Raw genomic sequence first — 68,075 nt, forward strand, 5'->3', positions numbered from 1 at the left:
AGCACATCTATACAGTCTTTGCCCTAATCATTTTTTTCTCTTTTCTTCTTTTACATTTTATTAGGGACTCATACAACTCTTACCACAATCCATACATATACATACATCAATTGTATAAAGCACATCCATACCACATTAGTAATTTTTTAAAGGACCCACTCTACTGCTGTGGAGTTGACTCAGAAGCACAGTAACTCTGTGAGACAGAATTTCTCCCAAAGTTTTTGAGATTAGACATCTGTACTGGAGCAGACAGCCTCATCTTTCACTGGAGAAGTAGTTGGTGGGTTTGAACCACAAACTTTTCCATTAGCAGCCCAATGCTTAACTCACCATGCCTCAGGGCTCATGGTTAAAGTGACACGTTCAATTCCAGTTCCAGTTGCAAAGGAGAGGTTTTTAGCATTGTAGTTGTTGGTAATCTACGAGTGAATCAAATATTACCATTGGGCCATATTTGACTTCAGAATTTAAATGATTTCTATAATTTGGGGGGCTTTGAAGAGCTTTTGGGGGGGTTGTTGTTTGGTGAATTCCCAGATTTGATTAAATTTTTCCTTCCATAGAGACAGGAGCACTTTTGCTATCATGGGTCGTCCATGATCCCTGGAAAGAGCCTGTACACATAGATCAGCCCACTGGTAAAAATACATCACAAAATTAGAGGAAAAAAGACACAGCATATACCACTATCCTGAGTTCATTCCAAACATGCCTCAATTTTTTTCAAGGACTTTTCCCCTCTCTAAGACTCATTTTTTCTTTCTGTTGAATTCTTTTGGCTGCTTGTATTTAGGGCCAATTGCAATAATGCCAAGCCTTATAGTTTGCCTTTGCTCAAGGAAGAAGCAATCAAGAGATCAAATGAAGTATTGCATTGGGTAAATCTGCCCCCAACAGACCTTTTTAAAGTGTTGAAAAGAAAAGATGTTCCCCTGAGGACCAAGGCACATCCGGACCCAAGCCATTTTCAATCGCTTCATATGCATGTGAGAGTTTGCCATTGAGTAAGGAAGGCTGAAGAAGAATCCATGCATTTGAGTTATGGTGCTGGAGAAGATTGAAAGTACCATGGACTGCCAAAAGAACAAATGTATCCGTCTTGGAAGAAGTACAGCCAGATTGCTCCTGAGAAGAGAGAATAGTGAGATTTTGCCTCACGTTCTCTGGACATGTTATCAGGAGACACCAGTTCTTGGGAAGGGATATGATGATTGGTAAGGTAGAAGGGCAGCAAAGACGAGGGAAGCTGTGGATGAGATGGACTGACACAGTGGCTGCAACAATGGGCTGGACCATAACAATCGTGAGGGTACCCTTGAGCAGGGCAGTGTTTTATTCTGCTGTGCACAGGATGGCTATGAAGGGGAACCAACTTGAAGACACTGAACAACAACAACAACAGCATAGCAGCCTAGCTATAGTTTGACAGGAGTTCTAGTGGTAAGCTAACCGTGAGACCTGTGGGTCAAATCCACCAGCGGCTCCCAGAGAGAAAGATGAAGTTATCTAACCCCTAGCATGTTTTGCAGCCTCAGAAACTCTATGCAGAGTCACTGCATGGTGGAATGGGCTTGATGGCACTGGTTTTGATTTTGGTGTGCGTTGTTTGAATCATAAAATAAATTCATGTTTTCATTTACAGCCCACAGGAGTTCGTTGAAAATGCCCTCTAAGCTAAACTTATGCTAGGCACTGTCCTTGTCCCCAAAGAGCTTTCAGACCCAATGAAGTTATCGGACGGGGAAAGTGTAAGCCTCACAAAGCTCTGGGGCAAATGCCACACGATCTGGGGAAGCCTCAGGGGTGCTGTAAGGGCTTGAGGAATGGGGGGACGTGGCCACCATTCTATCTCGTAGTGGGGGAAGACAGAACGCACAGAGGTCCGGGGTGTGGGGGTGTGAAGACCAGCGGAATCCCGGCAGAGGCTGGGGAACGTTGGAGTTTAATTCAAGCCCTTGAGGAAGAGAATGAGAGGGAAACAGCCTTGGGTTCCCATGGCAGAGAGAGGAGAAACTAGAACCTGTGGTTTGAGCCTTCTCCCCTCCAGCCAAGAGTGACAACGCCTACACCCATCTCCCAAGGGCTTTCTTTCCCCAAGTGCTCTCTCCCTTTCTCGCTCTCACCCTTGATAGAAGCTAAAATTCTCCACTCTTGGCACATGGGTCTCTAAGAAGCTTGCAAAATATCAGATCTAGGTAAACAGACCAGCAAACAAACAGACAACAGCTCAGGCACCTTATGGAAAACAGAAGGCTGGGTGGCTCCTTGCAAGCGTTCTTTCTCAGCATCCAGGGGGAAATTCTGACTACCATGGAGGGGTGGGAGGGTCTGTATAAGCCAGACTCAGATCCCACGTTTTGTGAATGTCTGCCTTTGGGGGGGTCCCTATAATCCCCAGCAGCAGCAGCAACAACAACAAAAACCCATCTCATTCCAGAGAAAGAAGGTCGGTTTGGGGCCTTTTCCACTCATTATATCAACTTCATATCAACTCCGGTATCAAAGGAGACACCAGGAGCTCCAGGGAGCCCTGGGAACAAGGCCGGAGGGCGCTCACTGCCGAGGGTGAGGTCAAGTGAGAAGCCCAGGACCCGCAGGGAGTGGGGTGGGGGGTGGGGGCGCAGCTAGGAAACTCTGGCGCTTCTTCTCGCGCTTGCAGAGTTCAGTCCAGCTGGAGCGACTTCCTTTTCCACGGCCAGGGCGGCAGCAGTGACCAACCGTCCCTGGCCTGAGATGCTTGGGCCCGCCAGCAGAGCCCACTCCCCCCGGGACTCCCGGACCCTGGCCAGAAAGAACAGACACCACGTCTGAGCTTGGAACTAGACAGTCCCCCACCCCGGCAGCGCACTCCGTTTAGTCTCGGCTTCCTCCGCTTCTCAGTGGCTCCTCCAGCCCCCTTCCCGGGGCCTCCCCCGCCCCCTAACCTTCACACAGGTCTCCTCTGTGCGCTAACACACCAGCCCCTTTCCTGGCCCGAGGCTCTGGCCGACATCTGCCTAGGCTCCAGAGGAGACTCTTTCATGGCATAGCTGGATGGGGGAGGGGAAGGGGACTGTCGCTCTGAGCTTCCAGGTGGGCGCCTCAGTGTGTGTGGAGGGTCAGGTACTATGGGATGGACCAGAAGGTAGACCAGGCAACCCCTCAGACCTGACCCTGCCAGCCCAGTCTCCAAGTTTAGAGTTCGGATTACCAATGAAGCACACCCCTGCCCCCCTCGCCCCCCCCCCCCCGTCCATGCGCCCCACACGGTGCCCCACTGAGTCCTCTCCACTGCTTTCTCTCGGTCCACCCATCTTGGTCTAGGGCTCCGGGCCTGAGCCTCTGCAAACACACCCCGCCCCTCCAAAACTCCGAGGGGAGGGGCCGGAGGCCCCCCCTTCCCGCTACTCACTGCCCAGGGAAGTGGTGGGGGCGAGGGCGGTGGGGTGGGGGGGAAAGTCTCCCAGAGTACCGCCCGATCAGGCCACTCGGCACACCAGGAAGGGGGGGCGGGGGGGGCGGGAAGCGGGACGCGCAGGGGAGGGGGTCCAGCCCCGGCAGGTGCGGCCTCTGGCAAGGCCCAGGCGGGCTCTGGGGGCGGGGTCTCAGGTTACAGCCCGGCAGGGGTCCGGGGGCGGCCCGCGGTTTGGGTGAGCTGGCCAGCCTCGCGCGGGGCTGGGCGCATATAACGGGCGCCGCGGCGGCGAGAAGACGCAGAGCGCCGCTGGGCTGCCGGGTCTCCCGCCTCCTCCTCGCGCCCCGAAGGTCTCCTGCATGAGGAAGCGGTAAAGACCCGGACCCACGCCGAGCTCCTGCCGCCTCGCTGCGCTCTGCCCGGGCCCGGCTCCGCCAGGCCCAGCGGTGAGCCATGATCCGCCTCGGGGCTCCCCAAACGCTGGTGCTGCTGACGCTGCTCATCGCCGCTGTCCTTCGCTGTCAGGGCCAGGACGCCCGTAAGTCGCCCCACCACTCCTGCCTGCCTCCCTTCCGTGCGCCCCAGCGTCCTCTCCCCCGGCCTGCTCGCGGTCCGGTGTCCGCTGGAGTCCCGTTAGAGTGGCCCCTGCGACCATATCTGCGGAGATTTGGCCGCAGGATGCTCGGGGCGCGTGGAGTGAAGTTTTGCGAGTGCGTGCGTGTCTCTGTGTGTGTATGTGGGCACACTCCGTGGGTCCTCCGTGCAGGTCGCGGTTGGAGGCATTTGCAGGTCTCTGCGTTGTGCAAGAATATTGAATGTGCAAAGTGTCCGTCCGAGAAGTTTTCAGTACAGACTGAAGCGCGCTTTGCTCCTCCAACTCTGGTGATGACGCGCACGCGCGCATAACTCGCCTAGCCAAGGCACTTGGAGTTCACCAAAACAGGTCGTGGCCTATGGGTCTTAAGGAGAGGCAGCGCGCGCGAGCGCGCGGGAGGGGGGTTGCTGGGAGTAGGCGTTCAGGAGTTCGTGCACTTCGCAGTCGTGCCCCGAGGCTAGTGGCTGGGCCGCTCCTAGGGAGTTAGACAAAGCGATGCTCCGACACGGTGGGTCGACGTCGCAGCGCAAGGAAGGAGGACGCTAGAAGACCTCAGCGCCTCTCTGGGATCATTCCCTGCGCCATGTCCCCCGCCGGCCTGGGCAAGGTGCAGCCCTCCCTAGCAATGAGGCTTCCCCCAGTCGCTCTTCTCACCAAAGAGCCACAAACTTCCATATGTACATAAGGTGGCCATCTGAAGAGCCGGTCACGTTCCAGCCCGCCCCTGCTCTTCAAAGACCCACTCCCAGCAATCGCGCCCCTCCCGGCGGGCGGTCTCTTACCCTATCCCCCCACCCACTCCTTCCATGAGTTACTTTTCTACATCTCTGGGACTCACCAAGCCCTGGGCAGCGTGTGTGTGTGTGTGTGTGTGTGTGTGTGTGTGTGTGTGTACAGTTCGGTCCACCTTTCCACGGCCTCCTTCAGTAAAGTCCCACCGTCTGGGATTATATTCAGGACAAATGAAGCCTGGAAAGTGTATTAGGTAGAGAGGATTTTTCCCCCCACGTGTTTGGGCACGTTTCCGAGGCCTAAGATTCCAGTCCTGTCTTTGTATGTTACAGATTGTAAATCAATCGCAGGGAAAACTTGAAGGGGGCGGGGAATCAAAGGCGCTCTACCGACATGGCTCCGTGAGCTCTCGCCTGCCACCAGGCTGCCCCAGAGATGGCTTGGAGAGTGGCAGGCCCAGGAAGACTTTCCGTTCCCTAGTGCTGCTGACCGGGCAGTGACTGGGCTGGAGGCCGCCGGGCTTCTCCCGGGGCGCCAGCCCTGGGCTCAGGATGCTCGGTGGTGCGAAGAAGACGCCCTCCCGAGGAATCCCACCTCCGTGACATCGCCCCCAATCCCCACCCCACCCCGCGTGCCCAAAGAGGGCCCAATCTGCGTGGGCATAGGAATGTCAGGACCCAGAGCCGGGGAAAGGGATCCTGGTGGAGCAGTAGTTAAGCGCTGAGCTGCTAACCGAAAAGGTCGGCAGGTTTTCACCCACCAATCAGCCGGAGAAAGACGTGGCAAAGGTCCTCTTTAAAGATCTGCAGCCTTGGGAACCCTGTGGCTAGGGCAGTTCTACTCTGTCCCAGTGAGTCGGGATGGGTAGCGGCGGGTTACGGCTCGCCCCTCCGTTCCAGTTTTCTGAGTTTGCGAAGCGTAGCAGCAGCGGTGTTTCCGACTCACATCTGCAGTCCACAGCCCTCCCTGGCCTCGGACAGTGTCCCTCGGATCGAGGGAGAGACCTCAATCCCCCTTTGTGCGGCTTGTTTGCGTTGGGAGATTGGCAGCGATGGCTTCCAGATGGGGCTGAAACGCTGCCCGTATTTATTTAAACTGGTTCCTCGCGAAGATCCGTGAATCAGGCTCTGTGCGCTCAAGAAAAGCCCCATTCATGAGAGGTGGGTTCCCTGGGACTCCAAGACCCCCCTCTCCCACAATGCCCCCCTGTGCTCTCCCGCCGCCGCCACCTCCTGGGCTCCAGCCCTGCGCAGAGTGCGGCGAAGCAAAACAGTTCCCCGAAAGAGGTAGCTTTTTAATTGGCCTGCCACAAAGGGTCACTTATGCGGCGCTGCTGTAGTGAGCGGAACCCAATCGGGCGCGCCGGGACGCTATCAGCAGCCGTTTTCCAACAGCAATTATGATGGGGCTGGACTCCTGCGCCCACACCTAAGGGATCGGGTAACAGGGCTGGCCCCTTTCTGGGCCGTCATTTAATCCTATTTTCACCCTCCCGGCCGGGTCCAGAGCCTCAGTCGGAGAGGCGCTCACACCCAGCGCTGCGCTCGCGCCGGCACATCCCGGGCTAGCCTCCTCGGGAAATCGGATCGGCGGTCAGGGTGCACCTCCTCCTTCCAGCACTTTCCACTCTCCTCCCAAGGCCCTCCTTGGTGAGGGCGCGTTCTTCTTTAGGCCAGACCAGAGACCCTTAGCCGTAGAACGCCCCCCACCCACCCAACCCCACAGTCCCCCCTCTCCCCTCCCCCACCCCCCCACCCCCGTCCCAGTCCCGAACTTTCTAAGCGGTAGTGTGTCCCAGCAGCCTTCCTACGCCCCGAGAGACAGCCCTCTCCCCTCGGCAGTGTTTATCTTGCCTAAAGGCTAAATGGGTTTCTTTTAGAGGACGAGGAAAAAACAAACGACACGTTTATCTGCAGATTTTCACCGTCTCCTTCAAGAGCAGAGGGCGGGTCTGTTTCTTTCCCCGCCCACCTGGTCTGCCCAGGGTCACAGTTGCTAGCCCGCCGGTGCCCCACTCCTGGGGCTTTTGATGAGGATACCAGCTTGGGGCCCTCCCTAGCACGTGGTGCAGGACTCTTCAGCCCCCTTGGCACGTTCGCAGCGCTCCGGGCAGCACAGGTTTCCTCTGCAGCGTGAATTCCAGCCGGCAGGGCGCTGGTGAGGAGGGACCGGTCTGTCCTGTGCTTAGTCCGCATTCTTGGAGGGGGTCAGGCCTGGACTGGCCCATCTTAGCAGGGGCCAGCAGGTCAAAGACCCCTTCGCTCCCCAACTCAGGGTGCTGGATTGAGACAGAGGTGGGGTTTCTGCGGGGGTGCAGGGGGGGGGGGATTCCAGCAGGAGGAGGTCAGCAGGGGATGGGGTGGGGGCTTTGCCAAGGCATTTCTTTCCCAGATTCCTTCTGCCTCCTGTGTATGGTTTGGGCCTACCCACCTCCCCTGAATTGGTCCTAAATTTGCATACAAAATGAGACCAGGTCTCAATTCCAAGGGCCCCTCCTGCCCCATCCCCTAATACATCTACTTGTGGAGACATTTCTTCATAGAGTCTAGTTTTCTGTGCATAGAATTTTCCACATGCTCTCTGAATGTTGACTCTGTCGTCTTTGGCGACTTCGAGGATTCCCAGAGGAAAGCGGACTAGAGAAGGCCTCTCTGCTGCCTCTGTGCCCTCCTCTACTGTCTTGCCCTCTCCCACTTACCCTGCAATATCCCCTGCTAGGGTGGTGTGTGTGTGTGTGTGTGTGTGTGTGTGTGTGTGCGCGCGCGCGCGCGCACACGCTCACAGGGACAGAGAATATGCTACATCAGCCCCCTCAGTGTCAATGCTAGGGCAGTCTTTTCACAGCTGAGCTGACCACATGGCGCAGGCCATACAGTCAGGATTTGTGGACTACAAGAACCAGTGAATGACTCACTCCTGCCCAGTCGATTTGGATTCATTTACAGACCCCCTTATAGGACAGAGGAGAACTGCCCCCTGTGGGATTTTGAGACCATAACTTTGTATGGGAGTAGAAAGCCTCCTCTTTCTCCAACTGCTAACCTTGCAGTTAGCAGCCCCATGCGCAACCCACTAGGACACCAGGGCAACTTTCTGGAAGAATAGATGCTTTCCCAGAGAGGTCACTGGCAAGGTCCACAGTTCGAATCCACCAGTCCCTCCTCAGAAGAAAGATGAGGCTTTCTACTCTTGTAAAGAAGTAGAGACTCAGAAACCCACAGAGCCAGGTCTACTTTGCCCTACAGTGTGACAGTGAGTCGGAATTGACTTGATGGCAGTGAATTTGTTGATGGCAGTGAATTGTTTAATTGACTTGATGGCAGTGAATGTGGTCCAAACCCATTCTTCTGCATTGGAACGACATCGAGTTGACTGCAACTTGTCTCTTTTTCTCTCCTGGCTCCCTCCTGCCTCCTTCCCTCGGCTCTCTGCTCCCTCTGCCCCGCCCTCGGTGCAGAGGAGGCTGGCAGCTGTGTGCAGGACGGGCAGAGGTATAATGATAAGGATGTGTGGAAGCCCGAGCCCTGCCGGATCTGTGTCTGTGACACGGGGACAGTCCTCTGCGACGACATAATCTGTGAAGACGTGAAAGACTGCCTCAGGCCCGAGATCCCCTTCGGAGAGTGCTGCCCCATCTGCCCAACTGACCTCGCCACTGCCAGTGGTCGTAATTTATTTATTTCCTGGTCCACATAAATAAATTACTGTGGGTGCAGCAAAGGCTCGCCCATGGATGCAGGCCCTCTCGGCAAAGCGGAGGGGCAGGCCATCCATGGGACCCCAGCAGCTCGGGCAGAAGGAAAGGGCACTTCTCATTTGCCTACATACCTACCCTCCCAGTGCAGCCTGGGACGGAGTGAGCATGGATCATTACATGGGTCCTGACTCAGGGATTGTGTGTCTCCCCGCCTTCCTTCCTCCCTGACACATGTGGCTCTAAGACACTTGGCAGGACAGATGCGATTCCACGATAATATCCTCTTCGGAATCATCTCTGCAAATTACTAGCGCCACAAACGAGATTAAATACTCTGCAGGTTTGGCCAAACTACAAATTAATCCCCACTCCCTGTCTCCACGCCCTTTCTTCTTCCAAGAAGGCTTCCAAAGATAAGCTTTTCAGCATGGAGACATCTTTGGCAGCTGGTGGAGAGCCAGAGGGGTCTGGTTCCCTCCTTGAAGTTGGGAACACTGACGGTAGTTTCCCCTGTTGGCACTGCCAGCCAGTTATGAAGCCTGTTAATCATAGCAGAACGGGGCTCTCCTGGTGAGGGTGGAGATGGGCTGGGACAGGTTTTGCACTTCCAACTGCAAATAATGCTGGTGGGTGAGGTGCAGGTGACCCTTCCCCAGCACCCAAACTCATGCTCGCCACCCCCACCCCCAAACACCCCCATACAAAGTGGGTGGAGACATGTGTCTAGGGGTCCTGGGGGGTGCTGGCTCTGTTGAAGTTAGAGAACACAGGTAAAGGGAAATGAGAAGCTGCCTTTCCTTACACTTTACCACACGGGCATCCTCTGGGGAGCTGTTTTCATGAGTCAGGCCCCTAGATCACTTTTGAGGAGCCTTGTGGGTAAAGAGGGGATTGCCTTTGCCATTTGGCTGCTGCAGGTGGGGAGGGCCATTGTTTGGGAGGGGGGGGTGTTGGCCGGGATGGCTATAGTGCTTTTTGTAACTCCTGTGCCCTGCTGTTTTTTTGTGCTTGCTCCAAGGAGACCCAGCTCTAACGTAAGACCTTTCTAAATACCTAACTCTTGATCTGGGAGGGGCTGGGGCTCCAGAGGGGCTTCCTGCTTGGTTGGTTTGGGAACCAGAGAGAATGACTCTTCTGCCTGTGGTGGGTGCTTGCTGGGTTCCCTTCTCTGCAGTTGACTGGGGCTGGGCTCTTCAGCTTCTCCCTTGCTTCAGTTGTTTGCATGTCGATTGCTGGAGACTAACTCGAATAATCAAGTCTGGGTCACCTCCACTCCTCATGGGAATCTCAATACCCTCAGGGCCTCAGGGACCCTAACACCCCAACACAGGGGTTCAGAGGGGCACCAGTATCAGGAAGCTGCCCCATCCTTTGCTCCCATGTGTCCTTTTCTTATCGGGTTCCTGAAGAGCATTGGTGTGAAAAGAGCTTGTTCTTATTCATGGATCTTACCTTTTCCTTCTCTCTCTCTCTCCATTTTTTTTCCCCCTCTGCAGGGCACCCAGGACCAAAGGTGAGGCTCTTTGCTTTTGCCTTTATCATCCCTTCCTCAGAGGCTGTGCCAGGTTAACCCTGCCTGTCATTCCCCGGGAGAATTCTTTAGATTTGGGGAGCTGGCTGTTGAAGAGGGCACTGCCACATGGGGGCTACTGGACAGGGTTTTGTCCCTGGGCTTAGTGGATTTACCTAATGGAATCCCAATCTTGTTTCCCATTTCAGGGACAGAAAGGTGAACCTGGAGACATCAAGGATGTAAGTGCAGTTTACTCTCACGCTATGTTGCATCTGCTGCTCAAAACGGGCTCTTTCCCCGTGCTCCTGTCTAACCTGCCTTCCTGTGGGTCTCTCTGCTACAGGTTGTAGGACCCAAAGGACCTCCTGGGCCCCAGGTAAGAAGTAGGGAGGAACCCTTCACCTTCACCGTCACTTCCTTATCGCCTCTAATTGTGACTGACCTGCAGAGCCTGGCTACAGCCTCACCATTTTCTTCACCTCCAGGGACCTGCAGGTGAACAAGGCCCCCGAGGTGATCGTGGTGACAAAGGCGAAAAAGTGAGTCGAGAAGCAGGACCCCTGAGCGTTTCCCAGGTCCTCCGAGGCTCCGCCACATGCCTGACTACCTGCCCGAGGGCAGCCTGTGGCCAGATGCGTCTTATGTTTTGAACTGCTGTTGCTCACGGATGCCTTTTCCTTTTTCTGCCAAGGGTGCCCCTGGACCTCGTGGCAGAGATGGAGAGCCTGGGACCCCTGGAAACCCTGGCCCCCCTGGTCCTCCTGGCCCCCCTGGCCCCCCTGGTCTTGGTGGAGTGAGTATCCTTACTTCCCCTTCCTTCAGGCTGCTCCTCCAGGGATGTGGCCTGTAAATAAATTGCTGTTTGGGCTTACCTGGCTGCCTCCCAGGGCGGCCAGCAGTGTGTACATAGCCTCTCCCGAGGCTTCTCTCCCAGGCCTGTAATTTAGTGGAATCACATATTAGGCATGAGAGGTATGGTGCTAAGGAATGGACTTTTAAAAAATTATTATTACTCAGTGCAGTTCTGAGAAAAAGGTCTTCAGTTACCTGGCTCCCTGGTGTCTGGACTGTTTGGTTGGTGGGGGTGGCAGGGGAGGTGGTCAGGCGGAGAGGATGACTGGGCACTTGTGTTTCTCTGGAAGTAGAGTGACCACTGTCCTTGGAAGACATTTCCCCTCGGCCCTGGCCAAGTACATTCCAGGCAATTATTCCTTCTCATGAAAGAGCCCCACAGAGTGGAGGTGTGTGTGACTAAAGGCCTTTTTGGAATCCACCCCATCAGCAAACTGCAAGATTGCCCAGTTTTTGCAGGTCTGCCGCGCTGGTGTTTTCTGGGTTTTCAATTCTTGAATTTAAACGGACTCACAGATACCTGCTGCATTCTTTGGTGAAACATTTTAAGATGGCTGCTTTTATTTAGTCCTTTGCTGGGCAGCCAAGTCTTGTGTGTAGAGGTGGGTCACCTTTACAAGTGGCGTCAGTAACGTGTCTCCGTGTATGTTAAAGAATGGGTTCAAAAAAAAAAAAAGAATGGGTTCAATGCTTTAGAATTAAAGAAAACAAACAAACAACAGACCTATGAAACGGGTGGTCCTCTGAATAATCCTTCATCTTCCCGGGAACTGAATGAGCCACTCTCATCAGATCACGCATGCCTTTATCTTAGGGTGATTGGTCATTCTGATGGATGCTAAGCTAGTCTCCAGCAGTTCTCGTCCATCTCCGTGGTGTTCTTCCTGTCGAGATACAGGGAATGGTCTAGAGCCTCTCCAGCACCTGACGGTGTGTGGTCTATTTACAGAACTTTGCTGCCCAGATGGCTGGAGGCTTCGATGAGAAGGCTGGAGGAGCCCAGATGGGAGTTATGCAAGGGCCAATGGTGAGCAAGGCTATCAACCCTTTCCAGGAGGGCCCTCAGCAGAGCCAGAGAGCTCAGACAGCCTCTGCCTTAGAGATAATGGCTCCGAGGAGCAGCTCGTCGGCGGCAGCTGTGTAATCTCCCCGTTAGCCAGCTCAACACCGTTGGCTTTTAATGGTGCCGGGTGCCGGTTTTAACGGCGCACTGCAGCCGTGAAGAATGAGGAGGGGGCGGGGGGACAGATGCACACAGGCCGATCTGCTGCATGGCCAGTGGCTATTGCTCTTGGAACAAGAACTGAAGAACGCAGACAGGGGCGACTGTGCTCCAGCGTCCACCAGACGTCCAGCAGGAAATCTCAGCCCCGCAGCCTGCTTGGCGCAAGCTAAATGAAACTCAGGCTTTCGTAAACATGGCGGCTTTCCAGGAGAAAGCCAGACCAGCCTCTCTGTCCGAAATGTGCCTCTACATAAAAGAGATTGTGGCGTGGGGAGTGGGAAATGAGAGGGAGCAGCGGCCCCGGGGTGGGTGGGGGGGGGCTGGCGACAGCGTACCTCCTTGTCCTTTGTCTGGGCCTTATTGGCTGGGGGGAGGTGGCCCGGGGATGCCTTGGGGTGAAGCACTCCCAGTGAACCTCCTCCTTTTCTGTACTGCTCCAGGGCCCCATGGGACCAAGAGGACCTCCAGGCCCTGCCGGGTCTCCCGTAAGTGCTGCGTCTCTCCCTCGAGGGGTGGCGGTGGCCTGGGTGTCTGCCGGGAGTCCTGATGCCCGGTTGGAAGGGTCAATGTGGTGCCCTCACTTTGCCTTTTTAGGGACCTCAAGGCTTTCAAGGCAATCCTGGTGAACCTGGTGAACCCGGAGTTTCTGTGAGTCTCTGCCCGGACCCTGCACCTCTCCTGAGAAGCCGCTCATGGTCCACCACTCAGACCCCCAGCCCCCAGTTGCCAGCACCTTCTGGGCTTGGCCTAGCTCTTTCCTCCAGGGCATTGTGGCCCAGTAGCCATTTCACATCTCACTTCATGGCTCTGGAGGAATTCTGAGGGAGGGACAAATGGGGCCAGATGCCCCAGGGATGGTCACCGAATCCCCCTTCAGAACTAGCTTGCAAAAGCCCCCAATTTTCACCACACAAAACTTCTCCCTCTGGCCATCTCTTAACACTCTTCCTTTGTCTGTAGGGCCCCATGGGTCCCCGTGGTCCTTCTGGCCCCCCCGGAAAACCTGGTGATGATGTGAGTAAACTGAGGAAGGGACTGCCTGGGGATGGGGGGCTGGGGCTCCCGAGGTGGGTGCTCCTTTGGCTTGACACACAGTGGCTGCCCCACCAGGGGTGACACCGACCAGCTGTAAACCCTGCCTCTGTCTCCGGGCTGTGTTGTCACTTGCGACTTAGTTCGCAGTTTCCCTGGGGATTGCTTTGGACCCAATGGAAAGGGGAAGGGGGAACTATTTAAAACCTCATCAGCCCCAAGAAAGGAAATGGAGAAACCAGAGAAGGGAGAGGAAAGCACAAGGGGAAAAGATGTAGAGAAGGGGAAAAAAATAAAGACACTTTGGCCAACCCAACATTATCTTAATTGTAAATGAGTTAGAAAAAGCTCGGGCCCAGTCGGGATGTCTACACCGGATGCAAATGAAGAGAAGGTCCAGAGCTGGCACCCCGAGCGTTTGGATGAATGTCATTAGGCAGTCACGTCTCTCGAGGTCGAGGTCGGGTGGGGGAGCTGGCCCAGCCAGCAGAGCCTAGGAGACAAAAAACCAAGACTTCCTGGGGAAGCTGGTGGCGGGATGGGGACACAGGAGCTTGCCCATTGGCTGTGGGTGTGGGTGCTGGAAGGAAGCAAGCATGGCCCCCCAAGGGCAGGAGGGCCCTTGAGGGTTGGGAGGAGGCATCCCGTTCTCAAGTCTGCCCTGTGGTGCTAACCCACCTTATCTCCCTTCAGGGTGAAGCTGGAAAACCGGGGAAATCTGGTGAAAGAGGCCTTCCTGGCCCTCAGGTAAGGGCCCACCTTTCCCAGCGCGCCCCCACCACCACCCCCAGGCCTCAGGCCCAAACCATCCAGTTTGATTGGTTGACCTCTGAAACTTTGAGGCTCATTGTCGATGAGCTGGGCTGCTAACCAGAAGGTTAGCGGGTCGTACCCACTCAGCGCCTTGGCAGGAGAAAGAAAGATGGAGACGGGGCAGTCTGCTGGTGTCAGGGAATTCTCTGCGCACGGGGTGGGGTAGCTTTGGGCTGAAAGCAACTCAGTGGGACCTGTGCACAATAAAGCTAAAAGCACAGTCCTAGACAGCTCGGTGGCCCCTTCAGATCTGTTTCCCGTTGTGATCCCTTACACAGGCCCACTGGGGAGAACGGCGGCTCTTATTTCTACTCAGTTGCCCCAGGTTGGAGGGTAGGGTGAGGCTTAGTCGGGGGTGATGGGGAGGGGCTTGTTTACCAGGGTTTAGTGAGAAAGCCGTCTAGGCACGGGCGTGGGGTTGGGGGTCCACGAGTTGCTCCTCAGTGGCCTGGGGAGCTGGCGTTAAAGGCCTGCTAGCCAGCAGCCTGGGTGAACTTTGGCTTTGTTCTCTTCTACTCTGGGCCCTAACCATTTCCTTTTGTGGTTGTAGGGTGCTCGTGGCTTCCCAGGAACCCCAGGCCTTCCAGGTGTCAAAGGTCACAGGGTAAGTGTCCTGGTGGGGTGTTGGGTGGATGGGGACTGCCTCCGGCAGAGAAAACCAGCCAATGGCTGGTGTGCTACTTTCAATTCAGGGTCCCCAGAGTCGTGACTGAATGCTCTCTCTACCCTCTAGGGTTACCCAGGTCTAGACGGTGCCAAGGGGGAAGCAGGTGCTCCCGGTGCTAAGGTAAGGACCGTGAAGTTCATGGGGCTGCAGGGGGGGTGCCTCTTTTTCCAGGTGGGAGGTGCTCTTGCCCTTGGTGGAGTTAGGCCCCCAGGAAAGCAGTGGGATGACAGCAGACCTGGGCGCCTTGGGGCAGCAGCCGCCCGTCAGGAGTGAAGTGGCATGTGGGTGGATTGGTGCTGGCTAGGAGGGCCCGTCTCCATTCCTTCCTGGGAGGTTTCCAGGGGGCTAGGCACAGGGTCACAGGCGTCTTTTTTCTTTTCCCAGGGTGAGAACGGCGCTTCTGGTGAGAATGGATCTCCAGGTCCCATGGTGAGTGTGACCCAAGCTCCTCAGACCCGCGATTCCCATGCCCACCAGGCGGCCAGCCTGTAGGCATCCACCAGTGCTCCCTTTGTGGAAAACCAGGAGCCGGGCTGAAAGACCTGACCCGCTTCTGAGCAAAAGGCGAACTGTATGCACTAAATGCCACCCGTTCTCCCCTCGTGAGCACGTTAAAATAGTTTTCGATTATGAAAGTTCTCTTCATTCTTAACACTTGGGCAAAAGTTGAGGCCTTTTTGGGGGCGTAGAAAAGCCTTTGGTGTGTAGCACGAAGGGTCCTGGTCTCGTCCAAAAGGCAGCAAGTCAGGACCATCCTCACACTCCTGCTACCTGTCCCAGCCTGCCCATCGCTGGCCATCCCCAGGGAAAAGGGGCTATGCTGGGTCCTTACGCCGCCCTTGTCTGTGTTCCAGGGTCCCCGGGGTCTGCCTGGTGAGCGAGGACGGACTGGCCCTGCCGGTGCTGCGGTGAGTCCTTGACAATGCCCGAGTCACCCTTGTCCAGCTCCCATACATTCTGTTAACCTCAGAATAACCCTGGGGTAGATGGCAGGCGTGGGGTGTTCCCAGTAAAGACTGGCTCTGTGTGCGCCCATCAGGAACTGCTGGGCTGGGTCTGCACAGCGAAGGAGGTGGGAGGACTGACTTATCTGGACCATCCTCCCACCTCCTCCCGCACAGTCCAGCCAATGCAGGTGGAGATGTGGGCAGTGGCTACGGCACCGGCCCCGTGCTGCTCTGGGCTCTTTCTGCTTGCTCCCATGGTGACCTAGCAACGTGTGGCCATCGGCTTTAGCTTGGAGTTACGGAGGCTTCAAAGGGCGAACGCTGGCTCTTGGGGTCCACCGCAAGACAACCTTCAAAGCACGGCCTTGGCTCACGGAATCGGCTCTGATCATTCAGCCCTTGGAAAAGCTAGGGGGCGCAGTTGTGCGCCAACAGACCCTGGGCTGATGTGAGTCCGAATCCAGGACTCTTCTTGGTTTGTCCAGCAGCACACCGATGCCATTGCTGGTGGCTGATGAGACCTTACGGTGACACCAGTTGCTCCCCCACAGGGAGCACCTCACAGGATCTATAGCAACAACTCACTGGCTTAAATCGCCCCAGACAAAGGAGCGGGACCTCCGACGACAAGGGTGGACTCCCATGGGTGTGGGAAATGACCCTTGGGGGTTGTTGGTGGTGAGCCGAGGCCATTAGCTCAGGCCCCTTTCTGCAAGAGAGGATTTGTAGAGGCGCTTGGTTGGGCGGACAATGCGTTGGAAGATGAGCTTAAGAAAGATGACGCTGTCAGTGGATTTCGAATGCCCAGCCACCCAGGCAAGCTCCCAGGGGAGGGCTGGCCCAAATCCATGGCTTCACTCAGTGGAGCTGCTTTCCAGAGAATGAATCTGTTTGGCTGAAATCCCCCGCGCAAGCAGATCAGGGCAGTAGCAGGCAGCCTCGACCCTCATTTGTCAGCCAGCACCGCTCAAGTGCCTTGCCCCAGGTCACTGTGTGTGAGGGGATTAGACAGCCTGGGCCTGCCAGGTGACACGGCTGTTTTGACAGCTGAGCAGAATGCCAGCCTGCGGCGACTGGCAGAACTTTCTAGCCAGAACTCCATGGCCTTACCCAGTGCAAAGGTAGAAAGGACCTGCAGTTCCCGGCTCTGCCGCCTCCCCAGGGACAGCGGCCCTGCTTCTCCAGTCCCCTTGCTGCTTCCTGATGCTACTGTAGTCTGCAGGCTGGCAGGGTAGGCTTCTAAGGTTGCTGGTGCTGTCCTGCTCTGCCCCTTCTTCCTCCTACCGCCCATCAGACTCCTCTTAGCTAACTCCTGGACTCTCCAAAGGAGACATGCAGGCCCCGGCTCACTAGCTCCAAGTGCGGGGCTGGCTGGCCTCCTTCCTTGAGCCAGACTTGAGCAGGGGGAGTGGGAGCTGCCAGCCCAGCACTGGCTCCTCCACCCAGACACCACACGGCAGCTCCCCTTGCTTGTGCAAACCCTGGCATCTCCCCCGGGCAAGCCCTGGGAGGAGCGTGCTCCAGAACCTTCCAGGAACACTGCCTCCCTGAGCCCCCTCTCCAGAGCTTTCAGAAAAGAGGCAGTGGTGAGCAGGCAGGCCCAGTGGGGAAAGGTCAGCTGGCTTGCTGGGACCAGTGCCCCACCACCAGGTCCCAGGTCCATCTCCTGAGAGCTCCCTGCCTTTGATACAGTGTCCTGGGTCCCTGAGAGAGTAACAGGGGTAGGGAGGGGGGTGTACTATGACCTTGGAACCACAAAGCACAGGCCTGTAGCTAGGGAGCGGGCAGCCTTGGCTCAGGAAACATCCCTCTGATGTGTGGGGGTGGGGGAGGGCAGGGGGGAGCTTTTGGGCCGGGGCGGTGCCTGTGCCCATCATGATATTTTCTTGTGGGGTCAGCAGTCAATATCCTGGTGGCCTCTGTGTTTCCTTCAGGAACAGGCTATAGGGGGGCTGTTGGCACAGCCTAGACTTGAGGCCTTAGAGGTGCGCCGAGCGGGCTTCCCACTGTGAGCGGGGTTTGCGCGTGGAGATTCCGTTTATTCCTCTTAGTGGAGTTGCCCCTGACGTTTTGGCGAACTGTGAAGTCTAAGCGGAAGTTGAAAGAATGGTGACTTAGCCTGCCTGGGAGCTTCATGAAGGCGTCCCTGGGGGGCGAAAGCCGTCACACCTTGGGGGTCGCTAAGCGAGCATTGGAGGTTTGAGGGCACCCCGGTCTGTTTCTGGACCCTCAGCCACTGCAAACCCTGTGGGGCGCAGAGCTCCCCTGACTCCCTCGGGGTCCCAGGCGTCGAATGAACCTGACTGAGATGAACCCACCACAAGCCCTTGCCCACCGTAACTCCCACCACACAGAGCTCCTGGGGGGATCCTGGGCCCGAGGGCGTCCTCAGCACCGCTGGCTCCATGCTCTGCTGGGACAGCCCTTTGCCGTGTCCCCCACATGGGCTGGGAAGAGGGGCCCGTGGGGCAGGGAGTGGCTGCTCACAGGCTCTGTCCCTCTGCTTGTTCACAGGGTGCCCGAGGCAATGATGGTCAGCCAGGCCCCGCAGGCCCTCCGGTAAGCTCATTTCCCCTTCTGCAGGTTTTTGGGGGAACCCAGCTACTGGACCACAGAGGGAGATGAAAGAAACATCTGATTCTTACCCTGCTCATGCTCAGAAAGTTCTAGGAGGGGCCCCTTCTACCGCTAGGGAAGCCAGACGCCTCTCTGAGCTTCCGGGGATGCAGCCTGTGCTGTCGGATGCAACCAGCACGGGGCGGGTGGGGCTCCCCTAGGTGGGGCTCCCCCAGGCGGCTGAGTGACTCCTCCAAGTCCTAGGCTCACTTCTCATCCCCTCTTTTCTCAGGGTCCCGTGGGTCCTGCTGGTGGCCCTGGCTTTCCCGGTGCTCCTGGTGCTAAGGTACAGTGTCCCGTTGCTGGAACCCTGAAGCCCGAGTCCCCCGGTCCCCAAATGCCTTTGATTAGACCCTCTTCCCTTGGAGGCATCTCCCAGCCCCCCCAGTGCAGCCTGCTCTCCACCGATGATGGGGAACACAAAGCCGGGAGTGTCCCAGTCACCAGGACTCTGAAAAGTGACAGACTTTCAAGTGGGGATGGGAGCAGATGGAAGCCACTGGGGTGGGGGAAGGGAAAAGGGGGGACGACCAGGAGCCCAAGGGGGAAGGCATGCAAGTCAGTGATTGTGGGGCCAAAGTTGCGTATCTGAGTGGAGCAGGCCAGGAGCAGAGGCTCAGGGTCAAACCACAGCCCCTGCTTGTTTCTGCTTCATTTGGGGTCTTAATTGAATTCCCCTGGAGATTCACAGAGGCCAGTAAGAGGCCAGCTAGGTCAGGGAACGGCCCCTATGGCCCCAGAGGGATTCCGATGTGAATGTCCCCGGAATTCTCTGACACTAAGATGAATAAGGAGCCTCCAGGTGGTCACTGGCATCAGGTTGCTGTCCCCCCCCCCTCTTCTGGGGTGTTTCCATGGCAACCAGACAGTGTCTGAGGCCCCTGGGAGCCGGGTGAAGGAGACCCATTGTGAGTGGGGACAGCGGAAGGTGAGGGGGCCTGACCTTTAGAAAATAACCATGCCGAGGAACGTGGGTCAGGAATGTGCGCAGAAGCAAGCTGCAGAGGCACAGCCCCCACCTTCCCCAGGTCCGCGGGGCCTCCGCCAGGGATGCCGGGCAGGCTGGCAGAGTCCATAGGGCCTGGGTCTCAGGAGGAAACTCCGAAAGTGAAAGCCGAGGCTGTGTAAAGGGAATGGAAGGCGGCGCAGGGGCTGGCGGACGGACGCGGGGAAGAGAAAAGCCCAGGGCCCACCTCCCCTCCCTGGCCACCCTGGCCACGGTTCGGCCTGGCGCACACAGCAGCCGCCCTTGGGCAAGCCCGGTGTGCCCTGGGCCTGGGTGTGAGACGCAGATGGAGAGGTGCCTGGAAGTTCTGCTCTGGCGGGGGCCTCTGTTTCCTCAGTAAAACAGGCCGGGAACCAGAGGGCTCTGTCCCTCTGAGCCGCTTACACGGCGGGTGTCCCACCACGCTGGGCCACAAGAGCCCTGCTGGCTGCGGCCTGGCTGACAGCACCCACCAACTGCTTGCAGGGTGGCGTGGCGTGAGTGGCAGAGAAGGCAGGTGTAGCGGGCCATCCGCTAAGTGGCCGGCCAGGTAGGGACAAACGTAGTTGCGCGGCCTCTGTGTGAGCTGTGCGCGCGCCCTGTAACCCACCAGCGCAGGGCATCCTGTGACAGAGGCATGCAGCTAGCTCTCCAGTGCTGCCGAGCCTCTAGGGGTGCGGACTCTGCCCCATCCCCTCAGTGCCCATCTCCCTGTGCACCCCCAGGGTGAAGCTGGCCCCACTGGTGCTCGTGGCCCTGAAGGCGCTCAGGGTCCCCGTGGTGAATCTGGTACTCCTGGCTCCCCCGGACCTGCCGGTGCCTCTGTAAGTACAGTTACCTTTTAGCTGGAAGATCATAGGGTCTGTGGGCCCCTGGTCTTGGAACTCGGGGGACCATGCTTCACTATAAGGGACCCAGAGCCGCATCTCCAAACCTCCATTCCGTCCCGACTCCCATCCCCACTGTCTACCAAGACACAGCTCCCTCCACCCCCAGGCCTTGCTGGGTAACAACTGGAAACAGCATCCCAGAGATGGTCCTGGGGCCCTCTGGGGGCTGGAGGTGGCTGTGGTCCCTCTTGCTGCCTGTTTTGTAATGGTTCTGTTCCCTTTGTCAGGGCAACCCTGGAACTGACGGCATTCCTGGCGCCAAAGGATCGGCTGTGAGTGTCACCTTGGACCTCCTTGCTCCGGGGTGAGGTGGGAAGGGCCGATCTTCTCTCCTGACCCTCCTCTCTCTGCTCCTGCCACCGACAGGGTGCCCCTGGGATTGCTGGTGCTCCTGGCTTCCCTGGGCCCCGTGGCCCTCCTGGCCCTCAAGGTGCCACCGGTCCTCTGGGCCCGAAAGGTCAGACGGTAAGAGTTCGAGGTGAAGCCCAAGTTCCACTGGCATCCCGGGATGGGCACAGAGCCCACCAGCCCTCCTTCCGTGGGCGCCTGAGCTGGTCTCACACCAGGGTCCTATGGGACCCCTGCAGGGGTGGGGCCTATGTGGACGGGGCGTGTGGAGGAGGGGCAAACCTGGCCAGGACCCCTGTATGACATGACGCTGTTCCTCTCTTGTTCAGGGAGAGCCTGGTATCGCGGGCTTCAAAGGTGAACAAGGCCCCAAGGGAGAGACCGTAAGTGTTTGCTGTCTACTGTTTCCTCCCCAGTAGCTAGTCGGGGCAAGGTGGGGTGCAGAGACCCTCCCCCAGCCCACCCCAAACCAGGGCTTCTTGGGGGTGCCTGGAGAAGGGGGCTCAAGGCCTGTGAGGGCCTGGTGCCCTTTCTGCACCCTGCTTTGGTTGAGCCGATGTGGACAGCTCGAACTCCACCTCCTGCATCTCCCCGCTGGGCCTCTGCAGCCCTGGGCTGACCCACTGCAGACATCTCTCCTCCTGGAGGCCCCCAGCCCTGAACAAAGCACCACATCAGTGCTTGCCGCCAGTGCAGCTGAAGACTCACCCCTTGTCCCTTTTGTGTTGGTCCTCAGGGTCCTGCCGGCCCCCAGGGAGCCCCAGGCCCCGCTGGGGAAGAAGGCAAGAGAGGTGCCCGTGGAGAGCCTGGTGGTGCTGGGCCCATTGGTCCCCCCGGAGAAAGAGTAAGTAGACCAGGAGCCCCCTCCACCCCTGCCACCCCCATTGCTCTGGGGTCGTGATCTTGAGAGGAAGGTTAAGGCCCTGGTCTCCTCAGGCTCATGGGTATCAGACTCCTTCCCATCTTCATGGCTGCCTGGCCGTGGCTCCTGCCCTTATTAGAGACCTTTCTTCTCTCAGCGAGGCGAGATGGAAGAGTCGGAAAGGCGGGACAGGCCCGGGGAGTGAGTCCCCAGCATCTTGTAGCCAAGCTGGTGGGCCTGAGTGCTCTCTCCAGCCAGGGCTGGGTTAGGGGGTGGCAGCTGCTTCACAGAAACTGGGGACAGCAGGCAGGTGGGCCTGACTGCTCTCTCCAGCCATGGCTGGGCTGGGGTTCATCATAACTGACTCCCTCCTTTTCCCCTCTTCTCTTCCTAGGGTGCCCCTGGCAACCGTGGTTTCCCAGGTCAAGATGGTCTAGCAGGTCCCAAAGTGAGTGGGGGCCGAGGGGCTGGAGTCCCTCCTTCCTCCCTGGTTGAGTGTTTTCCTGCTGACTCCCTTGCCCCCTCTTGTTTAGGGGGCCCCTGGAGAGCGAGGGCCCACTGGCCTGGCAGGTCCCAAGGGACCCAATGGTGACAATGGTCGACCGGGAGAACCTGGCCTTCCTGGAGCCCGAGTGAGTAGCCCTTCTCTGCCCAGCCTGGTGCTGTCAGTGTGGGGAGGACTGGGGTGGGGGTGGGGAGAGGCTCGCCTCTGACACCCACTCTCTTTGCTCTCCTTCCTGAATGAAGGGCCTCACTGGTCGCCCTGGTGATGCCGGACCTCAAGGCAAAGTTGGCCCCTCGGTGAGTTGCCATGCTGGGGTTCTCAAGGAAGTAGCCCTGGGAGACAGTGAGAGAAGTGTTTGGGTGGGGGTAGACTGGACTCCGGTGAACTTTGAGGATTGGGGAGGGGCCTAGATGCTACGTGTTGGGACCATGTGTGGGCTCTGAAGACACCCCCTCCTACACACACTTGGGTGTTTCCTTGGGAAGAGGCCAAGTACACAGTCTATCCCGGTGTGGGCTGTGAGCGGCATGGGGAAGGCTGGTGCCCGGTTCCCTGCCTGCCGTGACGTGGGCACTCAGCACCCAGTGGATGGAGGCGCATGACCAGTGACTGTTCTTTCTTTCAGGGCGCCCCTGGTGAAGATGGTCGCCCTGGTCCTCCCGGTCCTCAGGGGGCTCGTGGGCAGCCTGGTGTCATGGGTTTCCCTGGCCCCAAAGGTGCCAATGTACGTAATGCCTTGCCCTTCCGTACCCCCATGCCCCCCTTCCCGCTGGTGCTGCCCAGCCCCTGCTCCCTTGGCTGCAAACAAAGTTGCCATGGGCAGTACTGGCCTCTGTGTCCTGCCAGAGTGACTGAGAGCCTCGGGCCATCATGGACACGGCTGCCTATTCGTGGTGGCCCTTTGCTGTCCGCTCGAGGCTGAACTGTCCTCCAGGAAGTGCCCTGAGCCCCACACCCCTCTCACAGCCTTACCCTTTCTTTTCTCCAGGGTGAGCCTGGCAAAGGCGGTGAGAAGGGACTGCCTGGAGCACCCGGTCTGAGAGTAAGTGTCCCTCCCAATGAGGGTGGGCCGCCTCGGTGTGACCTGGGCTCTCCTCACTGTGGGTTCTTCAGGCTGAGCCCTGTGCTGGGCAGGGCTCCTGAGGGCCCATCGCCTATGAGCCAGAGCCCACGAAATGGGGGAGAAAGACAGGAGGGGGGCAGGGCCAAGAGAGAAGTGGGGAGTGGGTGGAAGCCCTGGGCCAAGAAGTCCACCTGCCCAGCGCTAATGACAAGTACGTCCTTTGTCACCCTCTCCCCGCACCCCAGGGTCTTCCTGGTAAAGACGGCGAAACAGGTGCTGCAGGCCCCCCCGGTCCCGCTGTAAGTCCATGCCCAGCCTCTCCAGGTGGTCTGTGGATGGGTGGGTGGGGTGGAGTGGAGGTGGGAGGTGGTCCTGTGGCCCTGTGGATGGGGCAGAGGTGGAGGTGAGAGCCCCCAGTAATGGTGCTGACAGACATGGATCTGGGGCAGATTCAGGGCATTAGCCCTACCCCGAGTGGAAGGTAGGGCCCCAGGCAGGGTCCACCCCAGCCTGCCTGTCAGGGGCCCTTTTGGTGGGCAGTGTGGGGAGTTAGCAGGTGGGGTCCAGGTCCCGCCGGCTGCGGTTCCGAGGTTTCCCAGAACTCTGGCCCCCCTCACTTCTCCCTTTCCCTCTGCAGGGACCTGCTGGAGAACGGGGCGAGCAGGGGGCTCCCGGGCCATCTGGGTTCCAGGTGTGTGGTTGACTGACCTGCCAGGCCCAGGTCGCTGTGGGGCAGTGGCAGGCTCCTGGGCGGGGGTGAGGGGGGTGGGGTGGGAGGAGCAAGGCACAGGGCCTGGTTTCTCACCCTTGGGCCTGGTTTGGAACCCTGGCCTTCATTGCTGTGCTCCCCCACTCCCGTCCCTGAATCTTTGGGCTGCCCTCCCTGCAGGGTGGGGCAGCACATCCACCACCCACTCCTCTGCTAACACAGGTAATTTTGGCTTGTAGGGACTTCCTGGCCCTCCCGGCCCCCCAGGTGAAGGTGGAAAAGCAGGTGACCAGGTGAGTGTGGGCTTCTCAGATGGGAAGGTTTCTCAGGAGCCCCCCAGAGGGCTCTGTGCCAGCTCAGCTCATAGAGGGAGGCTCAACCTTCTCTCTCTTTTTTCCACCTCCTTTGTTTTCCAGGGTGTTCCCGGTGAAGCTGGTGCGCCTGGCCTTGTGGGCCCCAGGGTGAGTGTTCTGCCTGCCTTTCCCAGTGCTCTGTCTCCCCTGGCCCCCTCCTGGCTCCCCCCATCCCACCCCAGGGCCTGGCCTCCCTGCCTCAATCTTGCCTGACTGCCCTTCCCTCTGCCACAGGGTGAGCGGGGCTTCCCAGGAGAACGCGGCTCTCCAGGGACCCAGGGCCTCCAGGGCTCCCGCGGCCTCCCTGGCACTCCTGGCACAGACGGTCCCAAAGTGAGTCCATGGGGCCTGCTGGTGGGGGGTCCTGGGGCAGCCCCCGGCTGGACAGTAAAGACTGGACAGACGGAGCTGGAAGGTGGGGACAAAAAGCTGTTTGGCAAAGAAGACGGGAGGGAGGGCTTTGGGGCACTGGTTCCCTGCTTCCTCCCTGGGGCTTCTGGGGAGGGGCTGCCCACCACAGGTCCCTCTCCATGTCCCCTCCAGGGTGCTTCTGGCCCAGCTGGACCCCCCGGGGCCCAGGGCCCTCCAGGTCTGCAGGGAATGCCGGGTGAGAGGGGAGCAGCTGGTATCTCTGGGCCTAAGGGAGACAGGGTAAGTACTCCGTGACTGCTCAGCCAAACTGTGACCCAGCAGCCACATTCCTGCCCTGCACACCTGTTCCCCCTGTAGCGCCTGGGGGTGAGGCTCCCTTTACTGCTTCTGGAGGAATGTGGGGACCCCCCTAGCCGTTTCTCTTTAGCGACAACCCCTCCGCACCCTTGCCTCCCCCTCCCTGTGTTACTCCCCATGTTACTCTGTGTTAGTCCCTGTGGAATGACAGCGACTGGAATCCTTCCTGGGCAGGGGCAGGGTGGTGTGGGGCTGAGCCACCTGTTTTCTCTGTCCCCCAGGGTGATGTCGGTGAGAAAGGCCCTGAGGGAGCCCCTGGGAAAGACGGTGGCCGAGTAAGTGCTTCCTGATTACAGGCACCTTGGGATGGGGGAAGGTGGGAGATGGGCCGGTGACTGGGGACCCTGGGGCCCTGAGGGAGAGTGAGGGTGGGGTGCTGGAGACCAGGGGTGTGCCTGTGCCAAGGCCCATTCCCAGGTGGGGTCCCAGAAGCCCTGCTGTGGCCAGTCCTTCCCTCACCTCCCCCTTCTCTCTTCCCAGGGTCTTACGGGTCCTATTGGCCCCCCTGGGCCTGCTGGTGCCAATGGTGAGAAGGTGAGTTATTGACACCCTGCCGTCCCTTCTGTCTGCCTCACCCCTCCTGCCCACCAAGTGTCCCCATCTGCTGCCATACGGGCTCTTCCTTTCCCTCACTCACCATTCTCCCCATGGGGGCTGTGAGGACCCAGGTGGGGGTCCCTGGGGAAGGGGGAGCTGCAGGCACCTCTGGGCTGGATGCTGGCCATGGGGTGGTGCGCCTGCGGGTGCAAGTATGTTTGCAAAGGCCCTGGCCCGAAAAAGCAGGCTTTGGTGGGGACTGGGCCCCTCCCATTGCTGGGGATTCCGCCAGACACCCGTGCTCTGTGAGGGCCCTGCTCTGCACCCACCTCACTTTTCCTCCTGGTCCTTGCCCACCCTGTAGGGAGAAGTTGGACCTCCTGGCCCGTCAGGGACGGCTGGAGCTCGAGGTGCCCCGGTGAGATTCCTGCCCACCCCTGACTTGCCTGCCTGCTCTTTTCTCAGCCTGGGCTTGCCAGCTGCCGGCACTGGCTCCCTCCCACCAGGGTCTGGGGTGCAAGGAAGGAGGAGGGACATCATCCTCCATGGTGGGCGGAGGGCCTCCTGTCACCAGAAGCTCTGAGGGAGAAGTCTCTGGGACCCTCATTCATCAGCCATGCCCCTCCTGAAGGCCATGCCGATGCCCTCTCTCTGGACTCCCATGCAGGCACAAGGGGCCTGACCTCTCCCTGGCCCCTCTTCTCTCACAGGGTGAACGCGGACAGGCTGGCCCCCCCGGGCCCGCTGGATTCGCAGGGCCTCCTGTGAGTATCACTGTCCACCCTGCTCCTTCCACATGCAGCTTCCAGCCTGGGTGGGCAGGGGCCAGTAAAACATGAAGGAGGGACTGGACTCTCCCCTCTACCCAACGCAGCAGTCCGACCTTAGGCCAGCTCCCGGGGCCTTGGTGAACCAGCATGTGTGCACACTCACTCACTCGCTGGCATTCTCTCTGACCCCCCACCCATCTTCCTCCTCCCTCCCTCTCTCCCAGGGTGCTGATGGTCAGCCTGGTGTCAAGGGCGAGCAGGGAGAAGCCGGCCAGAAGGGTGACGCTGGTTCCCCAGGTGCTCAGGGACCCTCAGGAGCTCCCGGGCCTCAGGTGGGTCACGGAATTCCCCGAGAGCTGGTCCCACAGGGTGCGTGATGGGACCCGGGTGGGCTGTAATCAGCGAGGAGCCCGGGAGACCCTTCCTGTGGGATTAGGGTTCCTGGCCTGGGCCTACCCCCATTCCAGGGGGGAGAGGCTGCTGTGGGCAGGGACTTGTGCTCTGAGAGTAAGGCTTCGGTGGTGTTGTCTGGGCCCGTGGCTGGTGGAGGGAGCTTTCCTGGGCTTGGGTGTGGGGGCTGGGGGGCTGGAGGGAGCTGGAGGTGGGCTCAGAGTCCGGCTGACATGCAGGACACAGCATTCAACCAGGGAGGCGAGGCGGCAGCTCAAGATCATGAGCCCGCTGCTCGCTCTGGGGGTTCCTCACCCCTAGGAGCCTGCTGTTGGGACTCCCGGGGTCTGTGTCCTTCCGTGCTCATGGCCTCCTTTTCCCTCCCAGGGTCCTACTGGAGTGACTGGCCCTAAAGGAGCCCGAGGCGCACAAGGCCCTCCGGTGAGTGAGGCACCCCTCCTACCCTCACTTGGTGGGGAGGGCACTGTGGGGCAGGGACCACCTCTGCCCATGCCCACCACTCAGCGGTGCTACTCACAGCCGCCACCAGGGGTGTCTCTGCTGGGAAGCAGGGTGCCCGGCCCCTGACCTAGGCTCTGGCCTGCAGGTCGGGGAAGCAGCCCTGGTTCAATTCCAGAGGCTGGGTCAGACCAGCCCTTTCTCCCTCCCATCCCCCGCCCCCACCTCTGAGCCACCCACAATTGTTTCTTGCACACACATGCACACACACCCTCGGGGGGCTTGAAACATGTAGGGGCTCTCTTCTCCTTTCCCAGGGAGCCACTGGATTCCCTGGAGCTGCTGGCCGCGTCGGACCCCCAGGCTCCAATGTAAGTGCCCATCTGCTTTCTCCCACCCTCCTCCTGGCATGGAGGCCCAACCACCCCTGGGGCTCCAGAAACCCCCAGGCTTCCTCCCTCCCACTCCGGGAGGGGCAGCCCATTGACAGGGGACCCAGTTGACCACTCCTGGTGGATAGCTGGAGCAGGGGGTGTGGCCCTGTGCTTGGACCTGGGCAGCCCTCCCTGCCAGCCTGGGTTTGGCCCACCGGCTTCTGCGCATACAGGGAAGGGGTGCTGGCTACAATTGTGCTGGGCACCTGACCTATAGTGGAGGCTCCTGCTCGAGGGGAGCTCGCAGGGGAGGCAGAAGAGACAGTGGTGTTTGGACCTGGGCTTCTGGCAGGAGCTGTACGAGTCGGGCCTCGGGCTGGAGGGAGTGGGCTGGGGCTGAAAGGCTTGAGGGGAGGGGGCGGGAAGGATGCCCAGGGGGGTGGGTGGAGAAGCCAGCTGTGGCCAGAGCACTGATGGGGAGAGGGCCTTGGCGAGGAAAGCGTGGGAAGACCCCCTGGGAGGGCACCCCCTGCCCCTGGAGCCCCTGTGGCTTTGGTGTCCAGTGGCATCAGTGGATGCCCTCTCACTGTCTGCACTTGCTCCCTCCCGTAGGGTAACCCCGGCCCCCCCGGCCCCCCTGGTCCCTCTGGCAAAGATGGCCCCAAGGGAGCACGAGGAGACAGCGGCCCCCCTGGCCGTGCTGGCGACCCTGGCCTCCAAGGTCCTGCTGGAGCCCCTGGTGAAAAAGGGGAGCCTGGAGATGATGGGCCTTCCGTGAGTGTCCCCCACCCACTACTCCTCACCCTCAGGCCCCTGGGGGCAAAGCTGGGAGAGACCAGGAGCCGCTGGGGCTGGGCTCTCAGAGAACGTCTGTCTGTAGTCCAGGGAGGCAGGCCTGCAGGAGCCCTGGCCAGGCTGGGCAGGGCAGGTGGGAGGCTCTGGGTCCATCCTCACCTCGCACCTCCCCCTTCCACAGGGTCCTGACGGTCCTCCAGGTCCCCAAGGTCTGGCTGGGCAAAGGGGTATCGTGGGTCTGCCTGGACAGCGTGGTGAGCGAGGATTCCCCGGCCTGCCCGGCCCGTCGGTGAGTGAGGGCCCCGCCCAAGCCCTTCTTCCCTCGGTGCTCTTGGTGTGGTGGCCTGGACTTCGGGGAAGGGCCCGGGGGGCAGGGACACCTGGAGGGGCACTCAGCATCTGTCTCTGCCTGTCTCTCCAGGGCGAGCCTGGTAAGCAGGGAGCTCCCGGCTCCTCTGGTGACCGAGGTCCCCCTGGCCCGGTGGGCCCTCCCGGCCTGACTGGTCCCTCTGGTGAGCCTGGACGCGAGGTGAGCAGTGACTGGCGCCTAGCCGAGACCCATGCCCTGCAGAGGGCGAGCCCCGGCGCCCAGGGTGCTGGGAGGGTGGCGATGGGAGAGGGCAGACGTAGAGCACAGACAGGGAGGCGGATGGGAAGGGAGCTTTGGTGACTGGACCAAGCAGCTCTAAGGGCCGCAGCCCTGATGCATTATTTCCCTTTGCCAGGGAAGCCCCGGTGCCGACGGCCCTCCTGGCAGAGACGGAGCAGCCGGTGTGAAGGTGGGCATCTGAGTCTCCCCCTCTTTGGTGGGGCGGGGAGGTCAGGGCCGTGTTGCAGCCCCTCCTTGCTTCTGGAACATTTCTCTCTGAGCCAAAGGCCTCTCTCCCGACAGGGTGACCGTGGTGAGACTGGTCCCCTCGGTGCTCCCGGAGCTCCTGGACCCCCTGGCTCTCCCGGCCCCTCCGGCCCAACTGGCAAGCAGGGAGACCGAGGAGAAGCTGTGAGTAGTCTCCTTCCCTCCCCCCCTCCCAGGGAAGCTGGGGGTGAAGGCTGTGGCTGAACCCGCAGCCCAGGATTGTGCAGAGGGCGCTGTGCCGGCCTGGCTGCCCGCTGACGCTGGCCCCACCCCCTCTCCTCACAGGGTGCACAAGGCTCCATGGGACCTGCTGGGCCAGCGGGAGCCCGAGGAATAGCCGTGAGTGTGGGAGTGCCCAGAGCTGGTTTGAGCCTCTGATGAGGCAGGCGTGGAAGGCAGGGGTTGGGAGGAAGGGGCAGGGCTCGGTTCCTGGGACTCCTTGGCCCTGGCTCTGGCCCTGCCCTGATCCCACCTCCACTGTCTGTCTGGTTCCCAGGGCCCACAAGGCCCCAGAGGTGACAAAGGAGAAGCTGGAGAGGCTGGCGAGAGGGGACTGAAGGGGCACCGTGGCTTCACGGGTCTGCAGGGACTGCCCGGCCCTCCTGTAAGTGCTGCTGCCGCCTGCCCCGCTGAGGCCCCCACTGCTCGCGTTCCCCTGCTGCAAAGATCAAGATCATCCTGAGAAGTTTCTAGAATGCCTTCAGGGTTGGAGGGAGGGAACGGGGACAGGACACATACCTGCTCTTCCAAGAGTAGAAGATCAACGAGAGATAGCTAGAGAGATTCATTCAGGATGGCACTACTGTCGGAGGAGGGGTTCCTCTCTGTGCCAACCTCTGACCTTGACCTCTTCCTTCTGCACAGGGTCCTTCTGGAGACCAAGGTGCTTCTGGTCCTGCCGGTCCTTCTGGCCCTAGAGTGAGTATGACGGGCTCCTCCCTTCCCTGGCGGGCCGGGCCAGGTGTGCAGATGGGTGGGGACATGGTCCTGCGTCCTGAGTTGTCAGGGGTCCTCATTCAGCAGCTGGGGAAGGATGGCTCAGTGTGACTAGGGCCAGAAAGATGCCCGGGCTCACAGTGCCCATAAGATGAACTGGAGGACAGCGCTCTGCTGTCACACAAAGCCCTGATCATAGAATTCTACAGCCGAGAAGAGTAACAGGCAGAAAACTGCCTTCTTGGTTCTTGGCTGAACAGAAACCTGTTTGGGGTTCTGTGACCAAGAAAGAGGAAGACAGGAATAGTGACCAGTGCTGCAGGACAGCTGCCATCTGCCCAGCCCTAACCCCTCCCAATGGACCCCTCTGTGACCTCTCTTTCCTCACCACCTGCAGGGTCCCCCCGGCCCTGTCGGCCCCTCTGGCAAAGATGGCTCTAATGGAATCCCTGGCCCCATCGGACCCCCAGGCCCCCGTGGACGTTCAGGAGAAACTGGCCCCGCTGTAAGTTTCCTGGTTCAGCTCCCAGTGTCGGCAAGGCGTGAGCTCTTGGGGACATCAGCCTGCAGCTAATGGCAATGGCCTTCCTCACTGGGAGGTCTCCTGGGAGTTGAGGAGGACTCGTGCTGGGTGTGGTGACACAGGATATGGTGCCTGCTGCTCTGAGTCCTCCTGCCCCTTGCTCTCGGGGCTGGGAAGAACTCGACACCTAGAGCATTCTGGTGGTGGAGTGGTTATGCATTCAGCTGAGATCCACAAGGTCGGCAGTTCGAAACCACCAGCCGCTCCACAGGAGAAAGACATGGCTGTCTGTGCCTATGAACAGTTCTGGCCTCAGCAGCCCACAGGGGCAGTTCTGCCCTGTCCTGTAGGGTCGCTGTGAGTCGGCACGGACTGGGTGGCAGTGAGTTTGTTGTTGTGTTGAGAGCACTCAAGCAGGTGGGATGACACTTCTTGGGTGACCTCTCTCTTTCCTGCTACAGGGTCCTCCTGGCAACCCTGGCCCCCCCGGCCCTCCAGGCCCCCCTGGCCCCGGCATCGACATGTCCGCCTTTGCTGGCCTCGGCCAGAGAGAGAAGGGCCCTGACCCGATGCAGTACATGCGGGCTGACCAGGCAGCTGGATCGCTGAGGCAGCACGATGTTGAGGTGGATGCCACGCTCAAGTCCCTCAACAACCAGATTGAGAACATCCGCAGCCCCGAGGGCTCCCGCAAGAACCCCGCGCGCACCTGCCGTGACCTGAAACTCTGCCACCCCGAGTGGAAGAGCGGTGAGCCCGGGGCCCCTGCCCAGGACGTGAGGACCCAGCTCCCTGGCCCGGGGCCTCTTCATTCAGGCCAGAGCCAGAGCGGAAGGCCCTGCTCTCCGTTTTCTAGTGGAGATGCTGCAGCCTGGGGCCCTGCCCTGCTGTGGGCACAGGGCAGGAGAAACGGCTCTAGGAGAGTCCATCTGCCAGGCTGGGCCGGGTACCCGCCCTTCCAGGGCCTCCGCCCCGCTGCACTCCATCCCGACCCCACTCCGGTCCTTGAGGAGGCCACCTGGCTCCTCTCCCAGGCTGTCGCTGAAGGACTCCCCCTGCCAGTCAGGGCTGAACGTGACCGTGCCCGACTGAGCCCTGAGGGCAGCTGCCTGTCCCCACTGCAGGAGACTACTGGATCGACCCCAACCAGGGCTGCACCTTGGACGCCATGAAGGTCTTCTGCAACATGGAGACCGGCGAGACCTGTGTCTACCCCAACCCGGCCAACGTCCCCAAGAAGAACTGGTGGAGCAGCAAGGGCAAGGAGAAGAAGCACGTTTGGTTTGGAGAAACCATCAACGGCGGCTTCCATGTGAGTTCCTCGGGCTCCCCCAGACCTTACCCTCTGGGAGGATCCAGCACATCCTCCTGTTGCCCCAGGGGGTGTGAGTCAGGGCTCACCAAGAAGGGAAGAGACTGGGGGACAGCTAGCGAGCGAGGGCTGGCCACCGTGATGAAGACACTGACCGGCCTGCACAGGGAAGGTCGCTGGGATGTCACATCTTGGGTGACATGTGTAACTACTGCAATCCCGACAAAGAGAGGAAGGGGAGCGAGGAATAACACGCATGCACGTGCGTGAGAGAGTAAGCGTTTTTCACATTTAGAGGCCCCTGGAGCTCCTGCTCCCCGGAAGCCAAACTGTGCTTCCAGCTACTGGCTTCCCTAGCACCCGCTTCTGTTCCTCCAAGCTCTGGACAACTGACAGGCCTCCAGAGCCCTTCCCCGCACTGACCTCGCCCCCGCCCCACTTCTGTCCTCACAGTTCAGCTATGGAGATGACAACCTGGCCCCCAACACTGCCAGCATCCAGATGACCTTCCTGCGCCTGCTCTCCACGGAGGGCGCCCAGAACATCACCTACCACTGCAAGAACAGCATCGCCTACCTGGACGAAGCCGCCGGCAACCTCAAGAAGGCCTTGCTCATCCAGGGCTCCAACGACGTCGAGATTCGGGCCGAGGGCAACAGCAGGTTCACCTACAGTGCCCTGAAGGACGGCTGCACGGTGAGTGACACTGGCAGAGCCCCGGGGTGGGGGTGAGAGTGTGTGTGAGGCTCAGGCTGGAGCAGGGCCCGAAATGCTCTGCAGCAAGTGTAGTGACCCTGAAATGAAAGGCCAGTTGGAGGCACCTGTTTGAGAGGGTTTACGGCACAGAGGACAAGCAGGGAGGCCCATGCAGGAGAGAGAGGCACCTCCTGGCTCCATTTCTCCACTCGCTTGGCTCAGAAGAATCCAAACGCTCCCTGGGGCATCTAGTGCCTATTGTGGGAATCTTCCTAGCAGATGTAAGATAAAGGCATTCAGTGGGGAAGAAGCAAGAGAGCCACTGTTGCTGAGGGCAGAGGCTGGCCCGGAGAAGGCTCTGGAAGCCAAGCGAGGTGGAGGGAGCCTTCTCACCTTGGTGCTAAGGAAGCTGGTCGGGTTGCTCCATCTGGGGGCTCCTGGGAGGTGGGCACTGGGTTTCAAGGCTTCTGCTACACAGCTTCTCCTCTCCTCTTCCCTCCCTAGAAACACACCGGTAAGTGGGGCAAGACCGTCATCGAGTACCGGACCCAGAAGACCTCTCGCCTCCCCATCATTGACATCGCACCCATGGACATAGGAGGGCCGGATCAGGAATTTGGTGTGGACATCGGGCCTGTCTGCTTCTTGTAAACAAACCAACAAACCAAGCAAACCCCAAGCCAGAAGCAACACAACCCGTTCCAAACCCCAAAGACCCCACGTACCTTCCACCCCGGTCACTCTAGGACTTTACATGGGACGGCTGACCTGACCTGACGGCCATTCATCTCGCCTCTCACAGTGTGGACTCTAATCCCCCTCTCTTTCGGAGAGACCTGGACTGGGCAGACTGCAAAATAAAATCTCGGCGCTCTATTTATTTATTGTCTTCCTGGGAAAAACCTTTGGGTCAAGGCCGAGGCCGGAAACTAACTGGTGTGAGTCAAATGCCCCCTGAGTGACTGCCCCTCCTCTGCCCGGGCACGATGACCCACTTCTGGTGCCAGGCACAGGAACTGTGTGTGCCCTTACACAATGGTGCTATTTGTGTCAAACACCTCTGTCTTTTTAAAAAAAAAATCAATTGATATTAAAAACAAAAAAAAGTTATTGGAAAGTACCTCTTGTCCCGTGTTCTGTTCTTTCACACCCACCAGCCCTCGACCGCCTAGGGTCTAGCTCGGAAGCGCCTCTGTCCACCTTTCAGGTCACCAGCAGCCGTTACTGCCTGTGTGAGGGACGCCACACAAAACACAAGCTTGTCTCTTTCCGGCGCTGCCGGGCCGGGTGATGAGCTGAGACCTGAGACCCGGGTTTGGGAGGGGAGGCGTGCACGAGACGGGTGGCCTTGTTCTCAGCAGCAAACACTGAGCACCACTTGGGAGCACCGGTCTCCAGTCGCTGCGTGCACAGGAGCCGGTACTCTGGGCTCCGAGCTGAGGGGAGGACACAGTGTAAGCTGCATCATTATGCTGGCTGGGAGCAAGTCCCAGGCCCCCAAGGGATTGCAGTAGGGAGGGGAGGGGCAGGGCCCTGGATAAGTGCACAGCATCCTGCCAGCTTGGTCCTCTGTCTGTGTCTTCCTACAAGACTGTTAAGGGAGCCCCAGTGGGGAGCAGAGTGGTTCAGGGTTTGGCCGCTCTCTGGCTGCTCTACAGGAAAGAAAAGGGGATCAGTGCACTTCCTTCAAGCTGGCAGTCTCAGACACCCCAGGGGCAGTTCTGCTCTGTCTTAGGGGTCGCTGTGAGTCACAGTGGAATCAATGCCACGTCACGGCAATGGATGAAGGCCTTTCGGTCAAGGAGAGATGCGGTGGGTGTAGGCTTCCCGATAGCTTGCGTGGACTTCTCTGAGCACTAGGCTTATGAATAAGCACCACTGTTTCTGCCTCCTTCCTGGTGGCTCCTAGCTTCCCGAGACTTGCTATGATGGCGAGGAAGCTCACCCTTCTCCCCTGGAGGGCTGTGGTGGGCGTGGTGTGGCCAGAGAGGCAGAACCAGTGCGAATCTCCCGCGGCAGCAGTTCATGAAATAAATGGCCAGGGATGCCTGGCCACTGCTGACGACCAGAGAGCCACCTGCCCTGCGGCCCTTGTTCCATCCCCACCCTCTCCTGTCTCTCGATGAAGGTTGACGGCGGCCCTGTTAAAGAAACAATAAAAGCAAACAGGACATCTCTGTTACATATGCACACCCAGCTTACCAAGATTAAAAAAGTATTTCATTGGGCTTTCAATGGGTTAGGTTTTCATTCAAAGTTATTCAGTGACCCCGGCATCATTCTCTACAACGCTGAAGAGAGTTTGCTGAATGAAAAGGGTATTTTACAGGACCTAGCTCAGGCGTTCTACACCAAGTCTCGGAAAGCCCCCAGGGGTGGGTTGGGGGAGGCTCAGCCCTGTCTGACGGGGTCACTGTGAGCGATCCACTCCATGTGAGTCAAGTGAGATCATAACAAGCTGAGAGAGAAAAGTGAAAAGACGGTCGCCAACATCATGTCATTAAAATAGGGATCTCACCCCTTTAAACACCCCCTTCACCGACCTGGAGAGCTACTGAGAGCCAGGCGGACCGCAGGTGAGCCCCTGAGTGCGGTAAGACCTGTCCAGCCAAGGAAAGGGGCCACCTGGCCTTCCAGGATCACTGGATTCCCCTGGCTCCCCTCGGCGGCACGGCTCCCCACGAAAAGAATGCTATGGTTGGGGGTCACCACCACATGAGGAACTGTCTGAAAGGGTCCCGGCATGAGGAAGGTGGAGACCCGCTGCTCTAGAGGGACTCTTAGCTGGAGCTCAGCCTCCTGACTCTCAGCCTAAAGCTTTCAGAGGAGGCACCACCCTCGTCCTTGGTAAATCAGACCCGTCCACGGTCCTGCTGGAACAGGAGCTTACCTGATGGGAGAGGCTTCACCTTCCTCTGGCGTCGGGGATCATGGGAAGTAAAATTATTCTAATTTCTTCTCCGGGCCAGGAACGTAAGTGGTATGACATGATGAGTGAACAGAAGGCAGGGGGCATTTTGATGTGACCACAGATGTAGGCAGATTTAGGCTTCCCCTGGAGCTTGCCCCCCTTCCCCATGCACTGCCGGATTCCATTGACAGGCGTGCTTGTTATTTCTAAGTCTGACTAGGTACCCCAAGAAGTGGGTTGTCCTCCTGGTACAAGCAGGACACCTCTTGCAAAGGTCTGAGGTGTGCTTGGTACAATTGATGGCTGGATTGTGATAAGAGCCCCCAATAAAATGATTTTTAAAAAACAACCATAAAATTATTTTCGTTGCTACTTCAAAACTGTAACTTTGCTACTGGTATGAATCAGGCAACCCCTATGAAAGGGTCATTTGATTCCCAAAGGGGTCTGTGACCCACAGGTTGAGAATCGCTGCTCTAAAGGCCCCTGGTTCCTGGGGGAATCCCAGAACAAGTTATGAAATGACTGCTGTCTTCTAGAAGCAGATGGAGAATTGGAGAAGGTGGCTTCCTAAAAGCACAGAGGATTCAAGGGGATCCTGAGGGGTCTTGTTTGGGGTCATGGGTGGCCCAGTGGGTAAGCTCTTGACTCACAGTTGAAAGGCTGGCAGCTCAAACCCTCCCGGGTGCCCAGAAGTCAGGCCTTGGTGGTCATCTGCTCCCCCAAGGTCACAGCCTTGAGGATCCTGTGGAGACCGTCTTCTCTAGGCACTTGGAGTCACCGTGAACCACAATTGAGTGGCCGGCCATGACCAGCCTCAGGCTCAGTGGGAGAGGGGTCTATAGAGGTCCTGGTGAGAAGGAAAGATTTGTGACGAGGCTGCTCCAAACTTCTAGCTATGACTCTGGACAAAGGCATGAGGAGACGTCATTTTTCACACAGAGTTGGCACTCAATGCAAGTTTTTTTTGGGGGGGGTGTGGACTAGTCAAGGGGTGAATGAGATCTCTGAGGGCGGCACCTCTTCAACTCGGTGACCTGGTTTGGTGTAAGGAGCCTCGGTAGAAAGCGTGGCGGCTGTGGAGCCTGGAAAAGACCAGCGTGTCCATCGAGCCAGAAGCCAGAAGCCTTGGGGAGGAGCCAGGCCTAAGGAGGTGTCATCTCTGGGAATGCAGTCCTTCTGATTTCTGATCCACTGGACACAGAATGGGCATGGCAATGGCCGAGGATGGCCAACCACCCACCTCCTGCTGCCCCTGTCGTTCCTCTGGTGGGACTGAGAGCAAATCCCTTGCATCTGCCAAGGAATCAAGGGGACTCTCAGGGCATTCCAGAGTGCAGTTTGGGATACTCAGAAAAATATAAATAGATCAAGCACATTGTTATTACAATTTGGGTGTCCTTATCTGAATAGAACAGCTGATGTTTTTTGTTTTTATTGGGAGGGACAGCCACGCGCGGGCGGCCGACCCCCGGGCAGGGAGAGGGGTCACCCCGAGGGCAAGCAGGTTCCAGTCCCGAGGAGACGACAATCTGCCCCCACCACATGCCCCGGGGCTCAGACCACCGGACCCAGGCACGCGAGGGTGCGAGAGTGTGCGAGCGAGCGAGCGCACGACAAACCCTTGTGTCGAGGGCTGACTTTGACAGCTGATGTTTTAAAAAGGTTTTATGGACACATGATTCATATACCACACAATTCACTGGCTTAAAGAGCTTTGCAGTCATCACCACGATGAATTTTAGAAGTTTCTTCATTTTTATACCATACATGTATAATAAATAACCATACACTTGGTTGCTAGTGCTCCATTTCTTCCCAACCTCCCTGCCACATCCGAAGACCATTAATCTAGCTACTGTCTCTAGATTTACCATATCCTGGATTTCATGTAAAGAAAATCATACAAAAAACAAACCAAACTCACCCCCAACAACAACAGTAACAAAGTAAAACACAGAAAACCTCAATCCAAAAGAAAGCAGAAAATGATAAAAACTAGAATAAATATTCATGAAAAGTTTTATTAGAATAGACTTTACATATCATGTAAGTTAATTGTTCAATCATATTAAAATTTTTTTTGCAATCATCACAATTCAATTTCAAAACATTTTCTTATTTTCTCCCCATTTTCCTCCATCCTCCCCTGCCACACTCTTAGGTAATTATCAGTCAGCTACTGTCTCTATAGATGTCTTTCATATGCAGAAAACCATACAGGAAGCAAATAAAGAAATGAAACCCAACAAGAATGATTACACAAAACAGAGAAAAACCTCAATTAAAAAAAGAGCAAAAATATTAAAAACTGAAACAACTTTAGAATGGGTCGAAAGGGAGAACCAATGATGAGGTGTTAGGTTTTAACCTTCACTCCATCAACCAATAATCCACTTTTACCATGCTCTCTAATAGCAAGACTGTCCACATCCCTCCACCGCGGTCAGACTTAACCCATGTGGGGGACCCTCCAGATGGATTTGGGTTTCCACTCTCATCCATAGGCTACTGCAAACCAGGTGTTCACAATTTAAGCTCTGATGGCATTCCTTCCTTCGGACTTGGATTTTGATTACTTACAATCCTTGTATCACACAGGCTGGTGTGCTTCTTCCATGCAGGCCTAGTCGATCCCTCACTTGTTTGAAGACAAGCCCTTAAGATCCCAGATGCTCTTCTTTCTTACAGCTGGGTACCATCTAGTTCCTGCAGCGCACTGTCCTTCAGAGCCCTGTCCTATCACGCCATCCTATAGCGCCCTGTTCTATAGCACCCTGTCCTATAGCACCCTGTCCTATAGAGCCCTGTCCTATAGCACACTGTCCTATAGAGCCCTGTCCTATAGCACCCTGTCCTATAGCGCCCTGTCCTATCGTGCCATCCTATAGCAGTCCTATAGAACCATCCTATAGCACACTGTCCTATAGCGCCCTATCCTATTGTGCCATCCTATAGCAGTCCTATAGCGCCATCCTATAGCACATTGTCCTACAGAACTGTCCTATAGCACTATCCTATAGTGCACTGCCCTATAGCACTGCCCTATCGCATCATCCTATAGAGCTGTCCTATAGCACCCTGTCCTATAGCACACTGTCCTATCGCGCCATCCTATAGAGTTGTCCTATGGCATCATCCTATAGAGCTGTCCTATAATGCCATCCTATAGCATACTATCCTATCGCATCATCCTATAGCACCCTGTTCTATAGCACCGAGACCTTCAGTGATCTCTTCATGAGGGTGAGCCTTGAGCAGGGCCACAAGAAGTGTTGTTCTTAGACTGAAGCTTGGATTACGTGAGCCTGGAATCCCTCCATATGGTTTATATATTATATATGCCTTGGTTCGTTTTATGATAGAGAACATTCTAAACATCCCCATTATAAGCGCAGGGCATTCTAAACGACAAAACATTGTAAATCACGGGGCACAAAGCAATTCCATCGCTAGGATCATCAATTTAGCCCTTGGTATAGAATTGAGAACACTATTGAGAAAAAGAAATTGGTCAAGTACAGGCCGGCTTCCAACTGCAATATGTGACTTGTAGAGATTAAAGTAGTGAACTCATGGCTGGACTCTTATTGACACCAACAAGAGGGGTTGGTGATGGGGCAAACTTTCCAATAATACTCATCTACACGAGCAGAACCATGCTTTCTCGATTCATACGGAGGCCATTTCAAATAGTAAATCTAGGGTGGACCTGGCATCACCAGTGCCATCGCCTTGGGATAGCAGTCATCTGCTTCCCGTCTGTTTTGCATGATTTCCTGAATATGAAATCCAGGATAGGGATACCACAGAGAGTGATTGGATTGATGAGGGGATTCATCGGGGTCCTGGGCCCCATGGGGGCTCTGCAGGTGGATGTTGGGCTTTCATTGTGATCCACAGTCGTATGAAAACACGCTGCTCTTGATTCAAGCTCTCATACAATTCTCTCCTCCGGTCTTGGATTTTGATTTTCATAGTCCTTGGATCAAACAGGCTGGTGTATTTATTCCATGTGGGCGCAGCAGACCCTTCACTCTGATGGCTTCTTATTTTAAGACCCCAGATGCTGTTTATGTTTTTTTTTTTTCCCCAGATGCTGTTCTTGCTGATAGCTGGGCACCGTCTGAGTTATTCACCAGGCTTTCGCAGTTGAATTTAAAGATGATATTGAGAAACAGGAACTGCTACTCAGGCACACAATGAGTGAAAAGATTAAAAATTGAAGTACCAGTTTAAGTCTACATGAAACATGCTACATAGGCTACTTGGGAAATGGTCACATGAATGAGACAAACACAGCAATGAGAACATCTCCATATGTCCACCTAGGACAGTGTCCCTTACCGTACATACTCGAGTATAAGCTGACCCGAATATCAGCCAAGGCACCTAATTTGACCACAAAAACCCATATACAATGTGCTGAAAAACTCAGCTTATACACGAGAATGTTCGGTACTTTGACACAGTGGTCAGGCCCCAGCGTCACGGTTTGTGACATTCATTAGGGCCACATCCACACATCTATCAGCAAAGGCTGGTACCCCAGCTTCCCCCCTTGGTTCCAGGGTTATTCCTGGCTACTGCCAGCCAGCCACGAAACAGCTTCAGTTAGAAGATTGAGGACCTAAGTCATCAAGCCGTGGGAATGGGCATGAAAGTGGAAGCACAACACCCCCCTCTCCTTGTTGTTGTGTTGTTTCTGGCGCACACTTCAGCTGAGCTCTGCAACATGACTCCGCCAGCATCACCACTAGATCCCCGGCCACCGTGGGGTGGTAGCCAACTCCTGGGTGGCTTGGAGAGTAGAGACCACCGCACACCAGATCCTTACTCAGGACCAGAGCCGTTTGGTCTCACTCACTGCCATCGCATCAATTCTCTTTGGCGCCCTGTAGCACAGAGTAGAACTGACCGTGGGTTTCTGAGGCTCTTTAGGGGAGTAGAAAGTCTCATCCTCTCCGGAGGAGCTGGTGGTTCCCAACTGCTGACCTTGTGGTTAGCAGGCCAACACACCACTGCTATGCCACCAGGGGTCCTTAAGCTATTTGGTGGGGTCTTGGAGAAATCATTCGACCTCAAATCCTGAGAGATGAATGCAGTGATACCCTGTTCAGGAAAGCAGCTCTCCACTCTAATTATCTCGGCCCTGACTTTCCCAACCTCCAGGGGCACCAAGGTGTGGTGTTGGAAGGGCAATGGCGGTGTGTTGTCCCCAGGCAGATGAACAAGGAACACTGCTTTGGCAGGAAACTGCTGTGTGGTCACAGCTGACGGGACTCGTCAGGACCCCTTCAGTCCTTCCCATCCTGTCGTGACCTGTGCAGCAGGCGACTACGTGCTCCCCCCTGAGGTGCCTACTGACACAGCCAGTGTGGGGACTAGCCCACAGGGACATGTGACTGGGAGTATAGCCCGAACCTGTCAGAGGGAATCTGGAAAGCTAGTATTCCACAGTAGGAAAGCCACCACTGAGGGAAGTTAAAAGTCCAAGTACATTATCCTGCCTTAAATACTGTCCGAGTCTCCTTTAATAGCTGTGTTGCTTTAAAGTGAGCACTTGGTTGATTTTACCTCCCTACAGAAGCAGACATCTTATTGCTATCTTTTCCTGCCGTGTCCCCCACCCAGCCCCCCTCTTGCCTTCCCCCAGTGCTGGTATTAGGTTGTGAGCTCAGACCTTACTGTAGTTACCACCCACCTGGCGATGCGTGGAACTGCTGAGTGCGCATGCCTCATGGCTGCCTCCTCTAAATGTCGCGAGACAGTAAAGGGGCTCTCTCGTCCCCTAGTTCCACGTGGTCCATCAAGAGGAGCTGAGGTGAGCATGCTTTCATCGAATCTGTCTGAGTGCTGTATTTACTCTCCCTTACCCCCCCTGGCTTCACTATGATCTCCATCTGTTTCCACCGTATAGTTGGGACCACCAGTCCTTCAGTTGTTGGAGGCTGGCTTCCTCTGATAAGCCATTCAGTCAGAGACGGCACAAATCAAAGAAAAAGTGAGCTTTATTATTCTACCCAGTCCCCGATCTGACCTGTGTTCCAGCCAATGGGTAAGGGGGTGTCAATGAATGCCCCTCCCCGATGCCTCCCCCTCCCCGCTTCCTGGTACTTGTTTTTGAAGTTCCTAGGCATCTCGGAGCCGGAGATTCCCAGACGGACCGCGTTCCATGGTTTCTTCTTCCGCGTGCGTGCTCGAGTGCTCCCTCCTGGCTTCTGCCCTACGAGGCACTAAAGCCGCTCTGTGGCTGCACCAACAGCCCTCTCACCACGCCGCGCTGTGGGTTGTTGGGTTTAATAGCCGAGGATCATGGGATGATTCCAGCGGCTCCAAAACACCTGAAAAGATCGGAACGGCTTCTTCAAACATTTATCGCATGCCTTCTTCCTGCTGGGCACCGGGCAGGGCGCTCTGGCAGTGTCTGCTGGTGCTGAGGAACACAAATGATGCTGAAGGGGCCTTTCTCCCAGGCACCCGGAGGCCCTTTGCTGGAGGATGAACACAAGCTTCTCTCTGCTTATCCCGCCTGGAGCAGGTGGGGACCCGGGCGCCAGGGCCACAGGGTGCGGTCTCCTGAAGGGCGCTGCCCGCCCAGAGCAGCTCCTAGTGGGCGGTGGAGTTGGCTCCACAATCCACGTAGTGGTGCGTCTCCAAGGAGCTCTGGGTCGTGTGGCCGATGTACGAGATTGTCACGGACGTTCTGGGGACGAGAGACCAGAGGGACCGTTGAGAGGGAAGAGACAACAGAAACTGCCCATTCAGGCAACAGCCACCCGGGGGCCCCCACCCAGCGCTATGGTCAAGAAGGGGGTGCATAACAGGGCGAGGGGAGTGTAACTGGTGACAAGTCAATAGAGACCAGCATCTACAACACTCAGGGCAGCCTCCTCACCACAGAGAGCTGTCTAGTCTAACTTGCCAAGAGCGCTGGGGCCGAGAAACCCTGCTCTGAACTCTCCTATTCCAAATGCAGCCGACACTGGTCACCTGCAGACTGGACAGCCCGAGTGGCGGGGATAGCCCCCAGGGGCCCGCTCCCTGGGTGCCTGTGCGGTAAGAAACCAGGAGCAGGAGAGAACGCTTGGCCAAACGCCCGGTGCCCCATCTGAAGGAGGCTTTTCTGTTCTCCTGGTCCCCTGAGCTTTCCAACCCCTCCCCCCACTGTAAAGTTCAACTGGACCCCATTTCCTGGAGAAGGTGACATGTGTGATGGTCCGCTACGAACACCCCTGGAGTGCATGCGGGGTCTACTGGGTCTCTAGCTGAACAGGGGCCCCCGGGATCTCCCGAGTAAAGGCCCTGAGCCCACACAGCCCGATGGTCCAGCTCCAATCCCACAGTCCCTCGAGGTAGAAGAGGGACGTACTGCATGAAGATCACTATGTTGTGCACCAGGATGTCCGGCAACGTGCAGAAGAAGCTAGCAACGGGCAGAGACGGAGACAGTCAGACTGGCTCACAAGGACAGTCAGCCCTGTTTGGGGTGCCCCTTCCCCCATTCTTCCCCGCTCTCCCCTAAGCACTGCCACCGCCTACCAGTCCTGGGGCCCCATGGGCGTCTCCCGCACCAGACAGCCCATGAAGGGTGGTGCTTGGTGCTTTGTTTCTGGGGGACTGGCGCCCCGGTGCTGCAAACGGATAATGCGCCTGGCCGCTGAGAAGGGAAGAGGTTCCCAGCCAACCCAAGGGGCCTTAGAAGAAAGGCCTGCTGAATTACTTCTGAAGCATCCAGCCACAGAGAGCCCTACGGTGTGCAGCCCTACCCTGCCCCCGTGGGGTTGCCCTGAGCCCGCCAGACGTCACTCTGTGGTGGTGGCACGTTCTCTCCCAGAAATCACAGCACCTGTTACATGTTCAAGGATACATGCACCAAAGGAAATCCCCCCCCCCACCGTCCCCCAATTCAGAGCTAGGGCGCTTACAGGGCAAAGGCTGGGCCAGAAGGCAGGGCTGGGCCCTGCTCCACTGGGGGTGAATTTGAACCTCTTAAATTCAGTAAAGAGCACACAAAAAGAGCAGCGTTCTTACTACACATAAGTATAGGGTCCTCCCATCTCAGCATTCACAGTAAAATTCACCTGGAAAGAAAACACCGGAGTCAGTCTGTGGCCCAGCAGGCTTGACCTCGGAGGGGGTTTCAGTGTTCATGGAAAAATGGAATGAAAATAAAAAGGCAACCAAAACATACAAACTTGACTTCACCACAAAGCTCTACCAAGTTCAAGGCCCTTATGTCAGCGATGATGCCAGCCGCTTAGCCTCTCCCTAAAGACCTGAGGGTCCTGGGGCTTTAACCATGCCAAGGCAGCCAGGTACATTATTAACAAATGAAAAGTTGGCGCCCTTGGAAGATTTTTTTTTAAATTAGGCAACCATTTTTTGGTGTTTTGGACACACAAACCCCCTGAAGGAGCCAAAGCAGGGCTGTAAGGCAGATGTGTGGCGATTCCCCATTGAAACGTGAGAGCGAGCACTCCTGTTGGCTGAGGCAGGAGCAGGAGCTCATTCGTGGGGACGGACTCTCTGGCAAAGTTTTGCCAGGCACTTTGCCGCTGATGCTGGGCTAACTTTCTCAAACACTCTCTTGGCAAGCAGTCGGTACTGTTCTTTGGTCTTCCAGAAAGACCACAAGCGGCACGCCTTAGGCATTCCAAAAGCCTGCTGCTGTGACCTCTGTTCCTGGCCGGTTGGCACTTTCTGCGGTTGGACTATGGACTGTCTTCAGGGGTGAGTGGATTGGTAAAGCTATTTCCTGCTACGACCCTTCCAGGGAACGCGCCCCGATCCTGAGCCCACTCATTGAGCATGCTGACGGCAAGCCGCTCTGGACACACAGTGAGGGCAGCGCCGAGCAGGACATTCCCTCGCTTCAAGTGTTCACTCAGGACTGCGTATGCTCAACCCGAGGTGTGGACAGGGCTGCTTCCTGCTGTTCACCGTGGGTCTTCTTCAGCCAGGGAAGCCCGGGCAGGACTGTGTCCTTCAGAGTGATGTGGACGGGCTGCCTCTTCAAGATCCGGGCGTCCTTCTTAAAATACATCAGCCCGTGGTCAACTGCGGATGTCTCTGGGGCCACTGTCCCCATTCACTTTTTTGTGACTCGTTCACACTCACTGCCATCGAATGGGTTCTCACTCACAGCAACCCTACAGGGCAAGGTAGGGCTGGCCTGGTGGGCTTCGGAGTCTTTAACCCTTTGAGGAGCAGAAAGTCTCATGTTCCTACTGCAGAGTGGCTGGTGATTTTGAAATGTGTCACCCCGTGCGTGACCCACCGCGCCACCAGGCTTCTTACTTTCCGTCATAATGTCACACGGGTCCACCCACACGGCACCATTTTACATCTATAAATAACTATCCTAAATTTGATGCTTGCTCTTGTCTTCCAAACTCCTGTCCTGCCCTCAAACTACATCCTGTTCAGGCACATCATAAGAACTTAGTTTACTTTGGTGCTGGAAAAGGAAAAACAACAAAACAGGAAACCCATGCCTTGTTTTTTCATGAGCCTTTTGAAGACCCCTTGCATAGCAGTTCTGTTACTATCTATTCCAGAGACCTGGGAGCCGTCGCCCATCATCCACAAACATCTTCCCTTTTAAGGGAAGACATGGGAGGTCGGTAGACATGGGATTATAATACTGCCTCTTCTTGATGTGTAGAAAATCGCTTTCACTTAGAAATTCTTTCTCCCTCCCAGAATTATACGAGGGGACTTCAAAACGTTGACGGGGAATTCCATTAGCTCTTAACTCCATCTTCCCATGAGCTGTGTGGAGCCCCGTGGTGCCTGCGGGCTGGTGTTTTCCACGGTTACAGAGCCTTTGGGGAGGAAACAAGAAGAGGAAGGGCCAGCAGCCGGAGGCACACGGCCTTTTCATGACCCTCTCCTGCTCTGAAGCGTGAGGGGCCCAGCTTCTAGAAGAATGACATACCAGTTGCTCGCTCCGGGGCGGAATGAGGGAGACGTTAGTTGTCCCGTATGTACCAACTACTGTGTTCATGTACTGAACCTGGCTGGACAGGCTGGTCACGGCTACGGAGTAGAAGTTGGAGTTCCTGATTTTCAAGGTGGCCTACAGGAGGGCAAGTGAAGAGACACGTGTAAATCCCGAGCCCAAGGCCTGGGAGACACACGGCCCAGGAGCCGGAGGCCCATGTCTTACCGTGATGGCGAGTAGGACCAGCGACTCCTCCTTATTGAACAGGACTTTTACCACTTTGATGCCGTCGTCATCCACCAGGACCGAGTGTGGAAACAGGAAGAAGACCACCAATCCCGACGCCAGCAGACAGAGCAAGATGGACAGGAGGACATACTGTTTACTGCAAATGACACAGTTCGCAACTGATCTGGGCGGCCAGACACAAAGGCCCAATCACTTAGACCAAATATAAACCAGGCGTGAAGGGAGAGCAGACAGAAAGTACAAAGGGCCAGAAACCACAGACTGGGTACGAGGGAGCACAATGGGAGAGGGCTTTGAATCTGTGTGCATTCTAGAATAAAGCAGTGGAGGGCAGCTGTGTGGACCAAAACACCTCCCCACCTCCCAGAACCACCCCTCCCCTCTGCTCCTCCAACCCAGCCCCTTCCCCAGGCCCTCAGATTGTTCCTAGCTTCAAGTTCTGTTCCCCAGACTTCGATGGGGGCAGACACCTGCTTTGAGCATCAGGCGTAAAGGACGTGGGGACTATGCAAGAACAGATGCAGTTTTCAAAAGGTTCACTGGCATCTAGACACAAAAAGGAACCAGGGATACACAAAGAGGTGGGAGGCGAGTGGACTCACGTTCTCTGAGGTCGCAATCTCTGATCACTATGTGGGATTAAAGCCACCAACTCATTTACTTGTTCTAGAAAAGAACCAAACAGTCACGCTGGCAGGCTCTGTGCACTGGCAGCACATTCCTCCATGTCTTAGAGCATGCTGTCTGGACTTAGATCTTTCTGAAATGAGAGTTTCACATCCAGGCCCAATGACCATGAAACAAGTACTGTATAGACTCGAGTATAAGCCGAGGTACCTCATTTTACCACAAAAAACTGGGGGGCTTTTTCAGCATAAAAAAAAGTGCTGAAAAAACTCAGCTTATACTTGAGTATATACGGCAAATGAAGAAAGTGCCACAAATTACAAAAAGAACGCAAAACCCCTAAAACCAAAACAACACTTTATCAGTGCTGCCAAGGCAGCGCATTAGCTGTTGGGCAATCTAGGCTCTGACCTGGCATTACCATCAGCCAACCACAAGGCCTGGGAAAGGTGAGGTTCTCACCTGACCCAGGAAGCGGAGGCCCAACGTCTTCCTGTAAAGGAAAGGACTGCAGGGGCATCTTCCTTTCAAAGTTAAGACTTATTAAACAAGGCTACGGTCTCCTCGAAGACGTCTTTGGAGGTAAAAGTCTCTGACCTGTACTATGGTTGAGGCTTCCTGAGGCTTAGCAATAGACGCGCCTGCCCTTAATATCTGGTCGCACACCGAATGTTTCCAAGCCGGTTTCCTCTCCTCCCTTGGCATGTGTTTTCCGGAAGAGGGCGAGCGCCTCCTCACCTGTCGGAATGTAGCCGGTCCCTTGGCAGGTGAGGCAGGTGATGCTATCCCGCCCGGTGAACTCCACATACGGGAACTGCGCGATGGCCTCTTCCTGCTCTCGCTCAGCCCACGGGTCGCTGTCATCTTCTTTCTTCCGCGCGCAGGCAGGGCGATGAGCCGAGGCGGAGAGCTGGGACCCCATGGCTGCGATGTGGCACCTGTGTCATGTCCTGGGATGCTGGGGCAAGAAGAAAGCACGTCCATCCGAGAGGTGGAAGCCCCCAGAGGCCCGGGCTGCCGCCCCGAAAGTGGTCCCGGCCGCGGGGTTTCTCCCGGGGTCCCCTCCCGTGCCCACCGGCGGCCCGGGACCCAGGCCCTCTTGGCCCACCTGCCCGCCCCGGTCTTGGAGTCGCTCAGCCCCCACCTGGCCCGGCCTCGCCCCTTCCTCTCCGCCGTCCCGCAAACCGCGCTGTCCTCGAGACCGACTTCCTGGACACACAACACACGCCAAGTTAATAGTTAACAACCGGCCCGAGCGAGCAACAGCGCCTTCCAGTCCCGGGAGGCGGGCTCGGGTCACGCCCCCGGGCACAAAGCCACCTGCGCGCCCACCAGCCACGCTCGGCTGGGGACCACTGCCGGCGACCCGGGGCCTGCAGGGCACCAACTCCCGGCCGCCCCTCTTCGAGCCGATCCGGCTACCAACCCGAGGCCGACCCGCTACCTACCTCCTCCGGCTTCCGCGCGGCTAGCTCGCAGTGCGCATGCGCCGAGTGGCAGCGGCTGGGGAGGGGAGCTGGGGGCGGAAGGGAGGGGGCGGCGCCGGCGCGCGCGCGTGCGCACTTGAAGGCGCAGGCGGCCTCCGGTGCGGCTGTCGTGCGCGCTCGCGGCCGGTAGAGGGCGGCAGAGGGCAGGGAGAGGCGCGCGCGCAGGACGAGGGGAAGGGCGCGCGCTTCCTGGAAGTGCACGTGAAAGCGAGGGAGGAAGGAGGAGGCGCCCGCTCTTGGTCTTCTCTCTTCTCTCGTACCAACGAACAACTACCTCACTTCTGTCGAGACGCTGTCGACGCAGAGCGACCCCACAAGACAGGGTAGGACTGCACCTGTGTCTTTACAGGAGTAGAAAGCGTCATTTCTCCCGCTGAGCGGCTGGTGACCTTGAACCGCAAACCTGGTGGTCTGCACCCCGACTCGTTAGCCCTACACGTCCGGAGCTCAGGTAAGGCCTATTTTGAGATTAGAAGACAAGTTGCTTTCCGTGAGTGAAGTTGGGCATTTAGACGCCACCAGCAGCCCTTGGCCTTACAGCAAGAAATTCATTCTCCTCCCCGCTCCTGCGGGGCTAGCTCTCACGGTTCAGGAGTCCGTTCTTCAACGCTTCCCTTGCAAATTCTAAGTTTGTGTTTCCACTTCCTTTTCAAATAGTTCTATGGGTATATACATACATCACATATACTCTGTAGCGGCCCAATCACTTTAAGAAGAGGATGCAATCATCACAATCACTATCTGCTGCTCATCATTGGCGCCCCATGCCCCTAGGCGATTATCCACCCAGTTACTGTTTCTATAAATCCACCTATCCTGGATTTCATAGACAGAATCATACACAGAATCATACACAACACAGACAGCAAGCAAGCAAACAACCCCCCCAACAACAATGATTAGACAAAGCATTGAGAAAAACTCAATAAAAAAAGAGAACACTAAAACCCGAAACGTTACAGTGTGTCAAAAGGGAGATCAAATAATAAGGTATTACATTCTTAGACATACACATCTCAGTTTGGGGGGCGAAGCAATATGCTGAATGAAAGCAACATTTCCCAGCCTCCTTTGCAGATAGACGTGTCTGTGCCACCGTTCTGGCCAGTGCCACACAGACTGGCCACAGGCAGCCCTGTGGGGGAAGTTTTTGAGTGGGGTTTCTAGGAGCGTTCCTTCAAAGGGGTGTAGGCTCAGCCAGTTCTTTGACCTGGATCTAGTTCCTGCTTGAAATTTGGAATTGGTGACGAGACAGCTCTTCTGTGACTAGGAGGCATGCTATGGAGGACTGACTAGAAAGATCACAGGAGCCTGGGTCCTGGGTCCTGAAGGAGCCTGGGTCCTGACGGACTGACTAGAAAGATCACAGGAGCCTGGGTCCTGAAGCCTGGGTTGCCTGTCTTTAGTTTCTCATTACATGAGAGAACCATCCTCCAGGATTGTGTAAGCCCGCTTCTCTCCTTCGTCCTTTCCTTTCGTATCTCCCTGGGTGGGACAAACATTCAATGTACTGAGCTGAGAAGACTTTGAAAGTTGGAGTCCACTTAGAGATGTCTTGGGAGAAAGGGAGACCTACTGGCCTACCTCAAAAAAAAAAAACCCCAAAACAGCCATTCAGCATTTAAGGAACCCTGGTGGCTTAGCGATGATGCATTGGGCTGTGAGACAGAAGGTTGGCAGTTCAAAACTACCTGGTCCTGCGGGAGGAAGACGAGGCTTTCTCCTCCTATAAAGAGTCACAGTCTTGCAGACTCATAGGGGCAGTTCTACCCTGCCCTTTAAGGTCACTGTGAATTGGAATGGACTTGATGGCAGTGAGTCTGGGGTCCTTCAGCATTTTCCCAAGCTCAGAAGGGTCAGGAAACAGGAAACAGGGAGGAGGTGGGGCAAGTGCTGTTACATTGATTGGATTGCACTAAATGAGCTGTGTGTCAGTCTGGGTTGACGAGAGAAACAAATGCAGAGACACTCATGTGTTTAAGAAAGAGCTTTATATCAAAAAGTACTTGTATATTGAGAAAACATCTCGGTCCAGTCCAGTTCAAGTTCATAAGTCCGATATTAGCCCATAGGTCCGATACCAATCTATAAATTCCTATTCAGGCTCACACAACACGTGCAATGATGCCAAATACAGGAAGAAAGATCACAGACCAGTGGGTGGAAAGTCTTGTGGATCCAGTGGTGGTAGGTAGAGGAATCTCAGTGCTGGCAGGGGTCTCCATGTGGCTCCTCCAGCTCCAGGGCTCTGGCTCCATCAGTGTGGCTCCATGTGATTTGTCAGCAGGAATGTCTCACAAACAGTTACACCCTTGGCTGCTAAACCAGCAGCTTGGAGTTTGGAGTTGTTCAGAGGTGCTTCAGCAGGAAGGGCTGGCAACCCACTTCCAACAAGCCTGAGACTGAACCCCCGAGGGAGGTGCGTCCCCTCCAAGGCAACAGGCATGGGATGTAACCCTGTCAGGCACGTGCAGCGTGGCTAAAGGGGTGGGGGGGCGGCCTTGGCTTTCTCCCAAGCAGCCTGCCTGCAGTGCAGGCCCTCCCAACCACACCCCGGAGATCACCCCAGGTCTCTATCCTCTTCCAACCATTGCCCCCAGGTGGAGGGGAGGACCCTTTCTGTTTGAGATCTCAAGGGTGACCTTCTCATCGGAGGATGGGGGCCTGACCTCTGCTGTGAGTCTGTCATGCAGTGACAGGAGCCTCGCTCCCCCTGTGGGCACCCGCCCGGGACCGGTGCAGTGAGCCTACAGTCTGATTGAAGAAAGATGAGCTTGCAGCGAGGTGCCCATATGGAGGCTCCGAAAAGAAAGGGGTTCAGGCTAAGGGGCCTGGGAAGGAGGGGGCAAAGCCTGAGGCCTATTCAGGGTTGGAAAGGTACTCTAGGGCAGTGGTTCTCAACCTGGGGGTCTCGACCCCTTTGGGGGGATATCAAAGAACCCTTTCACAGGGTTTGCCTAAGACCATCAGAAAACATATACATATTTCACGATATATAATGACATATTGTTTTGTGATTAATCACTGTGGGAAACAGAAGGATTTCTCCCAAGTTGTCTCCCCCCAAATATATGCCAAACTTAGCTGCTTGCGAATGACTATGCACTTGGAGGTCATCAGGAGTAGATCAGGGGTCATTCTCCCTAAGGGTTATCAGCCATCTAGCAAGCAGATACCACTGCTTATCCCACAACAAATAGGGCCCACTCCCTTCTGATAAGGATTGTAGTTGTCTGTTTCCTTGTAGGAGACGCCAGAGGTCAAACCTGCCCTAGGATGATTGAGGTTAGGCTGCCATCACGAATCTAGAGTCTGCCTATCTTGTCACATGTTTACCCCTAGACCTTCCCATTCCTATGGGCACACGCCTAGCTCATCCCCTTCCTGTCACACTTATGCCTATCACATATCCCCTTCCTACCATGTGTATGCCTGTTGTACTGCCCCTTCCTCTAACCTGTGGTTACCTGTAATCATGTCCCCCTAAGGAGACATAACCCTGGGTTAGCAATAAAGTAGGGGCTCTCCTGATCTCACTCCCAAGGCTCTCTCCTTCTCTTGTGGCTGGGCTCCCCCCACGAGGACCACAAAGCGGCGCTGAGGTGAGCATGCTACCATGAATTGTGTCTGACTCCATTATTCCAATCTCTCCTCTACATATCATGCTCTCTATGACTTTACTATAATCTCTACTTATTATCGCTGTACAATTGCGCCTACCAGACCTGTGATGATTTGTTGGGGACCCCCTCCTCACCCCACTAATCGCTCTGCTTTAATTAGTATGTTTAGTTATGTTCAATTTTTAACAATGAAAATACCTCCTGCGTATCAGATATTTACATTACCGTTCATAACAGTAGCAAAATGACAGTTATGAAGTAGCAATGAAAGTAATTTTATGGTGGGGGGGGTCACCACAACAGGAGGAACTGTATTAAAGGTCACGGCAATAGGAAGGTTGAGAACCACTGCTCTAGGGGCTTAGCCAGTAGAACCTCTGAGAGATTCTGGCCCTCTGCGCTCCTCAGGTGTGTGTGGGTCGGGTAGACTGCTCTCTGTGCATGTCCATTCCCCCTGGTCTCCCCTGCACCCAGCCTGCCACCGCCTGACACGTCATAGAAACGACAGTAGCCACAACACCCCCTGCCCCACTGGCTGCTACGGAGTTGGCTCTGACTCAAGGCAGAACTGTGCTCCACAGTGTTTCCCAAGGCTGATTTTTCAGAAGTAGACTGCCAGGCCTTTCTTCTGAGGCACCCCTGGGTAGCCATGACCCAGCAACTCTTGCCGTAGCAGTCGGGCACGTTAAATGTCCACACCATGCAAGGGCTCCCAGGGTGAGGAGCACCTCCTCCATACAAGCTTGCAGAGTGAGGAGCCAGCCCCCGGGCCAGCCGGCACTGCCTGGGGGGCAGCATTAATTGGGGAGCGCATTCCTGAGGAGACACCCATCACTTCTCACCTAAGCTTCCCTTCCAAGTTTGTCTCATCCCAGGGATGAGCAGGGAGTTTACTGTAGACATGAGCTCATGGCTCCCCGGGTGGGCTGACTGGGGATCCCTGCCCCCCAGGTTCAGCTGGATGGTGCCATGACTCGTTCGTCTCAGTACCTGCATCAGGTACACCTGACCTCACAGGCCAAAGGGGATGGGGGCTGAAAGGACGGCTGGGCCCGAAGGGCCCTGGGAAGGAGGGGCCACGGACTCCTCTGGCCCACTCTGTCCACCTCCCACCCACATCCAGGGCAGGAACAGGCAAGAAGATGATGGTAATCGAGGTGGGGTTGCTCTTCATGGGTACCATTCTACCCCTTTATGTAGTGCAGAGTGTCGGGGGGCATGCTTGGCTGCTCACCAGACAAGCCAGAGTCCACCCAGGCCGAGGCTCCCTGAAAACTCTGCTCCGACCCCTAGGGTGGGGGCGGGGTGGGGCAGGAGTTGAGAGCACTTCTCCTAAAAACCAAACTCACTGCCATGGGGTTGATGCCGACCCTCCAGGACAGGGTATAACTGTCCTGCGCACTGCAGGGGCTGTACCTGTTTATGGCAGTAAAGAGCCTCATCTTTTTCTTATGGAGCTGCTGGTGGTTTTTGAACTACCAACCTTGCAGAATCAGGCTCGGAAGTAGAAGTAGAGCCGCTGTTTGCTAGCTCAGTGCACTGTCCAAAGAGGCCTGGGGACTTGCTTGGAGGGGAGGGACGGTTACATGGTACATGGGTGGATTAAGGGTACTTGCATTATTTTATTTTATTCAGTATGCAGAGTTCTGGCCCAGGCACTTCTGGGGGGGAGGGGTGGGAAGAGAGAGAGAGAGAAAAGAGCACACAAAAAGAGCAGCTGTAGAGCATTTACCCCGTGTGTGGCCCTGCCCTTGATGTTAGACAGGTGTGATTCTCTGGTTGTTGGGTGCCATCAAGTGGATCTCGACTCACATTGACCCCCTGTGGCAGAGTGGAACTGCAATCTTGACGGACTGAGCCCTGGTGGTGCAGTGGTTAAGCGTTCGGCTGTGAGCCAAAAGGTTCAGCCCACCAGTGTTCCATGGGAGAAAAGCTCTGGTCTGCTCCCATAAAGCTTCTGGCATAGGCAACCCTCTGGGGGCGGTCCTGCCTGTCCATGCTGGGTGCTAGTTACATAATCTGGTGTCAATTTGAGGATTAGAGTGAAGGGGTGGAGTCTAGCCTGTCAATCAGGTCACAGCCATTGAGGTCTCTGTGGGCATGGCCTTCTCCTGAGGATTCTGGGAACTCCTGTATTCCTCCCTGGAGGCAGGAGACGCACATGCACTGCCTGGGAAATATTGCATCTGATAAGACACATGGAGCTATGCTGGTGCCCTGAGCTGGAGGAGCCACGTGGAGACCCACACCAGCACTGGGATGCTTCCACCGCCACTGGATCCACAAGACTTTCCACCCACTGGCCTGTGATCTTCCTGCATTCGGCATTATTGCATGTGTTGAGTGAGTTTGAAGAGGACTTTATAAATTGGTATCAGACATATGGGGTAATATCAGACTTATGGACTTGATCTGGACTGGGCTGGGATGTTTTCTCAAAGTTCAATTGCTCTTGTATATAAACCTCTTTCTTATACACATATGTGTGTCTGTGGATTTGCTTCTGTAGTCTACCCGGACTAACACAGTTGGCCTAGACTAGATGACATACCTGCCTAACCACGGCACTCTTGGACAACCTGGAGCTGATCACCTTGTCCTTTGTCCTGAGGGATGGGTGGGGAGTCGAGCTTGCCATCTTTCAGATGAGGTGAGCTGACAGCTCGAGGGGGCAGGCCAGGATTAGATCAGGAGTTCCCTGCTCCTGCCTCAAATCCTGCCTCTTTGCACTTGAATGTGCTGTTGCCCGTGAAGAAAGGTAACAGGGAGAGGGCTTAGAGAGTTCTCCTAGAGACCAAACCCACTCCATGGAGTCGATTCCGACTCACAGTGTCCCAGCGTAGGCTTTCTGAGACTGTCCATCTTCACAGCAGCAAACGGCCCCATTTTTTTCCTCCAGGAGTGACTGGTGGGTTTGAACCTCCAGCCTTTTGGTTAGCAGCCTATCGCCTAGCCCGCAGGGCCACCAGAGCTCCTGGGTGAATGGCACACGGGACTTTTATATACAAGGGCGATCGGCAGGAGGCCCCCTGATTATGGCTACCTTGCTGGCAACGGAGCTCTGCGGAGCAAGGCTGGGGGTGGGTTAGACATGGTACCGGGGGCTCACAGCCTGAAGCCACCAACCTGGTCTGCGCAGCCAGGCTCGCCTTTGAGCCCTCGTTGGGGACACAGATGAGGTTGACTGTGAGGTGGGCCTCACCTCTTGGACTCCGTCGCCTGGCTCGGGGGGCCCTCAAGTAGCCACTCTCTGCATGCTGCTGGCACTTGTGCGCATCTCCGGGCGGCCCGTGTGCTACACGGCCCAGTCATGGGACCCAGAGAGCTTGCCTTAGAAGCTTTGGGGGAAGGAGTCCCCGAAGCATCTTGGTGACGTGGTGGGCTGCCGTCCACAGGATCAGCCTTGATCGGTTTGAAAGCACCGTGGAGGAGACACAGGGCTTTCTACGCAAACCCACAGTGGCACTTCCACCCGTCCTACAGGGTTGCCATGAGTCGGCATGGACTAGATGGCAGGGAGTTGTTTGTTCCTTTGTTGGCTTTGGGGGAAGTTGATTAGCAGCCTTTCTGCCCCGTTGGCTTGAACCTGAAAGCTTCTTGGGAACCTGTTTAGCGTCAGGGCTGCCTGCAAGCTTCTACTGACAGGCATTGGCCAGGATCTGACCCTGCACCCTGGGAATTGAACCTGGGGCTGCGGCAGGGGAGGCAGGAATCCCACCACTGAGCCACCAGGTATAGCTCTTCCTCCACAATATCAGGTAGGCAGAAGACATTTTTTTCCTATGAAACGCTTTTCAATCTTCCTCCTCCTCCGAGAATCCTAGACTCGCGCTGATGCCCAGGCACTGGGGGAGGAAGGGCCTCTCACACTGAGCCCAACACTCAACACAGATCTCGTCCAGCCCCTACAAGCTTCTCATTTGGGTGGTCGTTGCTTCCCGGGGGACCCAGCGTCTTCTGTACCAGCAGGACCCCACCCTCTGAGACTCCACCCCTCTCTGGGTGATGCCAGGCAAGGGGCTCAGAAGCTCCCAGCAGGCTCGGCCGCCTGGGCCGGCCGTCTCTCCCCTTCTCTCCCCAGCAGAGTCCCAGTCACGCTCGGCAGGCACCCTCTCTGCAGTCCGCCAAGGAGTTTACGGGCCAAATTCAAGGGCCTGTTTCAACTTAATTTTGCGTCCACCTATGGGGATCAAGGTCATCCCAAGGGCAGAGTTATCTCCTTGGGAAGGGGAAGAAATATGGGGGAATCCAAAGCCAAGCTAACATTGGAAGAGGGACTCATGTTAGGACCAGATAGTCTGGTAGGAGGACCTGCAGACCAAGACCACTCAGACATGGTCTCTGGCACCATCAGTGACTGGAGAGGTACCTTGGCCGCGGATGTTGTTGGGTACCGTCAGGCTACCTTCAGCTCACATGCTGTCAGCCATGTGACAGAGTAGAACTGCCCCCCTAGGGGTTTCTGGGCAGCAGGTGGCCAGTCTTTCTCTGGAATAGCCCCTGAGTGGGTACTATCTGCCAAACTTTTGTTGGACTTACAGGACTCCCACCCCACACCCATCTGACAACCTTGTATAAACTCACACTGTATGAATTATACATACATGACTTCAACTACCTCCCCTTCCCCTTCTGTCCCACAATTGCCCACCTGATAGCAAAAGCACCCCTGATCTAGCCTAGACCTCGGGGGCCTGTCCCTGAATATTGACTGTGTTGAGCACTGTGTCCTGGAGGCAGGTGTGGGAGGCAGGCTCCCCAGGCTGGGGAATTTGAGAAATTGTGGCCGCCCGAGGGGCTGGCTAGAGGTGGGCTTGCTGGGTCTTAACTCTGCAGCATGTGATGAAACCCAAGGATGGCCCGTCTGTTCCCCCAGCCCTCCCTTCCCCCGCCCCTTTCCCCCAGCTTCAAGGCCAAACCTGGTGGCTGTAAAGATCAACACATGACTATTCTCAGAAGCCTCCATCAGACCCCCATCTGTGCCTACTGCTTCACTGGGCAGGGTACCCACAGGCGCAGCCAGCAGGGTCGTCGCCCGACTCCAAGAAGCTTCTGCTGAGACCTAGCCAGACTCATCAAAGGTGGTGAACAGCATCCCGGGGGTCTGGCTGGGGAAACTGAAGGTTAGTGGCGAGGGACTAGGGAGTCACAGGGCAGTGCCCAAGACCACAAGGCAGAGATGGACCCCGAGAGATTGTCCTCTCAATGGAGCCTGTGCCCAACCCCCTTTCCCAAAGCCAGGCTTCTGAGGAGCCTCTCAATTGTTCCTTCCCTTTTCATGCTGCTGCTGTTGAGCTTGAGTTCAGGGCCTCCGTACCTTGTCCTACCCAAATAGCTGACCCACCCTGCCACCCAGTTGGTCCTGACTCTCAGAGTTTCTGAAGTTGTGCATCTTGATGGGAGCAGACAGCCCCATCTTTTTTGCATGGAGTGGCTGGTGGATTTGAACCACCAACCTTGTGATAGCCTTCCTGGCAGGCTGTCTGACGGAAGGCGTGTTTACAATTAACTATCTGTGGCAGGTCCTGGACTAGACTCACGCCCCACGTTTTCCCGTTGACTCTGTACAACACCTCTGCGAGCCAGGTCTCACCAGCCTGGTCTGACAGATGAGGTGACCGTGGCTCTGAGAAGTAGCTCCCTCAACGTCAGATGGCTGGGGTGCAGGTGCTACACAGTTTTAGACCACTATCTGTCCTGCCCCCACTCCCTGCCAAACCCCTACTCCATAAATCTGATGGTCTAGTCTCATGGTCCTTTTTAAAAAAAAATCATCTTCCCCTCTCTCCCTGACCCCCACCCTTATGAACCCTTGATAATTGATAAATTATTTTGTCATGTCTTACACTATCCGACGTCTCCCTTCACTCACTTTTCTGTTGTCCGTCCCCCAGGGAGGAGGTTACATGTAGATCCTTGTAATCAGTTCCCCTTTTCTACCCTACCTTCCCTCCACCTTCCTGGTATCACCCCTCTTACCACTGATCCTGAAGGGATCACCTGCCCTGGATTCTCTGTGTTCCTAGTTCCTATCTGTAGCAGTGTACATGCTCTGGTCTAGCCAGATTTGTAAGGTAGAATTGGGATCATGATAGTGGGGGTGGGGTGGAAGCGTTTAGGAACTAGAGGAAAGTTGTGTGTTTCATCATTGCTCCATCACACCCTGACTGGCTCGTCTCCTCCCTGTGACCCTTCAGTAAGCGAATGTCCAGTTGCCTACAGATGGGCGTTGGTCCTTTTAAAAGTGCAATTGTGGTGTACCCTGTTTCTTAAACCATTCAGTGGCTCCTCACAGCATATAGAATTACAACCCCCAACCCCTCCATGCGCCCTCCATCCATCTCTGCTCTCTCCTACTAACTGGCCACTGGCCACAGCGGGCTCTGTCGTCACGAGGAGCCCTGGTGCTGGAGCAGGCAACCTCTGGGCTGTTAACCAGGGTCCCCAGTCCAAACTCCCCAGCAGCTCTCGGGGAGGGGGGGGCTGCGGGGGGAGAAGGAGCTGTCTGCTCCCATAAAGACATCTAACCCCAGAAACCCTGTCCTCGAGGGGAACTAGGAGTCTGCATCCTCCACCCCACGGCAGAGAGTGAGTGAGCGGAACATTCCAGAACCTGATGCCCCAGCTTGTTCATTCTCTCTGTGTAGGATGTTCTGTTCTCGCTGCCCCTCCCTGTTCCACACCCCACTCTCCAAACCCTGCCTTCTCTGTCTGTCTGTCTCTGCCATAGCCTGCTGGGCTCAGTGCCCCTACTGGGCTCTCTCGTTTTGTCTCCTCGCACACCTGTGCTTTCCACGATGTTAACAGTGTTGGCCAGGCTGTGGGCCCTGCTAGTGGGAGTGGTGGTCTGCTGACAGAATTCTGACCTCCCACTTGCATGTTGCTTTGATGCTTATCAGCTGTCAGCGGAGCTTCCACATGGAGACTGAGTAGGAATAAAGGCCTGGTGACCACCTTTGGAAACACCGGGCCAAGGGAACACAACGGTCCATTGCATTGAGTCCCAGTGGGCCGAGAGTCACCATGAGCTGAGGCCTGATGCAGTGACAGCTAGCAGCGGCAACAACAGCATGTCCTGTTGGACTGCAAACCCAGGGAGGACATGCCCTGTGCCCTTGGAGGGTAGACAAGAGCCTGGAGCGGAGCTCCCTCGTGTTTGTCCAGTGAATGAATGAGGGCGGGCGGGAGGGAGTTGAGTGAATGAACAGGGAGTACCTTGGGGCAGGAACGATGTCGCCATTACTCATTGCTCCCCAGCCCCTGGCCTGTACCTGGCACACGGTGGATGTGCATTCGAGGTTGGCAGGACAAAGTGGGGAGGAGGAGGTGGGAGGAGCACGGGTTAGACTGAGTGTCCGCGCTGGCCTGAGCACAGCTCGGCTCCACCCGGCAGGGGGCGCAGGAGGCCTCGCTGTCTTAGGAAAAGGGAAAATATTCAAACACAACGGAAACCCCGCTGCTGTGGCGTCCATTCCAGTCCCTCGACACCGCGTCTCAGAGTAGCGCTGTGCTCCCTGGGCCGCCGGTGGTGGGTTTTTCTGTTGTCGATTGCCAGACTTTTCACCCCAGGTGCCAGGAGGCAGGCTGAAAGGGTCCAGCTTTCAGCTGCCAGTGAGCATGTTAGCCACGTGCATGGCCCAGAGACGCCTGAGACTCGGCTGCAGAGACCCGGGGCTGCTGCATCCCACAGGAGGGCTCCGGAAGAGGCTGGAGCCAGGAAAGGAGCCCACCTACAGCGAGATTGCTCCCAGAAGCAGGCTGGCTCTTACCTGGTGGGACAGGTAGGAGCTGGCCTCCCGTCCTGGGGCCTAGATGGGCCCAGGCCAGGGCTGCTTTGGGACGCCTTGTTGCTGGAGGCGATGACTGGGGTCAAGCTGGCTGATCTGGGAGATGCCCGAGAACTGCGAGCTGGAAGGGCATGCTAATCATGACAATGCTCTTCAAGAGCGCTGACCGATGGGCCGCCAGACCAGTTGAGCTGCTAACCACAAGGTCAGCAGTTCAAACCAACCACTGGTTCTGCAGGAGAAAGACCAGACTTCCCACTCCCGTGAGGTTAGTCTCAGAAACCCACAGGGGCAGTTTTACCCTGTCCTGGTGAGTTGGACGAGGCTGGGCGGCAGTGAGTTTGATTTTGGGGTTAACCGTAATCTAGAGCTCACAGCCCTGCCCTCTCCTCCCCACACCTCAGTGCGTGTTAGGCGAGGCCTACCCGACCTCATGGAGCTGGGAACTGTGGCCCTGATGACAAGTGCAGCCTGTGCCGGGTGCAGGCATTCCCTGCTGAGATTAGACCGTCTGCCTCTCACCTCCCTCCAGGGGCCAAGAGTGCATCTCCAGGCCGGCTGCCCCACTCAGCCCCTCACTGACCATGGGAACCTGGGCGAGGTCTTTCACCTTTCCCGTGCCTCAGTTTCTCACCCATTGACCAGGATGATAAGAGCAATGCCACTAAACAGATGAACCCAGGAAAGCCTCTTAGAACAGTGCCTGCCACTTAACAAGCGCTGCTTCTTGGGGAGGCGTGTGTGCAAATGGTTAAGCGCTTGGCTGCTAATCGAGAGACGGAGGGCTCAGGTCCACACAGAGGTGCCTCGGAAGAAAGGCCTGGAGACCTACTTCTCCCAATCAGCTGCTGGCAGCAGCCTGGTGGAGCACAGCTCTGTCTGTCACACTCGGGCAGGTGGCCACGGGCTCAAGCCGGCTCAAGGGCAGCAAGAAGGAAGAGGGGGAAATGTTATGCGTCTGTACAGCAGTAATCCCTGGAGGCTTCCCTGGGGTGGCCCACGAGCCACTAGTCAGACTAGCTGCCTGGCAGCATGGCCGCCATCTTCAGATCGGTCCCCAGCACCCAGCCAACCCTCCCTTGGGAAGTCTAAGTAGGTAGCCAAAAGCTGAGCTCTCTGAGCACACTGGCTTTATGCTCGGGAAGAGAGGGCAAAGGCATGATCGGATCACCTTTGGGTTTCAGATCTAGAGAGAGAGAGCGTGGAGGCACAGAGAAGCCTAATGACCTCACTCCGATAGGTAGAAGCAGGGCAGAGAGAAAAGAGGGCACTGACTCCCTGCCCCATGGGACCTCCTAGGGCCACCGGGCTGTGTGGTCACCCTCCTAGGCCAAATGTGACAGCCAGATAGTCTTGTGTAAATGTTGACGCCACCAAACCTTTGTATGGTGAAGGATTGTTTCAGTGTGTGCGTGTGTGCGTGCACCTGTGTGTGTGTGTGTTTTGCCATTCACCCTCCCCTGTGAAACTTGCAGGAGACCTGGTGGTGTCGTGGTTTCACTTTGGGCTGTGACCTGCATGGTCAGCAGTTCAAAACCAGCATCATCTCTGTGGGAGAGAGACCGGGCTTTCTGTACCTCTAAGCAGTTACAGTCTCGGAAACCCACAGAGGTTGCTGTGCGTCAGCACCATGGCAGCGAGTTTGGTTTTTGGTGTGGCCAAATTTGCAAAAAGAGCACCACAGGGGCTTAGATCGAGGGCATGTGGGTTCCACCGGAAGCAACAGAAGCACGGGTTTACCTGTGCTTATTACTAATCTGTAAAGAATAGTTTCATGTCCTTTGCGTGATTTTCGCCACATCGTTGACACGATGAAACCCATGATGAACTAATTGGTAAGTGTAAGCAAGCCTGTGCTTATCTTGCTTACTGGTAATCTGCCCCCACGGGAGGGAACAGAGCAGGCAGGCCCGAGGAAAGCAGGCTGAGAGACTCAGGACATGGACCTGGAGTGACTGCTCCCTCCACCCACAGCCACTGACTCCATGCTGACGCGCAGCAACGCTGGAGGAGGAGTGGAGCCCTCCATTTGGATTTCTGAGGTTATACATCTTTACGCGAGCAAACAGCCTCCTCTTCCTCCCCAGGAATGGCTGGCGGGCTCAATTGCTGACTGACCTCGTAGCCTACCACCTAACTCATAACCCGACCACCATTCACTGCCCTCGAGTCGACGACAACTCATAGGACAGAGTACAGCGCCCCCAGGGAGTTCCTGAGACAGCGGCTCTTTACAGGAGTAGAAAGCCCTGTCTCTCTTCAGAGGAGCCACCGAGCTGGTTTCCAGCTGCTGACCTTGCGGCGAGCAGCCCAGCATGTGATCACCGTGCCACCAGGGCCCTTGACGTCACACCTGGTCGAGGCCATCTGGGGCTGTCATCCAGCCGATCCTGGTCCTGGTGACCCGTGTCTGAGCAGCACTGTGCTGCACTGCCCTGGGCAGCATCCTCCTGGCTGTGGCAGTCAGGAAGCCGAGCTGACACCTTTCATCCGAGGTGTCCCTGGGCGGGCTTGAACTCACAGCCCTGTGGTTAGGAAGCAGTTGAGCGCTTGGTGGTTTGTGCCGCTCAAATGCTTTACGCTCCTGCTGTTACTGTCATCGGAGCTCCTGTGTCTGTGCCTTGCCTCCTCTAGAGCTGTAATCTGGAGGACAGGGTCCGTCTCTTTGACTTTGGCCATCTGGGCTCCTCACAGACCCATAGCAGGCCCTCGGTTAACGTGCTCGGGGTAGCTGGGGGGTCCCCCCACCCCCTGCCCCGTCAGCGGTCCCTGCAGGGCTCTGCTGAGCAGGCCTGGCTGGCTGCGTGGCCGGGGCCCTGTCTCTCCGCCCGTCCCTGAGCTCCTCTGGCAGCTTCCCCTGGCAGCTCCCACGTTCCGGACTAACTTTAGGGTTGGTTTCAAGCTGTGGTTGGAGTTTTCTGTTTGAAACATATTTTAAGCAGCTGGTGGGGAAGGGGTGGAGAGGTGGGGAAAGCCTAATAAATAAACTTGTGAAAGGAAGATTGTCTAATGCTTGGAGCTGCCGCTGCCCAGAGCTTGGCCTCCGGACAAAGCCAAGCTGGGGAGAAGATTATCTGTGCCCCCCAACCCCCGCCTCCTGCCGGCAGCACCTCTACTGCATGCTTTCACTATGACCCATGCTCATTCTTCTTTTTTAAAAAATCATTTTACTGGGGGCTCATACAACTCTTATCACAATCCATACATCCATCCATTGTGTCAAGCACATTTGTATATTTGTTGCCATCATCATTCTCAAAACATTTGCTTTCTACTTGAGCCCTTGGTATCAACTTCTCATTTTCCCCTCCCTCCCAACACCCTCCTTCATGAAACCTTGATAATTTATAAATTATTATTATTTTGTCATGTCTTACATTGTCCGATATTTCCCTTCACCCACTTTCCTGTTGTTCGTCCCCCAGAAAGGAAGCTCTATATCGATCCTTGTAATCGGTTCCCTCTTTCTCCCTGCCTTCCCTCTACCCTCCCAGTATCACTACTCTTACTACTGGTCCAGAGGGATCATCTGTCCTGGATTCCCTGTTTCCAGTGCCTATCTGTACCAGTGTACATCTTCTGATCTAGCTAGATTTGTAAGGTAGAATTGGGATTATGATAGTGGGGGGTGGGGGAGGAAACATTAAAGGACTAGAGGAAAGTTGTTTCATTGTTGCTACACTGCACCCTGACTGGCTCATCTCCTCCCTGCGACCCTTCTGTAAGGGGGTGTACAGTTGCCTACAAATGGGCTTTGGGTCCCCACTCCACACTTCCCCTCATTCACAATGATATGATTTTTGGTTCTTTGATGCCTGGTGCCTGAGCCCATCAATACCTCATGATCACACAGGCAGGTGTGCTTCTTCCAAGTGGACTTTGTTGTTTCTCATCTAGATGGCTGTTTGTTTATCTTCAAGCCTTTAAGACCCCAGACACTATATCTTTTGATAGCTGGGCACCATCAGCTTTCTTCACCACATTTGCTTAAAGGCCCGCTTTGTCTTCGGTGATCTTGTTGGGAAGGTGAGCATCATGGAATGCCAGTTTAATAGTAAAAAATGTTCTTGCATTGAGGGAGTACTTGAATGAAGGCCCGATGTCCATCTGCTACCTTAATACTAAACCCATAAATCTATAGATCTTAAAACTAAACCCATAGATCTATTTTTCCCCATCATCATATATAAGTATATTTACATATGTACATGCCTGTATGTAGACCTCTATAAATGCCCTTTGCTTTCTAGTTCTTCCCTCTATCTCCTTTTACTTTCCTCTTGTCCCACTATGATGTTCAGCCTTCATTTGGGTTTCAGTAATTCCTCTTAATTACATTGCCTCGATCAGGAGCAAGGTGGGGGAAAGGAAGTGGTGTTAACAAACCCAGGGACAAGGGAACAACAAGTGATCCAAAATTGGTGGCAAGGAGACCCACGCTCATTCTGAGGGTGCAAGTGTACAGCCGTGAAGAGCAAGGCAGAAAGAGCCAGCTCTACAGCACGCAGGATTGAAGTTAGCCACACAAAAGAACTTCCTAATATCAGAACCTTCTCCTGCCAGCCACCTTATTTTTTCCCCACCCAAGAGCTTGCTCTTCTCAGAACTCAAAGTCCTTCTTTCTCAGCTCTGGCATCATGCCTCAGAGAGGCCCCTCCTCCCTCTCCCACCCTCTCCTTCACTCTCCCTCCCCCAAGTGTCCCCAGCCTCTGACACTGCCCCATCCTGCTGCTCCTCAGCTTTCCTTTCTCTGTCAGCCCAGTCCCACCCCTAAGGCTGGGTTCACAAACTTTCACCGCAGTCACCCTGGGTGGGGCTCGGCTGCCTGAAGTGGGGGGACCTCCCGGGGCCAGCAGAAGCGGGCTCTCAGCCAGGGGCAGAGGCCGAGGGAAGGTTCCAGTTGCCAGGGTTGTCTGAGAAGGACTACAGAGACAGTCCCACAGAGGGGCAGTGAGAGGAAAGAAACAGAACCACCGAGTCCCCGAGAGACAGGGAGCACTGCGGAGGCTGGGGGAGGGGGTGCAGGGCCCTGCCGGTCCTCGTGGACATTCCTGCGGCCTCTGATGGCAGGGTGGGCTCAGCCCAGAGGGCTGGTTGGTGCCAGCGGGTGCTGTGGTCCAACATGGGCTCCTCTGCTGGGCACTGGGCAGGGGCCATCCTCAGCACACTGGCAGTCTGTCTGTCTGCATCCTGGCTCCTCCCGAGGGCTCCCTCAGCTTTAGCTCTGTGGAGACTGTGGAGTGTGCAGGAGCAGGGAGGTGATGGGCTGTGCTGACCTGGCCTGGGGAGAGTCCCCCACAGTATTAGAGAGCCAGGAAGGAGGGGTACAGAGAGGGCCGGGGATACGCAGAGTCTAGGAAGGCTGGGGACCTGACCTTCTGGGTTTAAGAGGGGGTGTGGGGGGAAGGAGGGGTCAGTAGGATAGGGAAGAGCTGGGGCTGAGCACCTAGGAGGGAGCCCTGCTGTGGGTGGCCATGGGGTGCTAAGCAGCCTGTGGAAAGGAGGCCTTTCAGGGTCCAGTGAGTTATGCAGGGATGAAGGTTACTTCAGTCAGGACGTCGTCGGAGTGGCAGGTCTGCCCTGTTGTCCACAGTCTGTGGGGAGGAGCCGCCATGGGGGAAGGAGGAGGGGGGTCAGTCCTGAGCATATCAAGGCCCCCCTCAGTGATACACACTCCTCGGGACCCCCAGCCTCGTAGGCATCCCCCAGCAAGGAACAGCCCTGGGTGGAGTTATAACAGATCTGGAGGGAGTTATTAGCCCGTCAAGGAACACCCTGCTACGGAACCCAGGCTGTAGCCCCCTTCTGTCCCCTACAGGAAATGCGCCCAGAGACGACTCAGAGAGCAGGAAGATGGGAACTTGCACTTCCTAGTGGAGGACCGGGAAAGTGGAATGAAACTTCCTGGCATTCCCCCCAGGCATCGGGAAGCTCTTGGGCCCTGCTTACAGGCACACTGACCCCAAAACTCCGGAGCATTCCCGGAAGGGTTTCTCTTCTGCCCATCTCAAATACTGCGGGGCAGCTTAGTCAAGAATTACTAATCTGACACCCCAGTCCATAAGGAGGGATTCTCCCGCATGCTCGCAGTCCCATGCCCTCCCCTGGCCTCCCCCTCACCCCTCGGCCCGGAGGTGGCCAGAGGACTGCTTTGGGTGACCTTCATTTCCTTGTTTTGCTTCCCAAGCATTTAGGGTTTCCTAGATGCGATCGCCTTTGAGGTGCACCCCAACCCTATGGTTCCCACCTTACCACTGAGGGACAGAAAGATTAAGTAACTTGTCTCAAGCCAAGTCAAGAAGCAAACAGCTGAGCCAGGATTGTGCTCCGATGGAGCGATTTTTCCAAGGCCAGTCCCAAGACAAACTAGAATGCACAGGATAACCTGGCCCAGCCTCATGTTGGAGGCGGTGCCTGTGATCAGGTGCCCAGGGAAGGGTCAGACCCCGGGGGAGCCACAAGGCTGGCCCACTCCTCTCTACCCTCACCCTCTCAGCCAGGCTGGCTGTGCCCCCCCCCCCCCAGGGCATCCTGTGTCTTGCTGTCTGCATACCTGGCAGGAAATGGTATAGCAGGGAGGCTAGGGTAGCAAGTGGAGCTGGGAGCTGATGTGGGGTGGGATCCGTGCCTAACGAGATTGTCAGGCTCTGCCTGACACATGCCAGGGGAACCTGGGACTGTGGGCATATGCCTAAAGCCAGGTGTACGCCCATGGTTTTGCCAGGTCTGCCAGGTGTGTGCGTGTGCCTATCTGCGCACACCTGGCGTGTTGGCCTGTGTAGGCCCAACTGTATCCACGTACTTGGATTATTCTCAGCCATCTGTTTTTTTGTTTTTAATTATAAAATAAGACACGGTTTTAGGGAAAAATTCAAATTATACGAAAGCTTCTCCTCCGCTCTGCTTTAATTCCGAATGACTTTGACTAATTGAGCGTTTATCCTGCTACATGTTTTGAAGCATATCTAAATGCCAAGTTGTCCAAGTGTCGGGGGACCCTACTGGCTCTTGGCTGCTTAGTAACACCACCCCGCTCCCCACCCCGCCTCTGCGCGGGAGGAAGAGTCTGGCAGGGCGTGTTCTTTTGTCAAGACTTACAGCCGTGGAGACTCAATGGGGTGGTTCTGCTCCATCCCGTGAGTTGGCATTCAACTCCACGGCAGTGGGAGTTGGGGTGACCCAACTCTATGATTAGGTTTCATGGTTTTTAACAGAAACTGCGTCCAGATGGATCTACTGGTTTCCAACTGTCTTCTTCCTTGGCCACCTCCCCTTGGCGCACGAGTGGGTTTGTAGCTGCATGGTACCAAGCAGACCGCCTGCACTCCTCCGCCGTGCTCTTATGGAGAGACAGTGCAGTGGGAGTAGCATTGGTCCGCTAGCCCCGGGTTGGGTGGTTTGAAGCCACCGGCCGCTCGGAAGGACAAGCAGGAAGCCATCTGCGTGAGGCAGTTGACTCCCTCCTTCCAGGCCGGCCTCTGTGAGTCAGACGCCACCGGAGGACAGTGGATGGAATCCTTATGGAAATGGGTGGCCAGGCCTTTCTTCCGAGGAGTCGCTGATGGGTCCCAGCCACCAGCCTTTAGCAGAAGCTAAAGGATGAGCCCGGAGCATCAGAGGCCTGGCTGCTGGAATGGCTGCCCCACACTGGGAGGCAGCCGGTCCCAGGGACACTTTGACCTGCACTGGGTTCAGCTCTCTGCCCCCTTTCCCACTTTCACCCGCACCCACCCAAAGTCCACACAGCCTCTGACTCCTGATCTCCTCCCCTCTTTCCTCCTCACCCTTGACCTCTGCACAGTGCCTCGGGGTTGGGATGTGCTCCCTGCCCACCCCCCACCCAGTTCTCTGGCCCCAGGGAGCTTGGGAATAGGTGGGGCTGAAAGGCCCTGGGTTCAGGAGAGGCCTCTCCAGGAGAGGGCGCCATGCTGGTGGTGAGGCTGGCGCTGGGCTGTGCCCAGGTGGCAGCTTCCTGCTTCTCAGAGGGCGACTGGGAGGGGATCCGTGCCAGGCAGGCCTGGTGCCCCCGCCCCTGCGCAAGTGTCATGGAAAATCCGAAGCCTTGATCTTTGTTCTTGATTGTTCCTCCTGGGTTTTTACAACTGGAAACTTGGGCCTCGTTGTTCCGCCGGCTCAGAAGGGAGGTGTCGTGTGTGTGTGTGTGTGTGTGTGTGTGTGTGTGTGTGTGTGTGTCCACCTGTGTGTGAGTATGGGGGAGGGAGGACTGGCAGAGTGGGTGCCTCAGCAGACTACCTGACCCCTCCTCTCTCTCTTTCTCTCTCACACATAAACAGACTGCACCCCTGTGCCTGCAGGCGTGGGGGTGGGGGTGGGCACAGCCTTCCAGGTCATTCCTGGCGAGCTGTCTGTCTGCTCCCACTGGGTCTGGCGCCCCTCTCCTTCCCCGTTGTCCATGATGTCTACATGCCTCCCTGCAAGCCCTCTCCTTCCCCATCCGACTGGTAAGCGGTGTGGACATCCAAGTCACCCAGCCTGCCTTTCATCCCCTGCCCAAGAGAGACCAGTAGCTCCCAGCCTTCCTAGTTTCTGGGTGCAGGTCCTTGGGTCTGGCTACCACACAGTCCAAGGAGAAGTTTACGGCTAGGAAGCCACTCAGTGAGTCCGCTGTCCCCGCAGCACCTGACCCAGCCTCCTCCCCCATGGGCAGAGTTCATGGAAACTTCTCAGGTCAGTGATTCTCACCTTCCTTTCCTCCTCAGGAGAAAGGAACCCAACCCCTTGTCCCTGGCACCTGGCACCCTGCTGTCCTGGGAGAAGGCGCTGTGAGGGAGGGGCAGCACGTGGGTACTCAGCCTCCCCTCCCAGCTCCAGCCCAGGGTGTTGTCCGCTAGCCCAGGAGCTGTGCCCCGCACTTCCTGCAATCCTGGGGGAGCTGGAGGCGAAGTCAGACCGGCCACAGGGATGGTCACCCCAAAGCGAGGGGAGCCGGTGGCGTGGAAGAAAAGCCCCAGGGGCATCCCTTTCAGCACCTCAGCAGGCAGCTTCCTCACATAGAAGCTTTCAGAGCCCCAGCATCCGAGTGTGTGTGAGTGTGTGTGTGTGTGGGGGGGGGGGGGTCAGCGGGGGCAAAGACCAGATTTGGGCCTGTTTCTTGGGGGGTTGCGGGGAGGCGAGCTGGGACTCCGGGGGCAGGCTGGTCAGCGCGAATGAGGTTAAGTGCGATCCAGGGAGGTAGGGCAGCCTTTCTAAAGGCCCTGCATCCTGGCCTTCTCTGCCTGGTGGGTGCAGAGTGGGGCTGTGCTCCCT

The 68,075-nt window shown here is 56.6% G+C and overlaps 2 protein-coding genes across 5 annotated transcripts; one reads left to right on the plus strand and one right to left on the minus strand.

Moving 5' to 3' along the window:
- The first annotated feature begins 3,850 nt into the window (after positions 1 to 3,850).
- Positions 3,851 to 32,955, plus strand: COL2A1 (collagen type II alpha 1 chain). 2 transcript variants are annotated; one of them, XM_075553012.1, is made up of 54 exons: positions 3,851 to 3,935; positions 8,182 to 8,388; positions 9,918 to 9,934; positions 10,141 to 10,173; positions 10,278 to 10,310; positions 10,420 to 10,473; positions 10,626 to 10,727; positions 11,736 to 11,813; positions 12,452 to 12,496; positions 12,606 to 12,659; positions 12,972 to 13,025; positions 13,737 to 13,790; positions 14,407 to 14,460; positions 14,590 to 14,643; positions 14,908 to 14,952; positions 15,378 to 15,431; positions 17,985 to 18,029; positions 18,319 to 18,372; positions 19,797 to 19,895; positions 20,189 to 20,233; positions 20,328 to 20,426; positions 20,639 to 20,692; positions 21,046 to 21,153; positions 21,566 to 21,619; positions 21,705 to 21,803; positions 21,919 to 21,972; positions 22,302 to 22,400; positions 22,665 to 22,718; positions 22,985 to 23,038; positions 23,377 to 23,430; positions 23,688 to 23,741; positions 23,865 to 23,909; positions 24,036 to 24,134; positions 24,345 to 24,452; positions 24,752 to 24,805; positions 25,011 to 25,064; positions 25,432 to 25,485; positions 25,778 to 25,831; positions 26,062 to 26,169; positions 26,615 to 26,668; positions 27,004 to 27,057; positions 27,673 to 27,834; positions 28,037 to 28,144; positions 28,277 to 28,384; positions 28,581 to 28,634; positions 28,748 to 28,855; positions 28,997 to 29,050; positions 29,208 to 29,315; positions 29,576 to 29,629; positions 30,045 to 30,152; positions 30,632 to 30,920; positions 31,295 to 31,482; positions 31,936 to 32,178; positions 32,683 to 32,955. In XM_075553012.1, exons 1-54 carry the CDS (start codon positions 3,851 to 3,853, stop codon positions 32,827 to 32,829), a joined length of 4,464 nt encoding a protein of 1,487 aa, XP_075409127.1. In that variant the 3' UTR covers positions 32,830 to 32,955. The 2 variants fall into 2 exon arrangements, with proteins under 2 accessions (XP_075409127.1, XP_075409128.1); XM_075553013.1 differs by lacking the exon at positions 8,182 to 8,388.
- An 8,127-nt stretch (positions 32,956 to 41,082) lies between these two features.
- TMEM106C (transmembrane protein 106C) lies at positions 41,083 to 47,434 on the minus strand. 3 transcript variants are annotated; one of them, XM_075551817.1, is made up of 9 exons: positions 47,360 to 47,424; positions 47,056 to 47,120; positions 46,650 to 46,869; positions 45,887 to 45,950; positions 45,261 to 45,420; positions 45,030 to 45,170; positions 43,124 to 43,173; positions 42,462 to 42,515; positions 41,083 to 41,795 (listed from the first exon to the last, which is right to left on the minus strand). In XM_075551817.1, the coding sequence occupies exons 3-9, from the start codon at positions 46,831 to 46,833 to the stop codon at positions 41,699 to 41,701; spliced, it is 750 nt and encodes a 249-aa protein (XP_075407932.1). In that variant the 5' UTR covers positions 46,834 to 46,869; positions 47,056 to 47,120; positions 47,360 to 47,424; the 3' UTR covers positions 41,083 to 41,698. The 3 variants fall into 3 exon arrangements, with proteins under 3 accessions (XP_075407932.1, XP_075407930.1, XP_075407931.1); XM_075551815.1 differs by lacking the exon at positions 43,124 to 43,173 and having other exon boundaries at positions 47,360 to 47,434; XM_075551816.1 differs by lacking the exons at positions 43,124 to 43,173; positions 47,360 to 47,424 and having other exon boundaries at positions 47,020 to 47,120.
- Positions 47,435 to 68,075: the final 20,641 nt, after the last annotated feature.

The sequence above is a fragment of the Tenrec ecaudatus genome, chromosome 6, assembly GCF_050624435.1.
Source record: "Tenrec ecaudatus isolate mTenEca1 chromosome 6, mTenEca1.hap1, whole genome shotgun sequence".
In the NCBI taxonomy this organism is placed as follows: domain Eukaryota; kingdom Metazoa; phylum Chordata; class Mammalia; order Afrosoricida; family Tenrecidae; genus Tenrec; species Tenrec ecaudatus.

What these genes read in the sequence shown, in the direction of transcription:
- COL2A1 (XM_075553012.1), top strand. Translation starts at nt 3,851, where the DNA reads ATGATCCGCCTCGGGGCTCCCCAAACGCTGGTGCTGCTGACGCTGCTC. An exon ending in GCCCCCCTGGTCTTGGTGGA is followed by an intron (nt 10,728 to 11,735) that starts GTGAGTATCCTT and finishes GTCTATTTACAG; the next exon opens with AACTTTGCTGCCCAGATGGC. An exon ending in CTGGCCCTGCCGGTGCTGCG is followed by an intron (nt 15,432 to 17,984) that starts GTGAGTCCTTGA and finishes GCTTGTTCACAG; the next exon opens with GGTGCCCGAGGCAATGATGG.
- TMEM106C (XM_075551815.1), bottom strand. Translation starts at nt 46,833, where the DNA reads ATGGGGTCCCAGCTCTCCGCCTCGGCTCATCGCCCTGCCTGCGCGCGG. An exon ending in GACCGGCTACATTCCGACAG is followed by an intron (nt 45,951 to 46,649) that starts GTGAGGAGGCGC and finishes GTTCTTTTCTAG; the next exon opens with AACAAGTAAATGAGTTGGTG. An exon ending in CGCCCCGGAGCGAGCAACTG is followed by an intron (nt 42,516 to 45,029) that starts GTATGTCATTCT and finishes GCCCGTTGCTAG; the next exon opens with CTTCTTCTGCACGTTGCCGG.